Genomic DNA, 69,356 nt, shown 5'->3' with positions numbered 1-69,356 from the left:
GTCTCTCTGGAATCCAAATCGGCTGCTGTTCTCCTTGTGGAAACACACAAACAGAACTCCGACTCCAGACAATCACTGGGTCAGGACCTTTCCATTGTCCTGTTAGAATATCCTTCCAAAGTACCTTGGGTTTATGTACATGTTTTGGACACATATGCCTTTCCACAGCACTAAGCCCTGATGAATCCAAATTTAAAAAGGTTAGAGTAAAAAGGGTTATTTTAAGTTTATCTTTGGGGGATATATACCCCTTTTCCAATTCCCTATTTTTGCTTTAATAAGTACATTTTAATAGTTTGATGAGCTCTTTCAACTATGCCTTGTCCCTGTGGGAAGGCGAGAGAATGGGTGACCATTTCAAAAAACAATGTGTTTTTGTTTTGATTTGTTTTGTTTTTGTTTCAAGCTGCCTATCCCTAGAACTTTCTCAGGCAAACTGGGAAAAATGGTTGGCTCAAGGTTTGAAGTTGTTCGGCCCTGAGGAAGAGAAAATTGATACAACGATTTTTTGTTTCGTTTTGCTTCGGTTTTGTTTTATCTGTTTGAGTTGCGTTATCCTCGTAGCAGAAATGTGGGGTCAGAAATTAGCAAAAAACTAACTGAAAGAATGCTAAGTAAATTGTTAGAGGAAGGAGGCACCCAGTAAAACCAAAAAGAGTCAGGGCATATGTTGATACAATACAAAAATGCAGCCCATGGCTTTTTAAGGAGGAGTTGTTGACTATATCACAATGGGACCATCATGGTGAAGATTGAAGGGACAGGGAAAAGAAAAACCCAGGAACTCTGCCAGGTGGCATATTGCCATCGTGGGTGATGATACGATTTTGTTTGCCTAGTCCAAACCTTTCAGTTCAGATTATGGTAGAAGACATATTAGATCAGGAAAAAGAGGAGACCTCTCGAGATAGTCAGAAAGGGGAAGAAAGTTTAGAGCAGAAAAAGCCATCAGGGGAAAAGTTACAACAGGAGGCTGCTACTAACAGTTTTATTTTTTGTCTGTGAAGTTTTTAAACATTGCAATGGAGATTTCACCTGTGTAAAGCTACAAGGCCTTTACTATTGTCTTATGTGTTGTATGTTATGTGTGCACACTTGTGTTTTGTGCTGTATGTCTGTGTGTGCATATGTCCATATTTCATAAATGAGGAGCACTCATGAAAAAATGGATCCTAATATTTTTATTATTCATGTGATTTAAATGGTTTAATTAAAATTGGGTAAACAGCTGTTGAGGATTGCTTTAATATGTGAACAAACAAGGAGGTTAACAGATCTGTTTGTTTACTTTCACCTTTCCTTTTCATTATATTTAATAATTCTGTTCAGGATAATGTAAATTGTTCAGAAAATTGTTTTCTTAGTGCCTGTTGGAATGTTACATATTTTTTTTAGCCATCATTGCCAGAATTCCTATCTTCATCCCAGTGCCAGTGAAGACATAGATAAAACCAAACTACAGCTTCTTTAATAGCTATCATAACAAACTGTATAAACTGATGCATCAGTGAATAATAACTCAACAAGTGATGCTCAATCAAGGAGTCGATTTACTTTGGGAGGAAATGGACATATTGATAGATTCCTCTGCTTTGAACTGCTTGCAGAACTTGCCTGGACTATGTATCACTTTTATGCATTGTGAACTATCTGTTGGTGCAGCGAATTGTGGTAGTGCTGGAGTATCTTTGCTGATGGTGTCACCGGTGGTACAATTTTTCACAGGAGCCGTCAATTGGCTTAGTGTTGTGGCATTTCTGTATCCTCCTCCCTTCTGATAGTGATGGTCTAAAATTTGGGGGCCAACAGAGGTGAGGCAAAGAACCTCACCCCCCCACTGGTGCAAAGGCCTATCCACAAGTATGACTGTATGCTGGACCGGTAGTCAGTGATGGGAATGATCCAATTGCAGTGGTACCAACCTAAGACAGGAGGCTGACACCTTGAGGTCAGCTCATCCGATGAACGGTAAGGGCCATATGTAGTATTGGACAGCCTACCAGGCAGGGTCCCTAAGCCACATGCTTGGTGCTTAATTAAACAGAAGGGGGGAGATGCTAAGAGCCATAGTGGAGTCGGAATGAGGCATGGCATTTTTGGTTGAAAGGTGATGCCAGCAAGCCATTGAGATGATGATGATCATGTTAAGATCTGCATTCAATTGGATATTAGACCCCTGCTCCCCGAGAGTTCCCATTGGTTGGGGAAGTGCCAGAGGAGGGATCTCCGGAGGAGGGATTTCCAGTTGGTGTGGTGTGTCCCGGGAGAAGGCCACATGCTTGACATTCGCGGGAGTTTGGGAAATAAAGTTTGTTCCTGCTTGAGTGGCTCGTGATTTTGTGCCCAGCCAGACTGCGGCAAGGAAGGCTGGCAGCATGCTCTGCAGAGGGTCCTGTTTCCAACCATGGAGCCACCCAGTGACTGTAGCGACCCATCCTTCAGCAGCCGCCCCAGGGAGAAGGGGCCCAGGGCCCTGGCTGGCCTCTGCTCTCCTCAACCCACCTCACAGAGTGAAGGGTCACATGCTCAGGGAATGGAGCAGTGCAGTGGCTTTTCCATGCCCGTCAGGGACAGCCGGCCTCTGGCTCCCCACTGCCTGCGCTCTGCAGTTGCCCTGACTCCCTCCCCTCCCCGGCCTCCCTCTGTTCTCACCGATCCTCGATTTCCTTAAGGCCCCCTCCTGACCCCACATGCACTCAGGTACAGTCTGCCCGCGTGTGGGGATGCACCACCCCTCAAGGTGAGTTTTATATGTGTGCCAGTCCTCAGGTTCTGTGGGTTCTGCAGCTGAGGTTGAACCAACTGCAGAGTGGAAATAATTTTAGAAATTGCATCTGTTCTGAAAAAATATAGACTTTTCTCTTGCCGTTTCCTAAGTAACATAGCACCTGTGATGTAATTCATATTGTAAATAACCCAGAGATGATTTAAAGCACATGGAGGGTGTGTGTAGGTCACATGCAACCGCTGTGCCATTTTATTGAAGGGACTTGAGCATCTGTGGTTTGTTTGGTCTTCAAGGGGTCCTGGGCCCATCCCCTGTGGGTCTGAATGAGTTGGTTGGGTTTTCATCACTATGGTAAACCCTGAGGCCTATCGAGAGGAAAGGCCTATTCTGCTCACAGTTCACAGGCGTTGGCCTGCGGTCTGCCGGCTCCGTGCTTTGGGGCCTGTGACCAGGCAGCCCCAGCATGTAGCAGCACTTGGCAGACCCCTCGCCACCTCTCAGGAGGTGAAAGAGGAAGAGCACACGGGGACCAGGCCCTCCCAGAGGCCCTCTCCCAGGGTTCTACCCCCCACCCAGGGCATCACCCCATCTTCAACACAAGCACCGAGAGACAACTGAGTGATCAGAGTGCACATCCTGTGTGTGCAGAGTTCAAAGGTAGACCTGGCTTTTTGCAAACCAGTAGGAAATGTTGTTTTCATAAGCTAATTTCTAAGGGCCCAGCATGGCTACCCCACATGGAGCGCACTGACTCCAGAACTTACCACCTGTCAAACAGCTGGAAGGCACTTTGTTATGCGGAGCAGGGTTTTGTCTTGTTGGCTTTAATGGTAATTCCTAGTATAAGGTGATTAAAAAAAAAAGTCCAGTTTTTTCAGCCAAACCTAAAGTGGGTTTCCAACCATGGGTCTGTTTGGACAGTTGTGTGACAAATGTCCTCGTCTTGGCTTGACATTTATTTGAAAAGAACAGGCAGGCCTCCATCCAGCGAAATTGCAGTAGAATTTTTTCCCCTTGAAAACTCAAGATAGCACATTATTTTTGAGTTATTTTAAATGGCATTACCAAAGTTCTGAAGATTATAATCATGTATGCACCGTGTATTTTAAGGTCAAAATAATTGCTGGCACCAAAACATTATATTTCATGTCCTCCTTCACATAAAAACACGTGTATGTACTGAAAAAAATGAATAAGCATATATCTTATGATGAGATTTTCAAGAAATTATTTCTTTCTTGTTTTGGGGTGGGATTCTACATGTTAGGGTAAAAATTGGTTGAATAGCAATTGCTTTTGTGTCTTCCGGGCATCCTGCAAAACAATAGAAAAGGTGACTGGACTTTGTTCTTAAACCAGGAGGAAGAGTGGAGAGTCTCAAGAGGTGGCCCACTTCCCAGGCAGCCTGGGGCCAGGATGACAGCACTGCTCCAGCCCTGAGCAGCCTCCCAGGGGCCCCCTGGCTGTGGCCATGTGGCCTGACAAGGGCACAGAACTGAGGGGAACGGGTCAGGCTGAGTGTGGTGGTTCTGGGGCATAAGCAAGGCTGGAGTTGGTAGCAGAGCTGGAGGGACTGGGCAGGAAGCTGCCTGGCCTGCCATCTCTACCTGCCACCCAGGTACATGGTGGAACTGCTTCCTGGTGGCAGAGGGTGCCATGGGGGGGTGCCTGGAAGTGGTTTGTGAGCCCCATCTGACTAGCGCAGTTCTGACCACTGTCCCTAAGCAGAGACTAGAATGTCTTTCCCTTTACAAGTTCTAGGGTTCTCCTAAAGTCCTGGGGCTCTCCGGGGTCATCTGGGGCAGCTAACATGACATTAGCTTCTGTCTCTGTTTTAGCCAACACTGTCACCGGGTTTCACGCACAGCGGTGGGTCTGTGGGTGGCTCCACTTCCCATCCAGGATGACGCTCCCAGTCTCATCCTTGACCTTGACCCTCCCCGTGGCGTACTTGGTCTCCTGGCAGCCATTGCAGTACACAGTCTTGACGGTGCCATCGGGGAACTCCCTCCTCTTGAACTGGGCTGTGTGGATTTCTTTCTGCCCGTTGCTGAACAGGATGGTTTTGTCGCCATTCCTGGTAGAGGAGAAACACCCCGGTAAGCTGGGAAGTGCCCTAGCCAAGGCCACAAGTGTGGTACCCGCAGGAGAGTGGTGGCAGACAGGGTCTGGACTCCTGGCTTCCTCCTCCAGGCCCTGGAGGCCAGGACACAGAGGCACAGGAAGATGCCAGGGGCCTGGGGCACTGACAGGAAGGTGGGGAGTGACGGGATGGGCCACGATGCAGGGGGGCAGATCTGTGGGCAGAGAGCCTGAGACCTGGGCTGACAGCCTGGGAGGGAGGTGAGAGGTGTTCACCCAGGGAGTATGGTGAGCACCAAGAAAAGTGCCCCAGGTGATGGGAGATGTCCACTGCAGCAGACCAAGAGAACCAACAGGAGAACAGCAGGACTCCTGCAGCCTTGTGGACGCCAGGTGGAGGACAGGGAAGAGTTAGGCCACTGGGTGGACAGGCCTCGTCTCTGCTCTCCACATACACCAACACCCAGAGAGCAGACCCCAGCTGCACGGCCTCGGTACCCAAACTGCTCATTTCCACGTGCTCTACACTAGACCTGGGCTGATGGACACTTGCACCTGGGACTGGAACTGTCCTGTGATCACAATTCAAGCATGGCAGCTTCCAGGAATTAAATACAGTCCTGTGTCACTAACAATGGAGACATGTTCTGAGCAGTGTGTCGCTAGGAGGTTTAGACACCAACACACAAAGCTAGGGCATCCCTGGGCGCTGCAGTCCCATGAGACCATTGCAGACAACATCATTATGTGGCACGGGACTGACCCTGAAAATTCCAGTTCAACATTTATTCTCTATGAAGGGATTTGATCAAGGTCACAGGCAATTTCTAGGGCCAAGGACTTGATTTTTCTACTGTTGCATTTAAATAAACACTTAAATTTTGCCAAAACCCTAAACTAACATGAAGACACTGTTGAATACACAAATCAAAGACTGGGGGTGCTTTGGATTCACATGGCCTGACATGATCCTGACCTTTTCACGATGACCACTGTCCCATCTGGAAACACGATCTCCTCACGCCCACCCTTGAGCTGCGTCACTGTCCCATCAGGAAACACAGTTTCTTTGGAGCCATCAGGGTGGAATTTTTCTGCAGAATACATTTTTTAAAAATGCATGTTACCTTGAATGTATTCAGAAACCATGTTACATGTAAATGATCTTTATACAAGGTATTGTTGAGGTTCATAGAAAAGATACTATTTCCTAATTATAGGTGTTGATAACTAGGGTCGGCAGATATACTACAAAATGCCCATTAAATTTGAATTTTAGATAACTGAATAACTTTTAGCATAAGTAGAACGGCTTGAGTTATCTTTTTTGATTTTATGGCGATGTGGAAGTGATCCTCCTTCACGTACAAGCTGCGTGTGAATTCTGAGTCTTGCTCTTTCTGCAGGCCAGCTGTGCACAGCACGGCCCTCTCCCCGTGCTGGGCAGAGGCAGGGGCTGCAGCTGCCAGTCAGCCTGGCCCCGGGGCTACATCTGGTGCCCCTACTCATGAAAACAGTTCAAGGACTTAAATATCATATGGGAATAATCAAGACTCTTCCCCTGACACCCCCATGGTGGGAGCATGCTTGTCAAGTTCTCCGTTGTAGCCGGGGCGTGAACAATGGGCACACGTATGCTGGCCCTTCAGCACAGTATCTTCCTAAACCAGGACCTTCCCGGGTCACTCGGCGGCTCAAATCTATTTGACAGTGACTCATTTGCTATGGTCTGGATGTTTGGGTCTCCTCAAAATTCATGTGTTGAAACCCTCCCCCTCAGTGACAGTGTAGGAGGTGGGGTCTTTGGGGAGGATTTGATTTTGAGGAGTCCTCAGGAAGGATTAATGCCCTTAGAAGAGTGACCACAGAATGACCTCCCCTCCACGGGAAGCACAGACACCAGCCCTTGAACCTGTGGGCTGTGGTCACACACTCGCAGCCTCCAGAGCTGTGAGCAATGCGTTTCCTGGTCGTCAGCCCCTGGGTGAGGGTTGCAACCACCCAAGGGCACCAAGACACCTCCATGCAGGACTAGGACCAGCTTCCAGACCGACTCTGCGGACCACTCCAGCACTTTCTACGCATGTTGGAGCATCGTGCTCCAGGCAGAGTGATCGCCCCAGTCTCACCCCAACACAAAATTCAGATTCTCCCAACTGTGCTCAGATAAGCCTCCTTTACACACACGCACCAGGGGAAAGAAAGACCAAGGAACGCGACAAAATGTTAGAACCAGTGACTCCCAGCACGGGACACGCAGGAGACCTCCGTGCCTTCCTGGAAACTTTCTGTAACTTTGAAATTACATTAAAGTGAACAGATAAAAAGAGTAAAAAAAAAATCTAAAGTAAGCCTAAAGCAAAGAAGTGGAACCACAGAGAGTTGGATCTTGTACTAGAGTGTTGGAGGCCACGCCCCTCTCAGCACGCCTGCGTTTGAAATAGTGCAATCCAGAGGAAATGGTATTGTGTGACCATGCTTCCGAATACAGCATATGCACTAATTACCAATAGGAAAAAATTAAATTAACAAAATTAAAATATTATGGGCGATTACATAAAGATCATCTTCCAGTATCACATATATTTGGTATCCTTCTGACCCACACTCTCTGAAATGTTGAGCCCCAGAGGTTTCTCTGCCCACCCACTCAGTATTTCTACAGAACACTAGCTGGGCTCTACAGACCCAATCTGGTTTGGTTATCCATGTTTCCTAGACAGAAAAAAGCAACATCAATTGTAAGGAAACTAGCCCAGGAATGAGCTGGAGCCCAGTGCAGGCTATTTTTTTTAACCAAATGTAAAATGCTTTTGTGGCTTAAAGTCATGCAAACAGAACAACATGCCTTCTCTTTTTTTTTTTTCCAATTTTTTATGAGCTCTAAACAGTTATACATGACAGTAGGAAGTTCTTCGATTCACTGTACACAAATAAAGCAGAAAACAACCCAATCAATAAATGGGCCAAGGAGCTGAACAGACTCTTCTCAGAAGAGGATCTACAATCAATCAACAAATATATAAAAAAAAAATGTTCAACTTCTCTAGTAATAGAGAAATGCAAATCAAAACTTATCTAAGAGTTCATCTCACTCCAGACAGAATGGCAATCATCAAGAATACAAGCACCAATAAGTGTTGGTGAGGATGTGGGGAAAGGGCACACTCACACACTGCTGGTGGGGCTGCAGATTGGTGCAGCCAATATGGACAGCAGGATGGAGAGTCCTTAGAAAACTTGGAATGGAACAATGCGCCTTCTTAAACAAACACACTGGTGCACGGTCACCTGGTGAGCTGCTGCTGAGGACCTGTCTCCACAGCCCCTTCCCTGGGGACTGGAAACTGGCTCTGAAAGCAGTTTCAGGGCCGTCTGCAGAGCCTGGGAGGGTATTTGGTGGGACTGGGTAGGCAGGATCATGCACCCACAGATGAGCGCAGTGCGGGACGATTTTCAAACCAACCTTGAAGCAGGAAGTTTTGCTTTTCCTGAGCCAAGAGGCCTGTTCAGCCATTCCTGTTACTGCAAATCAGGAAGAAAAGTACACACATACAGAATCCAGAGGGCATTTGTCACAAAGAATGCTGGCAGCTGGGCAGAGAACGTCAGAGGGAGGCTGCAGAGAGAGTGGCATTCACCCAAGTTCACTACCAAGTTCATATGGCATTAGCTGCAAAGCATTTTCCCCCCGCGTGTTGGGCTGCAAGCTTCCTGGGCTTCCTTGGCATTACAAGTGACAAAACTCACTGAAAATGCAAACCCCAGCCACTGCAGAGGGTGGGAAAGAAGGCAGCGCTCACAGTGAGGGTCTGGCAGGCAGGAAGCCGGCCTTGCCGCCCCAGACCTGGGAGGAGAACACGGGACCCCCAGTGCTCAGGATCAGCTTGGACGTGGACAGTAAGAATGACCCAAAGAGAGTGCCACCCCAGTGCCACACCTAGAAAGTCACATCAGACCTGATTCACAGGTAGTTTTGCTGGTAATCAAGTGACCCCTTTGTTGGACTTTCGAGGGCCCTCATCAGAAGTCAACAACAGGCCTCCCTGGTTATTGAGCCCTATGGATTTTCCCAAACCTCGTGCCAGGGAGCGTGTTAACACACAGTCCCTGAGAAGAGGCACCCTGGCATGTTCAGCATGCATGGGGCAACATGATAGTGCCTTGCGTCCCTCGCCAAGAGGTGCTGACCCACAGACTATTAAAGACCCTAAGAACCTCAGGAAGATCAGCCTCACATGATCCATCACTTCCCAGATAAATTTGTCAAGCCACAGAACACGTGTGCTGTTGCTGTCCACAGACTGAGAATGATTTGGGGAAATATGGATGTAGATTACCCATCACTGTCACGCCACCACCTGGGGACCAGTACACGGCCCCTTGTAGAGACTTGTGCTGTCAGACCATCACCACCAACAACACCTTACCTGTTTGCAACCAGTGGTGTGTCAGACACTGCTGAGCACCTGCAGAACCCTCAGGAGCCCTGGGGTGCACTGAGTGAACCCCCATGGAGCCCTGGGGTATCTGAGTGAACCCCCAAGAGCCCTGGGGTACCCCAAGGAAACCCACCACAGAGCCCTGGGGTGCCCCGAGTGAACTGGCTCATGGGGGCCTCAGCAATGGCCCATGGACTGGTCCTCTGACTCACTCGCTCTCCAGGATGAAATGGAGGCAGAGGCGGTGACCTTCCCCGGGTCACCCAGAGGGGCTCACGGTGGTCCTAACGGCAGAGCCTTGGGTCGGCTCTCTGAATCTATCTCCCGCACGGTGCTGCCCTGTCGGATCAACTGTCCCCACCAATGCTGCTACAGCAAAAAAAGCCGCATGCTCTTGTGTGCAAAGTCTGATGTTACATTTTTGTTTTTATTTTGCTTTACAATTATATGGCTAGACTTCTTAAAATAGAATAAGAAAACTAAGGAATGAAATCCAGACCAAAATATTTATTTTCCAGAAATCACGCCACCTGCTTGATTAAGGAGACTTCATAGGAACAGCCACAAGGGCTCCACCTACTGGTCAGAATGTGTCTGACCCCAGCCCTCCCGGCCGCCCCCTGAGGACGAGCTACCAGCCTGTGGGTTTCCCACAGTGGGGCCGAGCGCGTGGCTTTCTGTGTTAAAAGGGGCCCAGCAGCTTCCTCTCAGGGAAATGTCCACTGAAGGGCCTGCCCCACCTCCTGATCTAAACGCCGGCCTTTGTTTTGGGATCTGGGCACTCCCTAGTGCCCCTGCTTGCTGGCACTGGGCTGGCAGAGGTCAGTGTGGGGAAAGGGACTGCTGGCTGGCCCCTTCCACTGCTTGGCCACTTGGGGAGACAGCTGGTCTGTCACCAGGAGGCCACTCACTGCCCTGGCACCACCTTTCAGCCCACTAGGCACTCAGCGTCCACACGGAGATGCCACCGAGGAAGACGGCGACCCTGGGACTCTCCCGCGTGGTGACAACCACAGGCACATGAAGAGGTCAGGAAGAACCCATCTTTATTAAGACTCCCAGAGAGCGCAAACCCCAGCCAGGTCCTGGAGGGCGGCGGCGAGTTGATGGTGTTGTTAGCACTGAGTGTCCTCTGGGAGGGAGACTATCGGCCAGTTTGCACCCCCAGAGAGCTGAGTTCTGGGAGAGGACATCCACATCACTAGTTTTAAAAGTAGAGATTCAAATGAGAGTGGAATTAAGTTACAAGGAGGCAAAGCAATCTCACAGAGCAGAAAACGAGTCCCCGAGGTCGGGGTTTCAGGGTCCAGGTGCTTCCACGGAGAACTTGGCGGCTCCAGGCGCGCTGAGGCCGACCACCGGAACCCCGCCCTGCGGCCCCCTGGCGTCACAGCCTCTCATACTCAGCCAGGAAACTCACAGGAAACTGCAGTTGAAACCTGCCCACAGGTGGCCCTTGTGAAGCCACCCAGGACAGGACAGGCACACCTGTGTGCCCACACTGCCGCAGCAGCTCGGAGCCCTTGGGGAAGTCCAGGGAAATGCACGCTGGGTTTTTAATGAAGAAGCTTAAACTTCAGATCACCTGCCTGACGGTTGCATGAGAAGCCACCTGGGCCTCTTGGGGGGCCACGCCACTCACCTGTCTGCTTGTTGGGAAACTGCACAACTTCCACACCGTTGGGGTAGGTCGTGTGTGTCGTCTGAGCTTCCGCGTAGTAATAGATCTGTAAGCACCAGAGAGACCTGCGTTGGGAGGAAGTGTGCACTCACTGCGCCTCTGGATTTCAGCGGGAGGGTGGCCGAGGTTGCCTCCCCACAGTTGCAAGGGCCCAGCACAATGCACAGATCCACACAGCCATGAGTAGAAAGAGGAGCTGTCACCAAGGCCCCAGAAATGGTGACAGTGCCACAGGTTATGGGATGGGGGTAGCTCTCACTCCTGCCCCTCAGAGCTGAAGCCTGTGGCCTCCAGGCCCCAGCACCTGTGGGTGACAGGAGCCACGAGCCACATGCCTTGCGTGGTGAGCTCCCCAGCTCAGGCCAGGGCTGACGCAGCTGGAGGGGCAGATTCGCCCCTGTGTGTTAGATGTCCCCACCCTGTGCCCTGAACTGCCACAGATGGCGAGGTTTCAACAGTCCCGATGCCTGGTGGTTCCAGAGGAGGAGACAGAGCAGAGGGAGCGGGAAGGGCCTCCCACCCCAAAGCAGGGGCCCTCAGCCTTGGTGACGTGGAGGGCCAGAGACAAACAGCAGCCAACTCAGTCACCGGCCTTCACAGCCAGGAGGCAGGAGGAGGACATTTCCCTGCTGGCCCGAGAGTGCAGCCGCCACCTCACCTTAGTCACCTGCGGTAGCAGAGGGGGCACAGGACAGGGCGTTGCCACCCGCTGGAAAATGCAGTGCTGAGACCCCAGGGTGGCTTTGCCCCTAACTTTGGTGGCGTTCTTCTCCTGCGGATGCTGCGTCCAAACGCCAGGCAGGGTCAGGGAACGCTCCTTTCTCCACACTGCTCTAAGTCTCCCCTGTTCCCTGGAAGACGTGGCTGGGGACATGGAGCCCAGAGGCTCCCTGGTGAGTGGAAGCCCAGGCGCCTCCTTCCCAGGCCTGCTCTGGGGTCCCGCTGTCTCCTGCAATCCTGTCCTCATCTCAGGGACCTTAGATTGGTCACCCTCTCTGCACGTCTCCACCCCAAGTCTGGCTACCTGTTACTCTAGGGCAAGGGGAACCCGGGGCTGTGGTCGGTGAGGACAGGGACGCCACCTCCCGCTGCTCCTGGCCAGGACGTGACAGAAACCCCCCTCGGTGCCTCTCCAGGCCCACATTGCCCAGCTCAAACAGGGGACATAGGCTCACAGCAGGACAATGCGGGGGCTGGCAGAAGACAGTCCACACCCAGGGGCTGACACCACCCCAGGAAGAGCCAGAAGCCTCAACAGGGGCCAAATTCAAGCAGCACAAGCAACTTGCTTCTCATAAAAATGTGAAGCAGGGACAGTGGCGCAGAGGAGGCTGCGTCACTAGCCTGAAGCCTGGTGGAATGGGAGCTGACTGTCCAGACCAGTTTAGCAACAATGGTCGCCTGTTCTCCGCCTGCAGACCCTCCCCTGGTCCCCAGGCCTGACTCTCCAGGACAGAGCGCCAGCTTCCCGGGTTGCTCAGCCTGCTCCTCCTGGCGGTCTCCACCCTGGAGACCCTTCTCCACACCTGCCGGCCCGGCTTCCCCACCCAGGCTCCGCGGACAGAGCTGACCCAGGGTTTCAAGGCTCCCCAGCCCAGGCAGGGCCCAGGTCTGTGATCTCCTGCTTTCCTCCACATTCAGTCACGGCCGTCACCACTCAGAGCCATGGTGACCGGATGTCAGGGACGGAGCCCTGGAGAAGCACAAGAGCCGGCGGGGGTCTCCCCACCTCACCTCTGCCGACAGTGCGGCTGGGTGATTCTCCTGGGCTCTGGGGAGGTCCAGCAGCATCCCTGGCCCCCACCGCTAGATGCCAGCAGCATCCCTGCCACCCCCAGTATTGACAGCCAAAAGGTCCCCAGACACAGCACGTGTGGAGGGTCACCCCACTTGAGAACCGATGCAGAAAGGGAAAGCTGCCCAGAAGGCACGGCTGGTCTGACAGGGCTTCCTGCCCCCCAGTGGGGTGGCTGCAGCCCAGCACCTCTTCCTCAGCTGTGTGAGAGCTGGGCCAGGGGGAGGACCGAGCCAGCCCTCTGGCCACCTGACCTCTAGCCTGCACTGGCCCTGCTCCTGCTACCTGAGGGTGTGCTGAGGTGACACTCCAGCTCCAACTCACTCACCAGCGTCTGTGCCCTTGTGTTTCCAGACAGTACCGTGGGGGCCGCTGAGGAACACTTTTGTCTATTTAATCTTCAAAACCATCTAAGTTAGGTCTTAATTAGAAGCCACGTTGACAGAGCCTTAAAAACACCGCTAAATGAGCACTGGGAACGGGGTGGGTGCTGGTGAGCAGCACCCAGGTGGAAATAAGAGGTCTCAGGTCATGGGGGCTCTCACTGGTCAGGTGCCCACAGCCGCAGAGCGGCCCACAGCTGCGGAGCAGCGGGTCTGACTGCAGAGCCATGGCCTGCCCTTTCCTTCTCTCGTCCCCAACACCCAGGGAATAAAGGGCACCCATGTCCAAAACGCTTGCTAATAATCGGGCTGATTTGAGTTAAGAAAGCACAAGACACACACCACTGTCTGATCTGGCTTCACCTTCTTCACATCACCATTATAAAACCTGGTGGTGATGGTCTTCCTGTCTGCGCTGATCTCCTTCTTGGTGCCATTGGGGAAGGTGACGATTGTGCGGCCGTCACTGAGTGTCTGTTCCACCTTCACAGAAGCACAGCAGGTCCAGAATTAGAACCTGCAGTCACCATCAGGTGGCCCCATCGCTTTTCCTTCCATTCAAAACCCCCACACATCCACTGCCCACTGGGCATTTCCCCAACACTCGCCCTGTCCGTCAGTCCCAAACCCCTTCCCTGAATTGGGCTGTGAATAATAAATACTAGGGCTTGCTCTGCGGCCTGCTCTCATGAGGTCACGTGCCTTGCCCTCCACTCACATGGTGTGACACCGTGCTTGGTGGGGCTCAGGGCTGTGCCAACTGCGGGATGGCCACGTAACACACCCTCCACACAAGTGAGTTTCCTTCCCATGCCATCCTGCCGACCCCCATGCTGATTCCAAAGAAGAATCGGTAAATCGGTAGTTTCCTAGGCATGGTACTAGGCCACTGTCTCTAAGTGTTGAAATTCAGGCACGAGCATCTTTGTCCTCAGATGGAAACTCCTACTCACTGGATGATCGGCATGAGGGAGAAGGCCACCCAATAGGGCCTGCAGACTTGACTCATGGCATTTCTGATCATGCCGCTTGGTAACCCTCAGTATAGCTCAACTACCTCTGAAAGGCCTCCTGGGACCCCCAGGAAACCTGCTGCGGGGCTCCACCCCGTGGGAGGCGTGAACCAGGACATTGGGTGCCCAGGGCAGCCCGGAGGGAGTGGAGCAGGAGGGCACGGTTCAGAACTAGAAGGCCAGCTCTCCACCAGCAGGGCAACCACAGCAACGTCAAAGGGCCAGCTGCCTCCAGGTACAGAGAAGCCTGTGTGATTCCGAGGTCTCCATGCGTCAGCGACAGGCACGGCAGCCCCTCAGCCTGCAGGGTTTCGGTCAGTGCTAGACACAGGCACAGCAGCCGAGAGGACTGATGGAGCTGGAGACGGCCCCTGCCCTGGTGGCCTTGTGCTCATGGCACTGCATGTGAGGACGGTGGCACTGGCCTGTGTGGTTGCTGTGCTGGACGTTGCCTCACTGTTGTAGAAGGGTCTCCTTGCACTTAGAGAAGAGCCCACTGTCACACACCTGCTGTCCCCAGGTCCTGGCGGCATCAGGTGCTAGACGGAGCCCAGTGGGTGGGTGTGCGCTGCCATGAGCACCCTGAGGATAAGGACTGGCCAAGCGGCCCGGAGAAGACGTCACTGCCACCAAGTGATACGTGATTGTGTAGTTCTTTGCATTATACAAAAAATCAACTAAACAGAAGAATTGAGCACCTCCAGTGTAGGACGCACAGGACACAGTGGCAGAGATCAGAAGTAGCAAGCACGGGACAGCAGCAGGTGGTGGGGAGCCAGGGACAAGACAGCAGTCACCCAGTGTAGGGAGGAGTGGTGCGTGCTGGGCTGGAGGGGTGGCCCTGCCTCTTGCATGTCCGCCTTTATGTTTCCTAGTGCTGAGTCACGCACACCAGCCATGTCACCCTCTTGGGGCCTGAGCTACTGAGATGGCAGGACGAGGCACGCCAGTGGACTCTGGTCCCTGAGGCCCCCGAGCGAGCACGGTGCCAGAGAGGGGCTCTCAGTGACTCAGGCTCACGGCACCAGCACTCCCTGACCAGCCCACCAAACATTGTGTCCACTTGCAAGAGCAAATTCCACGTTTCTTTAGGCCAGAAGACATTCAAAGAAGTCAGAAGGAGGAAGACCCTGTTCCTAACAGGGCCAGGAGAGAGGCTCCGACCGCGTGGTACTGGGCTGACCAAGGAGCGGGTGGGCACCACTCCAAGGCTCTCTGCAGAGCCTACAGACTGCCATGCGGCCACGCAGCTCTCTCCTCTTGTGGCCCTTCTGGGGTCAACAACAATGTCCCTGAAAATGGATCCTTCTGGAATACAGGCAGCCCCCAAGGTGAGGATGTGGGCGCAGGAGAGAAGTCTGCTCTCAAGCACATGTGGAGAGCCACTGGCTGTCAGCCTTGCCTGACGCTGCCTGGTGGCCCTCGGGTCAGCCACAGGCCACAGGGATCAGAGCACGGGGTGTGGTTGGGAGCCTGGTGCTGGGACACCCACCTTGCCGTCTGGGTACTGCTTCTCCTCCACTTCCTGCTCTCCTCTCGTGGTGTCCGTGGGGTGTGCTGCTTCTCCAAAAGGTGCTGGCTTTTCAGGAAGACCCTGCAGAAGGAGCAGAGCCAATGTCTCCAGAGCGGCCCAGAAAACCACATCCCACAGCCGATCCTGGAAGGCAGGTCGCCGAGGCCTGGAGCCCAGCCACCCGAACCCTGGACACTGAGACCCAGAGGAAAGCACTGCCCACTGGCTGGACGAAGGCCTCAGAAAGGGGGCTGGAGTGTGGGTTCCGGGCCCCACTCCCGAGCTTCCTCTCCAGGCTCCTACTACAACCTCGCAAGCTCACAGTCTGGATTTGCTCCCTTGGAGAGACTGTTTCATTCTTTTGACATTTCTTATTAAATAAAGCGGAGTGGACCACTAGCTACAGCTCACTGGTAATTTCGCTCTATTTACCTTTGATTCCATTTATTTCCATTGAGAATAGTAGAAAATAATGTAATGAAACTTTGTGTTGGGGAACAACTAAGTCATAAGAACATGGCTCGGGTTCGGACTGTGCTCCCTCCCGTGGGGTCCCTTGTTGGCAAGGCAGGGCCAGCTGGCCTAGGAGGCGTTGGCACGCCGGGCTCCTGCACTCCTGGGGAAGCTGGGACAGCCTCTGGCCACCACCTTCAAGTCCCTGGGACCCAGCGGCTGACTTCAGAGCTGGACTCAACCCACCTACCTGCAGCCCCTGGATGAAAGGCCAAGGATGAGGGAGGCCGCCAGCGTGGCCCGCGATGGGGAGCCCAACTTCCGGAGTATCTGCAGTGAGCAAGGGCACTTCTGAAAGAGCAGAGAAGGTGGGTTTCCAGCCCAGGAGCAGCACTGACCCAGCCTGACTTCACGTCCTGCTGAGCAGAGAGCGCTCTCTTCTCTCCAGAGTGCCACGGTCAGGTCAGGGAGGAGTGGCTGGTCCTCGGAGGTGTGCAGGCTGAGTGCGTTCAGAGCTCAGCCACTGGACACGTGCATCCAGTGCAGCACTGACCAGATTAACCCGAGAGAACCAGCATCTGCCCTGAAGCTGCCTGTGACCAAGAAGGAGGTGGACACAGGAAAACTGGCCTGCTGGATACATGGAAAGAGACCAGGCAGTGGGGAGGAGCTCTGCGGGCTTCCAGGAGAGCAGGGGGCTGTCCAGGAAGGCCCCATTGGCTGAGGCCAGCCTGCAGTTTGAGGGCAGCCTTCACAAGGGTGGAGGGATTCCACAGAAAGAGCAAAGGCACAAACAGTAAGTGGAAGTGGAAGGAGAGCCCCTCGGAGAGCCAGGAGGCCAGGCCTACCTGGACCAGAAGGCAGGAGTCTGTGCTGCCACCCCGGGGGGCCGAGGTGTCAGCCTTGTTCCTGGAGGAACCTGTGGAGGACCAGCAGTGGGCTGTGTGGGGGGAGACGAGGAGGGGGCCAGAGGCATGCAGAGGACCCTGCACAGGGTCAGATGAGCCGTGGCCAGGAGTCAGGGAGCTCCAAGTGCCCTGCATGGCCACGGTGCTTACCCTGGTCCTCTCCGGCCACCGCCTTGGGGCCCTGGAACCCGACAGCAGAGGCGGGCGCTGGTAACTGCCTGCCCCTGGATTTTTGCAGAAGGTGGTGCATATCCTGGGCATGAAGACACAAAGCTGCGAGTCATTCCCCTAGTGCTGGCGGGAGCCCTGGTCCTGCACGCAGCCGTCTCCAGCTGCCAGGGCTCTCCAGCCACAGCCCAACACCCTAAGCATGGCACTGGGCACTGAGAGGGTTTTTTAAATATGGGAAGAAAATACCAGCTACAGAGAATGGTAGAGAATTTTTTTTTAACTCTATTGACTTAGTTCATCTCTCAAGCATGAAGACATGGTTGGAGAAATTCAAGGTTTTTTCTATGAAAAACATAATTATTTTAAATAAAATCACCAGGTCTATGAGTGACCCACAGGTGGACAACTCCTTCCATCTAGCTGGAGGCTCATCTACATCTGAGCTGTGAACACGGCCCCTGTAAAGCAGTGCGGGTTCTCAGGGTCACCTTCCCCACCTGCGGGGGTGCCTCTTCCAGGGGACCAGCGGCAGTCCTGTCTTGCAGACTCCCGTGAGGAGCTCTGGGTCTGTCTTCCTGTGTTGCTGTTTTCTCTGGGTTGGTTCTTCCTAGTTTTATGCTTATTGGCTAAAAGTAAAGGTGGGTATTTTGTGTTAATAGCAATCAGATCATCTGAAAATCTGAGTCAGTTCACGGTGCTGGCTCTCACAGAATCCAGACGATGACAACCCTGTCTTCATGCCTGCACAGTGTACCTCCCCCTCCCACCTTACAGCTGCCCGTGTGACCCTGGAACTTGGGGCCACTGTGGTCCATAGTGTAGGGAAGGGTCGGCACCACAGTGAAAGAAAAGGCTTAGCACTGAGTTCACCAAGGACAAGGTCAGCGAGTGTCGGCCTCTGTGCTGTTCAGAGCTGCAGGCCGTGGGGAGTGTCAGGCACAGGGGTGTGCTGTTCCCACTCAGTGGCCGGTTACCTCCGACACATGCTTGCACACTCGTAGGTAGCCAGCTCAGTGCTCCCGTCTTGCATTCAGTGTGGAAGCACAAGAATCTAAGACAGCGGAAGCCAGGAACCCCATGGGGCCCCTCCTCGGCCTCAGACACGCAAACCCCGCCAGGAACACACCCTTCCCTTCTTCAACAGACACTTGAGAGGAGATTTCAGGCCCTTCTTCAAGGAGGGGTGTCTTCTGTTCCACGCTCACCCTGGGGGGCATGGCAGGAGCACAGGGTCCTGGCCAGCCCCCACAGCCCACAGTCAGGGCCTGGATGGGGACACAGAGATGTGCCCCCGAGGGTGAGGATGGCCCTGGGAAAGGGGAGCGCACGTGCTGGCCACAGACGGTCCCAGGAGCTCTTCAGGTACTTGGATGGTGGTGACTCCGAGCACAGAACCTCGGTGCTGTATGGGATGAGACGGGGCAGGAAGGATGGAGAGCAGGCCCAGGGTCAGCTCACTCTGGACAGCCGTTCCCTCAGCTCACGAAAGTCTCCTGAGGACAGAGCTCTTGACCAAGATCCCTGGGCTTCTTTCCCCCGCAGGGAGCAAATGCCTCCTGATGGAGGGTCTCCTGTTCCATTAACGGGTCCCCACAGGAGACCTGTGGCCAGGGTCAGGATGTCCCCACCTAAATTAGTCCTAGGAGAAAACCATAAGGTCCTCAGCCGCCCAGGTTGGCAGGGCCCATGGCGACGGTGAGGCTCTCCAGCCCACGCCGGGCTTGGCCTCTGCACTCCCCTCTGGTTCTCACGCTGCTCTGCAGGCACCATGGCTGCCCACCCAGCCAGCCCGGGCCCTGCCCCGTGGGGACAGACAGCACAGCCAGCGGCCTCTGTGCTCCCCACCCTGAGACTCGACTTTTGTCTCTATTTCCTTGTGTTGTCCTTTTGTGTCCTAAAACCAGGGATGAACCATGATGTAGCAACCCCACCAAGCCGGGTGCTTTAGTGTCTTCAAACTGGTATTCCTTAAATCTTTGTCAAACTCACGTGTCTACCAATTTACTTGGACTAAGTACTTCTGGGTACATGCTGCAAAGTCCTTCCGTATTTTCTGTCATTGGCCACCTGTCCTGGGACACATGCCCTTTGCATAATGTTGTGCTGCAGTGACAGGCCCTGGAGATCAGACTTCCCAGCCTGTGCCTGTGTGTGAGGGGAGGGAAGCTATGCACGTGCCCTCAGGGATCCCCCAGGGCACAGGCGTCCATCCTTCCCCATCTCCTCGGCTGAGCAGAACAGGGCCCTGGGAATAGCATCAGGCCCCACCACAGACACACACCAAGAGCTGCCTCACCAATGCTGAGCTCAGTTCTTGGGGTCCAGCTTTGGGGGAGTCTCGGTGTCCGTAGACACTGCTCAGCTGTGGTTTGCAGAAGAGCTCAGAGATGAGGTGGACAGTGCCCATCCAGGTGGAGAAGCAGATCAGAACCTCCAGGGTGAGAGGAGTGCGGGTCTGAGCCCCCAGGCACGGCCAGCTGCAGCTGGGAGCCACAGGACTGCTGGCTGGAGCGTGAGGCTCCTCACTTCCTTTGGAGGCTGAGGGCTGAGAAGGCCTGCAGAGGGGATTTCCGGGGGAGCGTCTGCCCTCTGCCTGCTCGGTCCTCCTGCTCCTCCTTCACTGTGAAGGACCTGTGCAGGCAGCCTCTCGGCATCTGTACCCAGAGCACCAAGCCATCTGGACCACCGGAGCAGACGGCGTGGAGGGCTCAAATCCTTAGAGAATTGACTAGAGATGGGCAACAGGCCTGACCGGTCAGTTCATGCAAATGGCCAACAGGCATACGAATGCTCCACACCACCAGTCAGGGAAATGCAAGTCAGAAGCACCGTGAGCCCTCACCAGGCTCCAGTGAGAATGGCCATTGCCAAAAAGACTGAAGGTGACCGCTGGCGAGGAGGTGGAGGAAAGGGGCCCTTGCACTGTTGTGGGAGTGTAAATCAGCACAGCCAGCGTGGAAAACCACACGGAGATTCCCTGAAACACCAGCAGTAGAACCAGCACGTGACCCAGCAATCCCACTGCCAGGCACACGTCCAGAGGAGAGGATCAGTGTGCTGAGGGACACCGGCTCTCCCTGGGTCATCGCAGCTCTAGTCACAGAAGGTCTGAGTGTCCGTCAGCTGAGGGTGGACAGAGAAGGGGCGGGCCATGTGCACTATGGAGCACGCGAGTCGGCCACAGAAGGATGATCCTGTCGTGTACAAGAAGATGGACCTGGAGACACTGTGCCAGGAGAACTAAGCCCAGCTCAGAAGGACAGGCACCGCGAGATCGTAGTTCAAGTGTAAGCTGATGAGGTTGATCTCTTGGAGCTGAGACCCCAGCTGGTCACCTCAGACGAGCTCTAGACATTGTTCAGCCAGACGTGGGGGTGAGTCTGGGGGGGGCGGTCTCGCTGAATGACTGGCACTCCCCTTCCCGTGATCCGAGAGGCTCTGTGGGTCACTTTTGTAGTTACCTGGATATTGCCCGGATCCTGGAAGTAGCAGAATATGTCCTCAGACATAGGCGCGCCGTCCTGCAGCCCCAGGGTCGAATCACTGTCACCTGTCCTTGTAACCCTGCCCCTCCTGGTCTTTTTTGATGGAACTTTCTAAGGACGAGGGTCCCCCCAATAAAAGCCCACTTCCAAACGTGCTCACTCACTCTTGCCAGCCTCTCGTGACTTTCCTCGCTCCCATTTGGGGAGCTTGAGGTCGAGAGCGGAGGAGCCGTCCTGGAGCTTGATTTAAAGGTAAAGTGTGTGTCTGTGTTTTATTTGGGGTCCCAGGAAATTCACACGAGTGACCTTAAGTTCAGCTGCCCGCACTGGTCGGGGGCAGCATGGGTGTGCCGGAGTTAACATGTGCTCTGTCCTCCCGCCAAAAGACAAACTTACAACACGGGGCTGCGTATTAGGGAGTGTCTGAGGACCCTTCACCCTAAAACAGGGTCCTGCCAGACTGCACTTACCAGAGAGCCATTGCTGCCGTTTGAAGTGAGATTCGGGGACTCTGTTCTGCATCTCCCCGCTCCTTCTAAGCTTCTGTTGACACCGCCTCCCGGGCTGGGTCTCTGCTCACCCTCATGCTGTCCCCAACACCGTCAGAGGCACGGAGAACATGAGGTGAGTGTGATGACTGTTCAGCCCTCAAGAAGCCTAGAGTGGAAAGAGACCGTGGGTGGCAGCAGGAGGACGTGGGCAGGACCACTGGACAGGACACAGAGCAGCCGAGGGCACGCAGGAGGGAAAGGGGTCTCTGCGGGGCCTGCCCATGTAACCCAGGAGCCTGGGCTGGGGTCGCCTGGGCTGACCACAGGACACTGCTCTCCGTGACGACCGCATATCTTGCCCGAGAAACTTAGCTTCTTAAAGGCTGAAAGAGAAGATGCAGTTTCCGACCACTTCTGGAATCCAGAGGACGAGTCGATGAGCATTTTAAATGAACTCTGGGGAATTCTGTGGATGAGAAGCACCTGCTTCGGGGCCCATGACCCTGAAACACTTGGCCCCTGCCAGGAAAGGCCACGTCTGCATCGGCCATGTCCACCCAGCTGCCGGCTTAGTGAGCTCCTCTGGCATCTTCCAGACCCTGTTCCTGGCACGGTCCCCACAGACTCCAGTGTGCGCACGGCCGGCGTCTGGACCCTTGCCTCCTCTTTCACCTTTGCTCTGTTGCCTAGGTCTGTTGTTTGCCATGAGAAGACATCGATTGCTTGTTTTACCCACAACTGTCTCTAGATCTGGACTAACGACTCCTCCTAGCAAAGCTCGGAGGGGAAAATCTCACAGGACTTGCCTCAAGCACACCGTCAATGCCCTCCCTGGGCCTGTCCTCCTGGGCGAGAGCAATGCAGGATGGGGATCAGCTGACCCAACTGTGCTGTGTCAGGGAGGCGGGAATCTGGACCATGAAGCAGTTTCATTTGTCCTTTGGCCTGGGACAGGTCAGGGGGCAGAGCAGGATCAGGAGGGATGTAGGAGGGCGGGCAGTGGTGGGGTGGGCTCCCCGCTAGGTGAGCAGCCCCCTTAGTTCCAGTTCTCCAGTGGTCAGCACACCACACTTTAAAAGCGGAAGCATTGTGAGACTCGTGGTGGTGTTTGAGAGCTGAGTGGGCGTGCAGGAGGCCAGGGGACATTGGCTGGACCTCATGAGTGGATTGGCCTCCATGCCGCTGACCAAGCCTCCCTGAAGCAGGGGGTTCAGACAAAGGAGCCCTGGGGTCTGCAGCTTGCCCCAGGCTCGTGCCCCAGGGTGAGCTGGCTGCGGGTCTCTGCTCCTGGTTGTGAATCCTTCCTTCTTCTCCACCTGGGTCGCCGGGCCTGAGGGTAGGGCTGTGCAGCAGCTGATTTAAGCAAGACTCCCATGAAGCCACTTTGTCCCCAGGCACGGTTCTCCCTCCAGGTTAGATGGGACTCCCTTCGCAGTGACCTGGGTGCTGTGAGACCTGCCCTGCACCCTGCTGCAGGATTCCTGCTGAGTGTCTGTGGCTGCGGCCATCTGCCATGGGGCCGGGCTGTCCTCTGTTGGTTAATCCCGTGTGTGCTTCCCCAGGCTCATTTCAGAAAGTCCACCGAGAAGCCCCACGGCTGAGGTGTCCATAGTGGAGATTTACAATAACGACATTTTTGATCTCCTGGCCAAAGAGGGTTCTGGAGCAGTGGTTGGGGTCAAGCGTGACGTCGTGACAACCCAGGAAGGATGCGCAGAGGTCCCGGGTCTGACCTGCACGTGAGTTCAGGACAGAGGTCCCCTGGCCCCCGAGGGACAGTTGCCGCCCAGGTGCCGACCGGCCATGGCCCAAGCAGAGCCAGCTGTGCAGAAGGATCAGGCTGGTGGTCAGCGGGACGGCCACATAGGGTTCAGGGTTCAGTGCATGTCGCCCAATTTTTAGTTTAAGAATGTTTCTTCCTTCCCTCCCTCCCTCCTCCTTTCCTCCCTCTCTCCCCCTTCCCTCCCTTCCCTCCTTCCTTTATCCCTCCCTCCCTCCCTCCCTCCTTCCTTCCTTCCTCCCTCCCTCTCTCCCTTCCTTCCTTCCCTCCTTCCTTCCTCCTTCCCTCCTTCCTCCCTCCCTCCTTCCTTCCTTCCTCCCTTCCTCTCTCCCTTCCTTCCCTCCCTCCTTCCTTTCTCCTTCCCTCCTTCCTCCCTCCCTCTCTTCCTTCCTCCCTCCCTCCCTCCTTCCTTCCTTCCTTCTTTCTCTCTCATGGTGCTGGGGATCAAGCAAGCCCAGGGCCTTATGTGTGCTAGGCAAGCGCTCCACCACTGAGGTACACCCCCAGCCCAAAGTGGCCTTTTTTACTGGGAACTGTGCAGTGGTGACAGATACGTTAATCAGCTGGGATGCTGTGACTGTGTCACAGTGTGTGAGTCTGTCAAAACATCAAGGTGTTCAATAATTTTATATGTTGATAATATGTTAATAAAGCTGTTGAAAATAAAAAAGGGGTAGAGCCGGGTGGTGGAATGCCAGCCTGTGCATGTAGGGCCCTGGGTTCAGTCCTCAGCCCAAGAGAAAGAAATAGAAAAGACTTTTTAAAAGTGTATATAAATAAATGTCTCTTTAAAAGTCTTCATCAGAGTCCATGGGAGGGTGTCATCCTGTCACCAAAGGGGCCAGGAGGGGACAGGGACCTAACTCAGCTTTTGTTGGCTCTTGACATTTGTTGCAGAAAAATAATTTGGGGACCTGTCGGGAAGAGGCATAGCAGAGATTCATTTAGGAAGGCAAGGGGCACTCACCGGAGGGACAGAGCGCAGGCCATCTCAAGAATGAAACGGGCCTCGGGCTCTTCTCTTAAAGGAGACTGTAAACAGGGAGCCCAGGCTCCTTTAATCTCGGAGCTCAGGGCGGGGGCCTGGTTCTCTTCGGGATCTCCAGGCTGACATTGTTGGGCGTTTATGGATGACTTTTGCAACATTCCCACCTCATAAGTCACTAGCAACATTTTTTCCCTTGGCTTTATTTAGTCTAAAGAAAATAGGTTGTGCAAGCTAGCAATGTGTGGGGGCGCCGGCTCACTGGGCCCGACACTCTGAGGCCTGGGCTGCTTAAGACTCAGACCTGGGGGCACAGGCTGGGGAGTGCAGGGCTGCTCGTGGGGCATCTTGGGGTGAAGTCACAGCCCGATCCTGCTGTACTCCCCTGTCCACTGTGCTTGTGTCTTCCATCCTCCTCAACCCCACCTTGAAGGAGAGGAAAAGCAGATGAAGGGACCTCACTGCCCACGGTCAGTCGAGGACAGTGAACTTCCTCACACTTGAACATCAGCATGTTGTAGAGCGCAGGGACGCAGCGTCTTGTGAAGGTGCCCTCCTCACATGGCCTGGCTTCTCCAGTTATTGTGAAAGCCCTGTGTGGGTCAGCACCTGCCCCACCACCAGGGAGTGACAGGAGGAATTCCCACCTGAGGCCACGGCGGGGCTGCCCAGCCGGGGAGGACTCAGACTCAGCAAGAGAAGGCTGTGCCGGCGGCTGGACCTGTTTCCAGAAGCCTGAGGTGCCAGGCATTTGGTGGTGACATGTTTGCAGAAGTAACCCAGACTCTCAGCTGTTGGCTGATGGACTGTGATCCAAATGCAGCCCTTCCCTGCGGAGCCTGAGCAACAGCCCCATCCACGGACATGGGCTCTTATCTCCTGAATTTAATTTGATAGAATATTCTAAAAACGTGGGTCCGTGAGGGTGAAATGGTTGGAGAAAGATGGGAACTGGGGGTTACTGACCTTGGATTTGGTGAAACCACTGGTTATTTGTAATTGCTTATGTTCTGTTTTGCCTAAATCAGCTTCAGTCTCCTCTGGAATTGCCGTACCCATGTCTGGGAGCGGTGCTTGTTAGCGGTGGCCCGCTGTGTTGGCCTGGGGACAGCTGGTGGTACTTGCTACCTGCCATTGGGTGCCCTCTAACACCTCTCCCCTGCCAGGGCCGTCGCCAGCGCCGCAGAGCTGGTGGCACTTGTCCACGGAGGTCTGCAGCTCAGAGCGAGGCACCCCACCTTGGTGCACATGGCTTCTTCCAGATCTCACCTGGTGGTGACGGTGACTCTGACCGTGGTATCCCCCTCAGACAGCACTGGAGAGCTGCTATTGGCGCCGGGTCAGTTCAAGTAACAGAAATCCACCAAGAGGAAAAATCCCGGGGTCACCCGGGGTCTGCAGCAGGAATTGCAGCCATACCCTCCAAGGACCTGGGATCTGGGACCTGAACACAGGAGGCCCTAGGGCACAGGCTGGGGAGAGAGAGGGAGGTGGGCGGGAGGAAGCATCTGCTAGGGACATGGGCAACAGGGCATGCAGCACCTGGGGGCGCGGGACAGTGTCCTGAGGGGACTGCACAGTGGGAGAGAGATCAACTCCCGGCGTGTCAGAAAGGCCATGTCATGCCACAGAGGCCCACGGCGTCCAGAGCAGCAGCTCTTGGACTCCAGCCACAGAGGCCCACACGTGCCTGCGCACGGGTGCTAGGCCCCGCGTGGCGTGTGGAAGTCCACGGTGCAGAGGGTGTGTCCTGTAGAGCCGGCTCTGGCCCCGCCCCCATGCAGCCCCAGGGAAGCCCTGCGACCTGCTCCAGCTCATTTCCTTCTTGCCTGGAAGGCCAGTATAGACAGATGTGGTGCATCCCGAAGGCCAGTGTAGACAGATGTGGTGCATCTTGTCACAATGACACTCCACACTGTGGTCCCCGGACAAGGGAGGGCGGCGGGCAGCATGCTCACTCCTCGAGCCACTCCACCAGCCAGCACACTACTGCCCGGCACAGGACTGGGCTCAGGTAGGGCCCAGGTAGTGCCAGGCACTCTGCTGATCCTGTGAGTGCTGCCACAAGACACAGACACAGAGGTGGCCTCTGTGCAGGGGTTCTGGGCTCTCCTACGAAAATCTCTGTGTTTTCTGTTTTGGGGGATGAGCATAAGCTCTCGAGGTCTCGTGGGTCTGTTGAGGAACTTCTCAGGGCGAGACTTCAGACCCATGGACACAGCACTTCTTCGGGCTTCTGTGAAGCTGATGGATGGATTTCCAGGAGGGCATGGGTTTTCCCAGGGTTCCAGTCACCGTCGTCACCCGGACTACTAGGAAGCATTATTTAGTTTTCTTGGGATGGACTGGGCGTTCGTTAGACTTCCCAATGTGAAGCATGCTACCCGCCTCCTTTTCTTGTTATAGTCCCCTACAGAACCCACCGACTGTCCCTCTGCCCAGTTTGTTTCTAAGAGGAAGAGAGAGGCAGAACCAGCTTCTCGCTGGTGGGTGAGGGCTGGAGGGTGGAGCTGCAAGAGGCCTCCGCACTGACTCCCTGCCCTCTGTCCTCTGTCCTCCCCTCCCACCAGGCCAGCAGCACCATCCAGCCCCCCTGCGGGGTCACGCTGGGGCAGGGAAGGGGTGGAGCACCTCTCCCCAGGCTCCGTCTCTCCAGCCCCTTCCTGTGGACCACACGGGTTCTGCGAGGCAAGCGCGGGCCAAGCTGCAGCTGGTGGACCTGGCCGGCAGTGAGTGTGCAGGTGAGCAGGAGCTGGCGGCTAGCTGGGTAGACAGGCAGCGGGAAGAAGCCCTCACCTGGGGGTGCCCACAGCCAGGCTTGACCGGCCACCAGGAAGCTCTGAGCCTGGCACCTCTGCTCAGGTGACTCGAAGCCCTGTCACATCGGGCCATCAGAGGTCTCCCCAGGGCCATCAGAGGTCACGTTCTTCCTCCTCGGTTTCCAGGAGCAGCTCTGTCCCCTGGAGGAGCCATGCTGGCGCAATGGCGGAGTCCACTGTAAGGACTCCCAGGAGGTGCCTCCCCACCAGCTGCCGAGAGGCCCTCCGCCCAGAGCCTCCTTACTCCTGGGTGCTTGGAAGTGCAGGGTGGCTGAGGGGGCTTCTGTGCCTTGCAGGTGCATCTGGGGTGACTGGCCTGGCACTAAGGGAGACCTCGTTCATCAACCGGAGCCTCGCAGCCCTGGCAGATGTCCTGGGTGCCCTGTCGGAGCGCCGTGGCCACGTGCCTTATGGGAACAGCAAGCTTACCCACCTGCTCCAGGACACCATCGGTTCGTCCCCCTCAGATGAACCCAGAATAGAGAACACTGTGAGCTCCGCCTGGGGGAGCTGTCCCTGGTCCAGATTGTCCTTGGGGCCTACCCAAGTCTGCTGGGCTTCTGGGAGGTCCCCTCTCCAATGTCCCTGGCACTTGGTGGCAACTGCACTTGTGCCCTCCACAGTCTTGGGTAGGGCTGGCTGGTGTGTGCCTTCAGGGGTGCACCCCTGGCCATCCAGCTAGGCTCAGGGCTCCCTCCACCACGCTGGACTCAGCAGCAGCCAGGGCCACCTGCTCCATGGGTCCCCAAGCTGTGGGAGCTGCAGCTCTGCTGAGTGGGGTGAGGGCACTTGGTGCAGCCTCAGGGCCTGTATCAGCCACCTTTTGGGGACCGCACTCTGCTCCAAGTGCCAGTGGACTTTGTGTAGGCAGCTGGACCCCGTCCAGTGCTTTGGGACATGTAGATGCCATTTGTCATGACTCCTACTCAGCTCACATCTTGTTCCTTTTATTTAAGGGGGTGATGCGAAGCTCCTGGTGATCCTCTGTGTGTCCCCGGGGCAAAAGCATGTGGCAGAGACACTGCAGGGCCTGGGGTTTGGGGCCCGAGCTCGGCAGGCTGAGCGGGGACAGGCTGGGAAGAGGCCTTCCTGCGCCCAGGTGAGGAAGTCGTGCATGGGCTCAGCATCTCGATGAGTCCCCTTCCCCGGAAGTGTGCGCTCTGTCCCTGTTTTCTGGGGTGGGTGCCTGAGGAGTAAATGTGTTTGGATTTGATGAGCCTGTGGTGCCCCAGGGACCTGTGGCTGGCTGGCCGGGAGATCCCCGCACAGCTCAGGCCAAATCACCCGGCACAGGAGGCCCAGAGAGAGGACGGCTCGTCCAAGGAGCCTCCTCCCGGAGCAGATGGGCAGCAGGTGCTCAGGTGGGTGAGGAGCTGTGCTGTCTGTGCGGCAGGCCCGCGGCCCCCCAGGAGGCCCAGCTCTGCGTGCTGTGCCTCCTTAGACACAAACGAGGCCACAGACCCAGGAGCTCTGCGCACAGGCTTCGGAACTAGACAGACTTGGGCTCTGCCTCCTGCCGGCTTTGTGTCCCGGAGAGGGAAGGCCCCATTTCCTTGTCTGTGAGCTGGTGAAGATCAGGGTGGACAGTAGGGGCAGTGAGGCTTGGTGGAGCAGAACAGGTGCATTACTCACAGCACACTGCCCCGAGGTATCTGTACGTTGCTTCTCTGGCCAAGTGAGGGCCCAGGCTGGGCACAGTGGCAGGGGAGGTGACGAGACCTCCAGCTCTTGGCCAGGGGTCTATGAGTAGTCAGGGCTCTGGGCACCGAGGAGGAAACAGCCCATTTCATGTCTACCAGCCTCTGAACTCACGCAGCTCCATGTGTGGGAAACCAACCAGAGCATCTGGGGACTTGATGCCAGGGCAGTAGAAGGGCCTGGGGGGCTGGGGATCTGCCCGCTGCTGGTGTCCACGTGTGCTGGGAGCCACGTCGCAGGACCCAGTTGCAACCTGAGAGCTGCATTCCTTGTTTCTGACCTTCTGGGCAGAGCCCCACTGTACCAGGCCGACAGAGAAGCGCAGGAGACCCTGCCCGCAGGCCTGTGGGGAACGGCTAGACCCGGAGGCCCACAGAGCAGTGGTTGGAAGAGCAGTTTGAAGTCGCTTTGTGTTTTCCCCAACCCCTGGTGCTGGGGCTTAGGGCTCTGTGGGACAGGAGGGGGCAAGGGGGGCCCACCTGGTTGCTGAATTGAACTTTCCACCCAGGTATGTGGAGAGTAGAGGCTAGCTGGGGCAGGAGGGTGGGCCACCATCTGGCCATCCATCGGGGGAGGCCCCTGCCCAGGAGGGACTCCTGCGGGGGAAGGCTGTGAGCAGGAACTGTATGCTCCACGGGGGAGGCTGCGGGGAGATTGGTAAAGGGGAGTGAGTCTCATAGTTCCCAGGACCCTCAAGTGCCAGGGACCAAAAGGGAGTTCTCCTTCAAAGAATAGCCTGACAGTGCCAGGGACCAAAAGGGAGTTCTCCTTCAAAGAATAGCCTGACAGTTACAAGAAGCAGCCCCTGGGAGACATCTTGCCTGAGACACCCCTGCAGCCATCTATCTCCATGAGACATCCTATGGCCATTTGTCTTCCTGAAGCATCCTGCGTTATCTCACCTTATGAAGACTTCTAGCAACTGCAGATAAGACAGCTTCCCCATCCCCAGCCCATAAATACCCCTGTGTGAACAATAAAAGTTTGCAGCTTGATCAGAACTACTGTCTTGCTGTCATCTCTCTGTGTCTCTTGTCCCTTCATTCCTCCCCATCTAGGTTCGCTGCCCACGTTGATATGTCCTGCGGGTCGGGACACTCAAGTACCCCCCACACATGAAAGAACCAGGTCTGGTGGTGTCGGGAGTAGGCTGGCCCTCACTCAGCCAGGGTGGGAGGAGGTGTGACCCGAGACAGTGACAGCCCCCTGTGCCTCCCTTGACCCTGGACAGGCCTGACCTCAGGTGAGAAGCTCTCGGGACTGGTGCAAGGCTGAACTGGATCTGGGTCAGTGCAGACCCTGCTTAACACTGAATATGGAGTGTGGACAGGATGTGGGTGTCAGTCCTCGGACAGGGAGGCTCAGGCCTCTCTGGATCTGCTGCCCATAGGTGACTCAGTGCCCAGCAGTGACTCGGGCAGCCCAGGAAAGCTGGGGTACAGTGTGTATCCCCAGCTTCAGCCCCTGACGCCCAGCAGCGGGCAGCTGCAGTGTGTCCCCAAACATCTCCGGGAGGGCAAGGAGCCCCTGTTCTGGGTGGCGACAGAGTGGCACACATCCCAAAGATAGCCTGCCCAGGGGAACGTAACATGGCCAGAGGCTGACCCCCAGCTCTGACCCCCTGTGGGCCCTCCGGGAGCTCCTTCATGCAAGGCCGGAGTTGCACCCCCCTCTCTTCAAACCTGTAGGAGGTCTGAGGTCCCTGGTTTTAAAGATGCTTTGTGCTGATTTGTTGGAAGAAAAGGATTCAGCAGCAGCTTAAGAAGCAGGTAATGGCTGCGTTGAGGGATGGACCATGAGGGGAGACAGAGACTTCCTGACCACTGAGTGACAGCGAGGACAGGACGTGGGTGTCAGGGCGTAGAGGGGTCCAGTGCCTCTGCTGGGGAGGTTCCCTGAGGACCTGGCTCCGAGCAGAGCGTGGAGGAGGTCAGCGACACTGGGGAGGACACGGGGGCTGAGTGGTGGGTGCTGTGCTGTCCCCTGGTGGTCACCCCATCCTATCTCATGCCCAAGCCTGTGAGGGATGATTTCCCATACACAGAGTGTGTGGGCCACAGGCCTCAGAGCCAGAGGGAAACTGCTAACCTGGAGGGTGGACAGGGCTTTGTCAGCACAGGGTTGAAGCCTGGGGCCAGTGACCCTCAAAGGGGCCGTGTGCCTGTGTGTTCTGCGACTGGCAGGGTAAGACAGAGCCAGGCTCCAGCCCTGGTTTGTCAGCAGAAAGGGACGCGCTGCCTTGGGGAGAAAGAGGAAATGGATTCTGCCCCCCCATGTCACTGGGGGTGCCAGCAAGCTGTCTGCTCAGGACGAGGCCCAGCTGACCACTGCCTCATTGTGTCCCCTTGCTCCAGGACACGTGGTGTCTGCTGCAGTATCCAGTGAGCTGGGTGAGACGGCCTTAGTGAGCGCGGCCCTGGGGGGAGCGAGAGTGGGCATGTGGTGGGGCGAGTTGGTGTTGGACTGCAGCTGTGCCTTGGCAGGGCTTTGTCCCACTGCCAGCCTCCAGCCTCGGCCCCAGCTCTGGTGTGTAAAGAGCCTCACGGTCAGCACACATCCATTCCCTGGATGCCTACTTCATGTCCAGCTGTGTTCTGGGCACTGGAGATGCCACAGAGGACACACGAAGCTCCTGCCCTGGGAGATTGCAGAGCTGGGCGGGAGAGCCACGTTCCCCCAGGCGTGTCCTGCCCCCAAGTGTAAAAATAGTCGATTATTCCACAAGCTGCAGATAAAATGTGTCCCCAAAGCTCTTCTTGCCAAGGTGACGAGGGCTGGGAGGCTGGGGTTTGGCAGGTGACTTGGTTAGGAGGTGGAGGGTCAGACAGGATTAATGATGTTATTAGAGATCCCAGGGGTCCTACCCCTTCTACTGTGTGAGGCCCTTGACCAGAGTCCAGTTGGCCTGGGCCTTGGGCCTGGGTGTCCAGTCCCCAGACGTGTCTCTGCCTGAACAATTTCTGTGCCCGTGATTTGCTGCAGGAGCCAAGCGAAGACTGCATGACAGCTGCCTCCCTAGAGACCAGGTGCCTGCAGGCCACCTCTCATGAGAAGCCATGTGCAAGGCAAGGCTGCAGCCGGGTGGCCACCAATCTCCAGGGCCCTGTCTCTGGGCCAGGGGCATCGCTTCCTGGACCTGTCACCCCATCACACCTCCCAGAGTGGTGCCCATCCTGAGTCCCTTGTGGGTGGCCGAGGTCAGCCTGGGAGTCAGCTGGCCCTGCATGCTGGGTGATGCCCCGCCCTGCTCCAGATGGCCTCTTCCTCCTGCTCCAGCACCACTCAGGCCTCGCGGCCTCTGGCACCCAGAAGACCAGGCCCCAGCACCAGGGAAATCATACCGTTCAGGACACTGCCCATGGTCCCAAATGCTCTGTGATGGTGACTCTGGTTTCTACGGAGCCTGAACCCTTGGCTGCCTACTTCAGGTGCACATGGTAACAGCAGCAAAGGGCAGATGGGAGAAGCCACATGCTGCCAACAGCCCCAGTAGGTCCACAGGAGTCGGGCACGGGCAGTGTTAGGTGCAGGCCACCACCCAGGCCAAGGGCTGCTGGGGACGCTGGGGACACTGGGGAAGTGGCAAGCCATGGGTGCCATGGAGGCTTAGGCAGGTGAGGAGCCCAAAGGAGCTCCAGTCTGAGGCCTGTCCTGCAGCCAGGGGCCTCCATTCTCCAGCAGGAGGGCTGTGAGCTGAGAGCTGGGCATGACACATGTCCCTGGGAGTCAGCCCTGTGACCAGAGGGCCTGACATCAGCATCCCCAGCTTGAGCCTGACTCTGAGGCCGGAAACCTCCAGGTGGTCATGGGCACCCTCTGCCAGGAGGGTGGGATTAAGGCTGGGAAATCTGAAGTAGGTCTGAAGGAAGTTCAGAGAAAAATTAAAACCATCAAATCCCAACTTTCAAAAGCTGGAAAATAACACTAATAATCCCAAGATTTCGAGGCAGCACTTTTATGAACTGGTTGCCTGAGTAACGAGCCACACACAACCTGGGGCCTTTGCAGACGGTCCTGTGAACCACTCTCTGAACCCCGTGGCTCTCCTGGCTTGGCAGGCCAGCTCCCAGCAGTGAGCCTGAGGCATGTCCCCTGCGCCGGGTAACTGGTGACATGATGAGGACCCAGGGCTGAGAAAGGGGCTGCGGGATTCGGAGGTGTTTCTGCTGCCCCCTGGTACTCTGCTTTGGGGAGGACATGCCCACCCTGTGACATGGCCTCTGCCCTGTGCTGTCCAGTCCCAGAAGTTTACCACCCCTGCAACCTGGCCTGAGCCCTGGATGCCTCCCGCCAGGCCTGAGTTAGATGGTCTGCAGCTGTGGCCCCAGGGCTGCACGAGTCTCCTGCATGCCTCAGGCTCCATGTGGTCAGCCATGATGAGGAGGGCGGTGGTGCCCAGTGGAAAAGGATGGGGTCCCAGACCCCCACAGCTGCAAAGTCGCCTGCACATTTATGAAGCTGTAACTGCATGTGCACATTGCTGAGCCCACGGCTTAACCTGCTTCTGGGGCTGCTGCACGTACTGCTGCCTGAGCCCTGCTGCTTGGCGTGGAGGACCCTCTCTGGACCCTGGAAGGCACTGGAGGCCCGACTCCTCCTGTCTCCAGCCACAGAGCAGCCGTCCAGGCTGCATTGTCATGGAGCTGTGCAGGCTGTCCCAGAAGGCTGGACTCCAGCTGGTAGTCTCCATCCTCCAATGGGGGTGCTGACCAGGGCACAGAGGACGGGAACACAAGAGCAGGTTCTGCTCCCCAAGAAGCAGCATTTACAAAGTGAGTGTGCCAGCTAGGAGTCAGAGTGTGGAGCGTCCATGCTGCATCTGGGTGAGGCAGGAAGTGAGACCCTGGCCTGGGGCTGACCCGTCGACCTCTAAGTGTCCTCTCCACCCACCTCGCAGACCAGAGATTGCAGGCGCAGCAGGGCTGCCTGGTGGTTGAGGTCACTTGGCTCAACTCTCCATGGGCCCCAGGCCCAGAGGAAGGACAGAAATAGAAGGCAGCCCCCTCTGCCTCCCATCGGGAAGGACCTAGGGTGCAGGTCCCAGCCTCCCTGTGACCTTCTGCTGCTGCCCACAGCTGTGCTGAGAAGCAGGACACACAGGGCAGGGCCAAGGGGACTGGCAGGGGACGTCTTGAAGAGAGGCTGTGACCGGCTCTGGGAGGGCTGGCAGAGACCAGCTGGGGCTCCCGGCCCATCCCAGACATGAGAAGTAGCCAGAACAAAAAGGTAACCCCACCGTGGGTGGGCGCTGGACAGGTCACCCTGGCTACTCAGGGAGGAATCACTGTGTGAGGCCCTGGTCCTGGCCACTGTCCTCACAGCAGGCACTGGGTCCCCACCCTCAGCCATGGCCTCATGGCCCATGGTGCCTGCTCACCCTCAGCAGAGGACTCAGGGACCCATGGGAGCCCTGGTGGTGACGATGACACTGATGATGCTGGGAGACCCCGGCCTGACAGGTCAACCCTCGACCCCCAGCAACCAGGGAAGAAGAGGAGACGCAGTGGCCGTGCCGTCCCTGTCGGTGAACGGGAACCCAAGCCCCGGCTGCCTCCACCTCGGCTGTGGGTGCTGTGCCGGGAGGGCCGGCCCCGGGCCCTTTCTCCAGGAACACTTGCAGTGCCGGGAAGTCGAGGCCGGTGGCTGGGAGCTCGCCTGACCCCATGAGAGCCTCGCTGGCCTCGTCCTCTGCATTCCTGCGCCTGCCGTGGGGTGTGACTGCATGTGGGGTGCGCAGGCACATGTGAGGACATCTCTGTGTGGGCAGGATCCTGTCCAGGCCCTCACCACGCCTGCTCCCTCAGTGGGCACGTTCCTGCCCTACGTGGGCTGGGCTTTTGCTCCTCGAGCTGAAGGGAGCTGGTCTGACCCTCCCCAGGCCAGGTGAACCCCTTCTCTACCCCTTCTCGTCCCCGTCTTGGGGAAGGCAGCCTGTGCCAGCTGTGTGAGGCCTGGGGCGGGAGGGGCCTCAGCCTCAGGGCAGGGGTCTGTGCAGGGAGCCACCCTCTACCTGGTGGTGTGTCTGTGCAGGAGGTGACAGGGTCTCTGGGTGGGCCTGGGAGACAGCTGGGCCCAGAGTGCAGGAGAGGCCTGCATCTGCAGGACCCTGAACTTCTGAGCAGAATCACAAAAAGCAAGGTCCAGGAGAGGCCATGGCGCAGTGGTGCAGCGGTGAGCTGCAGCCTTGGGTTTAGGGCCCATGCGGGAGTGTAAGTGCAGGAGGCCAGGCTCCCCCAGGGCCTGAGGCTGGCCAGACACCCTTCACATAGGCTGCTGCGCTGCCCCAGGGTCAACACCACTGACTCCTGGCTCTCCTGGACGCTGGATGTCCAGGCCCTGACTTATCATTCGGGGAAGGAGCTTATGGGCCACAGACAGGCACGAGGAGGACCCCCGACACCCTGGGCTGATGTCCGAGCTGGCTGCACACCTCCCACAGGGGGAGACCGTTGGAAGCTGGCCAGGAAGTGGGGGTTGGAAGATAGAAGAGGCAAGGGCCAAGACCGCCCTGCCCCGGGCTGGCCACGGGGCAGTGGTGTGGGGTGAGCCACCCTCAGGCTGGCAGGCGCAGACGGAGGCACCTGTGGACAGTGTCTACACCACAAACTCCTGCAAGGACGCGCCCTCCCTGAGCAGGTCCAGGGAGAGACAGTTCATGGACCTCTTGCCACAGAGGGCAGCCCTGGCCTCCTGGGGCACCAGCAGCCCTGCCAGGGAGCAGCTGAAGGCACAGGTGTGAGAGGCAGGTGCAGGGCGAGGGGCTGGCTGGAGCTGATGCCTGTGGTCCAGGCTGCGGCTATGTAGGGCCTCCCTGCCGCTGGGCTCCGCCTCCCGGACCTGCAGGGAGAAGCCACCCATGGCTCTTTACTCAGCAGCGGGCGCCAGGCCAGCTGCTGTCACAAGCCTGTGCTCCCTGCTGGGTGTGCTCTGCCTCTGGCAGGAGGACTGGACCCCTGCAGGGCTCCCACTGCCTGGCTTGGCCTGAGGCCCACCTGCCCCCGCCCAGGGTGCTCTGCTCCAGGCCCTCGAGGCCCCTGACTCCAGCAGCAGCAGTTCTGCTTCAACCCTGCTGCGCCTCCCCACCCCACCACCCTCCGCCGCCAGGTCCTCTGCTACCATCACACAGCCCCTGGCTGGCCTCTGCTGCGGCAATCAGGGGTGTGGGCCCAACCGAGGGCTGTCCCACAGAGATCCCACTCGTGGCAGAGGGGGATGGAGGGAAGAATGCGGACAGTCACATTCATGGCCACCTGTGGGCCACACATGGGTCACATGCAGGCCCCACTGCCCAACCTGGACCTAGGGGGCCCTACCTTGTGTAGGACCTCGGTGCTCTGGCCTCTGGTCCTGGCCAGCGGGACCTGCACCACTGTGAAGGGCCCCGAGCAGGAGGCTGAGGAGGAGGAAGGGGCCTGAGCGGGGGTTGGCAGGGCCCGTCCTGCACCTGCAGCTGGGCTGCAGCTGCCCGCCCCAGTGCTGTGTCCTGGAGCCCCGACTCCTCGTGGCCCGCAGGCAAGGTGGTCTGTGACCTCACACAGTGTCCACTGCGAGGTGGTCCTGTGTGTCCCAGAGAGCCCAGGGCATCGGGTTCCACCTGACACAGGACCCCTCTCCTTGCCCACCTGGCTCCATCAGGGGAGGAAGGTGAGCTGCCCCAGTAGGCCCAGGTCCTCCCCACAGAGCTGGGGCCACAGCCTGCCCAGCGCACGTCTGTGTTGAGGCTGGGAGAAGCCAGGCCTGGGCCGTGGTGGCCACTTTTCCCCAGCAGCCCTCCCTGTCCTGTGGCCGAGACACCCTGTCTGCTCCAATGTCAGAACAGACTTCTCCAGGCCAGCGGGGTGCTGTGGTCATTTCTACTGGGTCTAGACCAAAACTTGGTCCAGACATCAGAGGTGAAGGCCAGCAGTGGACACTGGTTAGTGACAGATCTGCCAACCCTGGGCAACCCCAGATGACTCTGGCTGGCCTTAGGTGACACCAGGTGGACCTGGGTGGTACATTCGGGCATGTTCCCAGAGAGGCACTGTGACATGCAGCCTGGCCTCTCCCAGCAGTCTGGCACTTGGGGCAGGCCAGGCTCTTTGCTGCCTCATTCTTCTCAGCCCACCTTTGCTGCCCCCGCTGTCCCTGAAGCTGATGGACGGCATCTTCCTGCAGAGGCCCTCAGCCTCTACGGGCTCATCCACAGACACCTCCCCAGATTCTGCATGCTGAGAGTCGGCCTCTGTGCCCAGTGTGTGGGCACTGCCATGGCTGTCAGCAGAGCTGAGCGAGAGGCGGTGGTGGTGGTGTGGGCCAGTGTCCCTCTTGTGTCTGCTGGCCAGCTCTGGGTCCAGTTCCAGCGGGTTGCTGATGTAGGCCTCCTGGTAGTGCTTCTTCTCTGCAGGGCGTGGGGGACAGATGTAGAGCTGGGTTTGGAGGAAGGCCTGGCCCCAGGACATGGCCCATAAGGCTATTCCTGGGGCTTCCTCGCTGTCTCAGGCTACAGGCTCATCCTGAGCATCCCTGATGTCACGGCCACCCAGGACAGGGCTGGGTGGGAGAGAACAGACTGTCAGCCTGTTCTGAGGGCAGGTGTTCCCTAGGGCTGCCTCGTTACACAGGGACAAACACATCTGTGCAAGCTCACCCCCCCTATGCAGACACACATGTGCTCACACACGTGCTCACACACACGCCCACCCGTGCTCTGTGACTGCAGTGTGCACACGTGGCTGTCTCCCGGTGCTCTCTAAGGACACAGTGAGAACAGCCCCCAGGTGAAGACTGGGAGAGTGAGACCAGGCCTGGCACAGCACTGCAGCCAGGTCTTCACGTGGCCTTGATTCTGCACAAGGGACGATGTGAGGAGTCGGAAAGGGGGCTTCCGGAGCCCGGACAGAGCTGAGCAGCCCTCACCTTGACTGCACCCCGCCCCCATCTCTAGGCTTCTGCTCAGGTCACCACCACACTTCACCCGGAGCGCCTGGGGGACAGGAGCTGAGAGGCCACTGTCCATTACGGGAGAACCCTTTTGCTGAGCCCAGAGTGGGTGGCCCAGGTCCTGGGCAAGTTCTAGGGGCAATCTGCTTCATCTCCACCCCTCAGAGGGGGTGAGCAGCTATCTGCTAGGTGCCCAGACCCCGGCGGGGAGGTGCCCACCTTCAGCCTCATCCAGCAGCTGCAGCCGCTGCAGCAGGGGCTTCGCACTGAGGTAGAACTGGTGGCTGGAGCGGAACAGCCGGAGCAGGTGCCGGGAGCGCCAGGGAAAACCCGTGTAGAAAACCAGCTTCCGGGATGGGGGCAGCCCAGCGGGATGGATCTCCAGCTTCTTTCCCTGAGTAGACAGAAGGGACAATAGATGTGGCTTCATACGTTGAAAAACCCTTCCAGCAATAGGAAAGACATCACATGGCCCTCTAACTAACTGGGCGATGGCCAAGGTCCCCTTTAAAGATTTGACTTCCGTGAGCAAACGGATCTCTTGGTCACTGTGATCAGGAGGCTGTCTGACCTTAGCCATGAGAAGGCAGCCCTCTATGCAGACCCCTGCCTTGGCTGGGTGAGGGTGCAAGTGTCCAGGGTGGGACCTAAAGGGCTGAGTCTCCCTGTCCATTCTACCCAGTGGCCCTCACTCTCAGTCACAGGGGGCCCAGGGTGACAGCTCTGGAGCCGGATGAGAGGGGCACAGATGTGCCTCTAGGACCCACTCGGGAGCCAGGAGTCACATGGAATGAGAAGGGCATCAGGACCTCCCTTCACATCTCGGCTACTCGCCCCGTCCCGGCAGGGCCTTGCCAGCACAGCTGCGAGGGTGAGCATGTCCAGAGCCTCCGGGGCTGTCGGGAGCCAGGAGGAAGGGAGCCTGCACGAGCCCCGAAGGACGGAGATGCATCTGCCCCGGGGCTCTAGAGTGTTGAGGGCCCTTGCAGACACCCACCAGAAACGCCAGCTTCCTGATGCAAGGCCAGGGCAAGTCATGCAGCAGCTGCGGAGCGTGGCTCACCTCCTGCAAGACAGAGGCACTGTGTCCAGGAGGGCGGCCAGGGCGAGTCTCAGGGAGGGGCGAGTCCCTCTCTCACCTGATAGATATGCATTCCCTTGAGGGTGAGTCCCAGGAGGAAAGTGGGGTGCTCAGGCTTCTTATCCTGAAAGGTGCAAGAGGTGGAGGCCCTGGGCCTGGGGTGGCCAGAGACCACCATGCCCCACCCAGCTCTGTCCTGGACCCTCCCCTGGCCCTCTGTGTGCTGGAGCTGTTCCTGCCAATTGCCTCAGTCTCCATTCCCCAAACGTGCCTGAACCCCTTAACCTGCCCCAAGAAACCTCCACCCAGTCCTCTCCGCAAAGACTGAGTGCTGTGTCACCTGTGTGCCTGGCCGGGTGGACACAGAGTCCAGGCCCGAGGCCCCAGCACTAGACCCAAGTCAGAGCAACCGTGGCTGAGCCAGCAGGCTCGGGTCCCCAGTCCCTCGGGGTCCACTGGAGCCCTGCGGAAGCGCTGCACACCACCTCTGGACAGCCACCAGGGAACACATTCCCTCCCTCACCACACCAGCCTGTCCTGAGGACCTCCGTCCCCAGGATGGTTGGTCACACCGTCACCTGTGGGGACTTGGTCCAGCTGTGCTCTGGGATCCAGGTTAAGGTGTCCTCTGCAGGGGACTCTGCCTGCCCTGTCCTAGGGTCCCAGCACCCTGTCAGCACGGGGGCTCTGTCCCTCCCCTGTCCTGGGCCCCAGCGCTCTGGGCTCAACCTTGTACAGCCTGAAGAAGTGGACAGGCACGTCCTCCAGCTGACAGGCGTCCCTGAGGAACCTCAGCACAGCTGCCTGGGGGCTCAGCTCCTGCTGCTCGCGGTGCACGGTGGGCACGTGCCGGAGGATATAGTCGACACCCCTCTTGGCAATGACCTGAGGACGGGCCCAGGTCAGCTCCACCCTCCTTCCCTCCCCTCCCCTGAGTTGGCCTCCTTCTTGGGAAGCCTCCCAGCCTCCTGCCATTGCAGGGGACCTCCCCAGCTGCAGCTGTCCAGCGGGAGGACTGGGCCTGCTGTCCAAGCTGGGGACACAGAGATGAGTGTGTGGAGTTCCCCAAAGCACCCAAGGAAAGCCCCTCTCTTTCTGGGCCCCCCAGTGCCCACCACAGAGACCCAGAAACAAGCTGATTCCAGGTGGCAGTGTGCGCCCAACAAGTCACGACTCCCCGTACGACTCCCAGCAGCCCAGGAGGAGGCTACGTCTGTGCATGGGGTGAAACCTGAGGGATGTGCATCTGAGGAGGGCCATCCATGTCCAGAGGGACGGGGTACATGGAGGACTGGACCCAGCCCTGGGCACAGTGACCAATGTGCAGAGCGGACAGTTTCCAGCTGCTTGGGGCGGACAAGGAACAAGGAGACGCCCACAGGGAGGGAAACTAGGACTCTGCCCAGGGCAGGGGCCACTGTCCCTGGAGGGACAACCCAGTGCTCAGTGCCCCCACGAAGCCAGGCACAGTGCCCGGGGCTGGGAACACAAGGTGGACTCCTCTGCTCCCTGACCCCCCCTCCCAGGGCACTGAAGGGCTGAAGCACGGACGTGAGTGGCCCCTGAAGGGCCCTGGGATACCTGGAGAGAAGGGGCAGGTGGGCTGTTCTTCACAGCTGGGCAGGTCCAGAGGCTCAGAGGAGGAGAGCCCCTGGCTCCAGGTCGCACAGCTGGCCAAGTGTGTGCAGGAGCACCGGAGTCGGCTCTGGGCACTGGTCCACGCGGCCACACGCCTGCCTTGGGCTCCCCCAGGTTCCCCCCCTGCCCCTCCCAGCTCTGCAGCCTCCCCTCTGCATGGACCCCGTAGAGTCCTGTTGGGGACAGTGTCAGTGACCCCCCAGGAGGGTGCCAAGGGGTCCTTACCCACTGTGGGAAATAGGCCTGCGGCTCCAAGTACCGCCCGACGTGCGGCGGCTTGCGGTGGCTGCCCAGGTCGGCCTGCAGCGCGAGGGCGGCCAGCAGGAAGTAGGCCTCCTCCCTGTGTGCGCACTGGGACCGCAGCACCCGCTCCTTCAGGCTGCAGTAGTACAGGTGCCGGGCCACCTGGTCGCTGGAAGGCAGCAGAGCTGGGTGGGGTCCAGTGGCTGGACCTGGGTGGGGTCTGCACAGCCGCCCGCCCCAGCCTGGTCCAGGGCACCCAGCCTCCCCTGTTCACAGCCTGATCTGACCCAGGGCAGTGCCGGGCGCACCCTTCTCCGTGAGCAGAGAGCTGCTGCCCCCAGCGGGGCCCAGCCAGGCCTGGCTGCAGCCTTCAGCAGCCTGGACCCCGGAGGGAAGGGCCTGCCCAAGGGCTCAGGCACAGCGGCACTGAACCCCGTTCCCTGAGCCCACTGCCCAATGCCGTCAGCCACACACAGCTCCAGGACAAGGCGGGCTGCCCAGGGGGCCTCCCCTAGATCTTCTAATACAGTCGGGCACTGCCCTCAGCCCACCTCCCGGTTCCCCAGAACCTGCACACTCCCCTCCCCCTCTGGGATCAGCGACCACCTGCCTTCTCAGGGTCCCCAGCCCTCTCTCTGTCTTGCTGAACATCAGGGTTCCTGGTTGTCCTGCCAGCTCCGAGGTGGCCATCTGAGGGAGGCCACCACCCCTGTCCCGGGAACCCCTCCTGCCACGTCTGCACAGATGCTTCAGGTAAAGGCCCAGTCAGGCCCCACACTGCGCCAACATGGCTGTTCTGAGGCACAGGCAGATGGCCTGGCTCCTGGACTTGGGTGTCCTTCCAGGCAAGGTCCTGGACACCAGGAGCAGTTACCTCATGACCCTCCCGTGCTCCACGTAGTACTGCACTCTGAGGGAGGTGACGAAGGGCGCGCGGGGCCTCCAGCCTCCCTGTTGGGAGAGGGTGAGGAAGAGCGGGCCTGGGGCACCTCCCGGCGCCCGGCCTTCGCCAGGATCTTAGGAGCCGCGACACTCAGTATTTCATCCTACTTTTACGGGGAGAAGGGCCGAGTGGGGTGTGGCACCGAGGACGTGGGGACAGCAGTGTGCCTGCCAGACAAACCCAGATGAGGCGGGGGCCCCAGCAGGGAGCCGCAGGCCCACACGGGCTCAGCCTGGCCTGCAGCCCACTTACTTGAGTTCCTCTCTTCCAGTCCTCTGAGAAGTACTTGCTGAGCCTGAGCTCCAAGTCCATGAACACATGCTCATTGTCTAGAAAGGACGGGCTTCGTCAGCAACTCACCTTCACTCCCGAGGGCCTCGGGCCGGGCAGCTTCTTCTCTAGCTGACCTGGTGCGGGCTGCTCCCTTGGGCTGGCTGCGGGGATAGCCCTGTCAACCGCTGCTGGTTACCTGCATGGCCTTCCCAGGGAGGGCTGGCGCACTCTCAGCCTTCTAGGAGGCATGAGGATGAGCAGCGGGGCCCGCAGACCTTCCCTGCACCCCAGGCTCCCTGGCCCAGCCACAGAATAAGAGGGACCCTATAGCCTGCCCACGCCAACAGACGCCGACCACCAAGTGCACCGTGGGCCCAGTGGCTGGGAGGGTGCTGGGGACGCTTTTGCTGAGGGAAGCCTTGCTGTGACACTGGGGCAGGACAGTGGTTTCCTGTGGAAGCTGGAGGGGAGAGGCTGGGGGCTCCCTCCACTGTCACAGGCTCCGTGCCAAGGCCTGAGGTGCATAGCTCCAAGTGAACTGGGGAGGAAACGTCCCTCAGGAGCCACCGAGGAGCTGCTGGGCCACGGTGAGGACAGTGTGCTGCAGGCCAGTGTCACCGGCTGTCCCTGGCAGTTTTAACCTGTTCTGCCCACTGAGCACATCCCAGTCCAGCTGCCACCTTCAGACACCCGGCTGGACATGGCACTGGGACCAGCAGTCCTGCCCAGGTAGAGAGAGCCCTGGAAACGCCCGGAGGCTCCACGGGGGCCAGGGCTGGGGGCCCAGGCCTCCCGACTCTGCCTGGCCTGCCTCTGTCTCCCCCAGAGCCCCACGGACCTGACAGACAGCGGGCTGGGGTCCAGCTGAGTTCCCAGGCTCACCAGGGCCAGGAGTTAGGGGCTGAGCTGTGTCCCCAGTGTCAGAGCCCTGACCCCCGGGCCTCAGGGACTGCTCAACTTAAGTGAGTCTCCAGGGTGTCCTGATCCACCAGGAACGGGACTGGACATGCAGCCCAGAGGGACAGCAATGCAAAGACACCGGGAAGGACGCAGAGAGGACACAGGCGGGAGAGGACCCCAGAACCTCCAGGGTCACGTGTATCTCTCCCAATTCTGTCCCTAACACATCAGACTTTGAACCCTGTGGCCCGGCTGGCGGCCCAGAGCCCATCTGCTCTGAACGACCTCGGCCTTCCGCTCCTCCCCCACAGCCTAAGTCTGGCCAGCCCTGACCCTGGTCCCTGGCTCTCTGGGAAGATGGTCTCTGCCTTGGGGTCAGACAGCCCTGCCTCCCTGACCAGGTCATCTCCTGAGTCAGGCCATAATTTCTTGCTTGAAGGAAGCAAACTGTCCTTTGTACGAGATGTCCTTTGGCAGGTGACTAGGAAAGCCTGTGGCACATCCAGAGAGTGGAGGGTCAGTCACTGATGACAAGGACTCAGCCCCAGCTGTGGAGGGCGTGGCGCCGACGTGACTGCTTGTCACCAAGGGAGAGCCGTCTGGAGGGGCAGCACTGTGGACAGGGCAGGGACTCAGCAGAGGACCCGCGGTGGTGGGGGTGGGTAGGGAGGGCTTCAGGGCCATGGCACTGCTGGGTGACACCAGGGCACTGCACAGTGTCTGACACCAGGGGTGAGCCTCATGTCACCATGGACTCTGGTGACACGGATGTGTCCCTGTAGGTTCCTGCTGGGATGTGGACACTGTGGGTGGGACGTACAAGAGAAATACTTTTTCCTTCTGCTCAGTTTTGCTGTCACCTCCACCTGCTCCAAAAAATGACATGTTAAAGTCCTGAAGCCCCTTCCAAGTGTGACTCCAGCCTCCTGAGGCAGGAGAGCCCTCAACAAGCCTGCAGCTCACTCGGGCCCAAAGGTCTCCTCTTGCCCCTGGTGACTGGACAGACACCCGCACCCGAGGTCTTGCAGATGACCCTAGGAGCAAGGGCCTGGTGACTTCCTGTTCACTCCCCACCATCTGGGCAGCAGGGAGGGCTGGAAAAGCCCCAGGATCCTCTGGGAGCTCCTGCTCCTGTGGCCCAGGGTCCCATGGAGCCCTGTGGAGGGGTATTGCACACGCACCCTCTGAAGCCCAGTCCCACTGATGATCCCGCACACTGGGACACCTAGGAAGTGCAGCCAAGAGCGTGGTATGTCCCAGTGACTGGGAAGGGCAGTGAGGACCTGCCCACCTCGGAGGCCTCCCCACCTCTCTTCCCAGGGAGTTGTCCTCTCTGGCCACAGATGCACCAGGGCGCCCTGGAGCCCAACCAAGGCCTCTGAAGGAGTGGAAGACCTCGGCCTCCCCCGCGGAGCCCTTGCCTTCTACCTAGTGCAGACGGCAGGACACCCAAAGCCACCAGGGCGGACTGAGGAGCTGACCCTCGCGTTCCTGCTGGCCAGGGAGTGGGGGCCTGCCCTGTCTCTGTCTGTGTCCCACCTTCCCTACTGCCAAGCCCCGGATGCCAGTGGAGGTCCCGTCCCTTGCTGTGTTACCAAAAGTGTGCACAAGTCACCACGCCTGAGGCGCTGAAGCAAGGAATCCAAGGTCCTGTTCAAAAGTCCAGGTCTCCAAAGTAAGGACTCTGGCCATGAAGGGTGCCAGTGGCCCTGGGCTGAGCTCCAAGATGGACAAGCTCAGCGGGCTGGAGCCTCAGCCTCGGCAGGTCCCATGTGCAGGAGGGAGACCTGTCTTCACCTGGGAGCAGGGAACCCCAATTTCTTCCTTAACCTGCCCTGCCCACTTGCTCCTGGGGCCGGCAAGATTGGCGGCAGGCCATCTCAGATGGCCAACAGAAGAGGAGATGGAAGACAGGTCTGGTGGAGGTGGCTGCCTTCCAGCTGGTTACCTGCCCTGCGACACTCCCAGCAATCCCTGTGTGTGCACCTGGACTCCTCGCAGTGGACACTATGCCCGCCCACAAGAGCCGAGCCTCGGCAGTTCTGCTGCAAGGCCTCGACTTGGGCTGAGCCTGGCTGAGGGCCTCCCGTGACTCATCCCCGCTCACCCCACTCATCCACCTCACAGGAGTGTGCTCCATGGTACACACACATGCTGAAGACCTGTGAGCTGGTCCCTAAGGTGTGGGCAGCTCACGGTATGGACCTTGAGCCTCAATCAGAAGGACAAAGGTCCTGAGCTGCTGGCTGTGTTTACACTGCGGGCTCTGGCCCCCTGCAGGGGCGGCCTCCGGGGCCTGGCACGGTATCACCAGGGCTTTGATTCACTCTTCGCTTTGAGGCCTGGGGAGTCCCTAACCAGCAGGAAGCCGAGCACCTCTGGGCCACGAGGGAGAAGCACCCCGTCCTACAGCATGTGCGGGTTCCCCTGCCCACTGTGACTGGCCACCTCCTTCCTGGGGAGCCGCCCCGGCACTCCAGGCCCTACCCTCAGGTCCTTGAAATCAGGCTGCATCTGCACAGGCACCCGCCTTGGCCCTGTAACTGTCACACTCCCCACATGACAGAGCCCAGCAGGCTGAGCGGGCAGCTGTGTGTGTCATCTGAATGTGCTGGTGCACAGAAATGTACACCTCACACACGCATGTGAGCACCACCCACCTTAGAGCACAGGCTCACACGTCACACATGCACATACCTCAGGCCACACACGACCACACCACACGAGCACACACCACAGGCCACGCGTGGACACACCACACGTCCACATGCCACACGCCACAGGCATCGCACAGGCACACCTCACACGGCACACTCAGCACACTGCACACTACGGACCACCCACTTTGCAGCACACGTGCACACACCACACACACTGACACACCCAACACCCTGTCTGTGGTTGTCCACCCAGAGCCTGACCCCAGAAGCCCAGCAACAACGGGGTGGGGTGGAAGGAGCAGGGGGGCCTGAAGGTGGGACGGCAGCACTGCTCACCTCTGACCACGCTGAGGCCGGAGAAGCGGGCCTCCCGGAGGCCCAGCACGCGGCACACCTGCTGGAACAGCTCCCGCGCCGTGGCCCTCACCTGCAACAGGGGCGGTGCTCAGGGCGTCCAGGACTGCCCTGGACAGGCTCAGGGGACCCCGCTTCAGGACGTGAGCAGTGGCTTGTGCTCAGGGCCAGGGTCACTCCCAACCCCACAGAGCTGCTTGGGAGAGGGAGGTGGAGGGGTGGGCCTGGATTGGACAGAGCACCCTCCACCCTCCCCATAATGTGCACCCCCTGGGGGCCCGCCTGCTAGATCCTCCTTACCCCAGAAAGCATGGCCCTGACCACCCGGGAATGGGCATCTGTGGGTGGGGAAGACACCTGATGTTCAGGGGAGGGGGCCGAGGAGGGACTGACGACACTCAGGAACACACTGCCTGCCCAGCGCTCTGCAGATCTAACTAGCAGTCCCCGTGCACAGTCTGAGCCGGGCCCTGGGCCCCTGAGGACATGCTTCACTGTGCAGTCTGTGCCTCGGCCAGCTTAGCCATTGGGCACACGACTCCTACAGCTGGCCCTGGGGGATCCTACACTGCACCCCCAGAAACCACTGGGCAGGCCTCACGCCCAGGGCCAGTGTCCATGCTGCTGCCCAGGAGGGTGCTTTCCTCTGCGCACAGGTGAGGCCTCTCTTTATGGCACGTCCTGCAGTCTGCTTCATGTGGTCCCAGCATGGCTCCCTGACGGACACTTCACAGCGATCTCCCCAAACCCCTGGTCCCATGCCAACCCCTTATGCCTATTTATTGACTCCAAGCCTATAGAAGCTCCCGTGCTGGCCTGGGTGACGTCCCTGCTCCAATCCGACCTTGAGCTTCCTGCGTGGAATCCCCTCAGATGCCACCGTGTACGCGGGCGGACAACACCGTGGCACCTCAGCCACTGCTTCTGTTCAACTTCCTGACAGACTCGGCTCCAGGCTGGCAGTGCTGTCCTCACCCCTGTGCCTCTCGGCCGGGGGACAGCCACACATCTCCTGCTGGTGACTCAGAGACACCGTGTGTGCCAGCTGGCTATGGTAGAGGTGTGTGGCGGTGGCCCCGGGCCCCTGTGAGGCCCCGGACCTGGCCTCCACTAGAAACCCAGAGCCCCGTGACCTGGCCGTCTGCTACCTGTGCCTCTGTGTCACCGGAGCGGCACGGCCTGTTCCTGCTTTTCGATGACAAGTTACCGAAAGGTTGGCTCATTAGCATCAGTTAACGTGGTGAGGGCCACCGGGACTGGGACGTGCACTGGGAAGGTCTTCTCAGCCCACGCTCTTCTGATGACTGCAGTGGAGCCACACACAGGGGGACATGGACGCCCACGATGGCTCCCATGGTCTACAGTGCCTGGCTTGCACCTGAGGGCTGGCCAGCTGTGTCCCTACCAAGCAGAGGGCCCGACTGGGGGGGTAGGAGCAGGAGACACCCCTCCGGGGCCAGAGGGTGGTAGGGAGGGGAGGTAGGAGCAGGAGACACCCCTCCGGGGCCAGAGGGTGGTAGGGAGGGGAGGTAGGAGCAGGAGACACCCCTCCGGGGCCAGAGGGTGGTAGGGAGGGGAGGTAGGAGCAGGAGACACCCCTCCGGGGCCAGAGGGTGGTAGGGAGGGGAGGTAGGAGCAGGAGACACCCCTCCGAGGCTCCATGAAGCCCGAGCGTGACCTCACACTGTGTTCTGGGTGCAGCCTCCGGCTGAATCTCACAGTACAGCTCAGGGAGGGAAACAGGTAGAAGATGCCCTGGTCACACAGGAGGAGGCCCCAGCACGTCCACTGCAGGCCTCAGAGGGCCCCAGGACCCTGACATCCCCTCCTCAGGTGGGAACTCCAGTGCTTGGGGCACTGCCACAAACCTAAGTGCCAGCACTTCCTACGGACACGCAGCCCCAGGCAGACACCAGGCTCCCAGGGGACCCGAACCGTGATGTCACAGCCCGGCACTGCCTCAGAGAGCACCAAGCTGTCCACAAGGAGCCTCAACAAATTCCCCCTGGAGGGACCTGTCACTCTGTCAGACACCTGCATTTCAATCCCCATTTTCACCATTCACACTTACAAAGGTGGAAGGACTGCTCCTGGTCCAGCTTAAAGCTGGGAGCTGACAGCTTCTTCCTGCTCAGACGGCCTGAGGAAGAGCCGCCCCTAGGCCGCCGCGGCTCGCCCAGAGGGCCCCAGAAGGAAGCCAATCGCAGGGACCCTGGACCTGGACCAGTGAGTGTCTGGATTAGTTCAGGGCCCGAGCCCGGACACTTCCCTTCCTCCCCAGGGCAGGGAGTGGGGAAGGGCCGGGTCTGCAGCAAACTGCATGACCCTGCTGTCCCTCAGGTCACAGTGACCTGAGGACCATGACCTGGCCACACTGCCCCGTGATGGGCGGCAGGGGGGAGCTGCAGGCGTCGAGACTGCATCCACCCAGGATGCCAAAGTCCTCACAGAAGGGTCACGCCCTGGCTGGAGGTCATCTGTGCCAAGGAGACGGCCTGCTCCTTAGTGTCCCTCTCAGACCCTAAGTGCCGGGACGTGACCAGGTTGTGCAGAGCTACAGGGTCCCCAGTGACTTCTGGCAGCCTTCCGCTCCTCCTTGTGGTTTCACAACCTGAAGTTTGATCCAAAAGCCATCTGTGGAGGCTGTGGCCGGGGTCCCTGGACCATTCCAGCTCTGTCCTGCGGGCCAGGCCTCCTCTGGGGCTGGCAAGCGCTGCTCCTAGCTCTTAGTTCTCTCACCAGACGCATTCTTGAGGGGAATCTGGTAACTCTGGTGACTTTGGGCACAGCCCTCGGCGCTGTCCTCAGATGGAAGGGGAGGGGCTTTCTATCAGCCAGTGAGGGCGGCCCCACTTCTGAGGGTGACAACGTGATCCATCATCCCCAGGGGGATGGTCCAGCCATGAGGGTCCAAGTGGAGGGGGAGGCCGAAGGGTGGGGCGGAGGTTGCAGAATAGGAAGAGAGGCAGGGGTCCCGGGGGAAGAGGCCCTGCCCGTGACAGTCACAGCCCGATGACAATGCAGGGATTTCAGAGGGGCCCTGGAGTGAAAACTCGGAGAAGCCAACATTTCACTAAAGCCCAGTGTGGAGGACAGGGCAGGACTGGAGGGCGGCAGGGCGGCGGGGGGCACGCAGAGCCACCCAGGGCCTCCAGAGGGAGGCCGCTGTCCCGGGTGAACTGTGCCACCAGTTTCCTGCTCCCGAGGCACCGTTTCTTCATCGGCCTTTCCAGTCCAGCTTCTCCCACAGGAGGGACACCCAGGGATCAGACAGGTACCCTGGGACAAAGTCAACCCAGGGAGGCATGGACGCTGTGGGAGGGCCAGGCAGCCCAGGACTCTGGACGCTAAAGGGGACTGGGCAGCTCTCAGCCCCAGCATGCTACAGTGGCCCGCATCATAGTGAAGTGGTCATTTGATGTCTCCCCTAGTCCAGGTGCCCCCAGTGCATAGCTCCTTCTGTCCCCATATCACTCTCTGGACATGTGGTCCCCACTGTCCCCCAGTCACCCTCTGGACACACAACCCAACTATTCTCCTGGCCACCCCCTGGGCACATGCCCTGCTCACCCCTACTGCCAGCCGCAGCTGCTTCTGGGCGGGCAGCAGCACGAGGACATCCCTGTGCTCTGAGGTCATCTTGCTGTCCCCAGGGTTGGCTCCACTGGGCTGCGTACAAGCCTCTTTCAGGACCAGCCTCTGCCGGCCAAGCTCCTGTAGGGGAGAGGAGTCAGGGTTGTCCAGGGGGAGTGAGCGGCTGGAGCCCCGCCTCCTCTGGGTGGCATCTCCGCACCACCGTCTCTGGTCTCCCCTGGTCATCAGCTCAGGTGGACACTGGCCCTCCCACTCCCAGCTGTGCCTTCTGTGCTGGTGTCTCTGGCACTCGCCATAAAGGGCCAGGAACTTGGTGGCTGTGCAGGACAAGGGTCAGGCTGTGAGCTGGGTGTGTGGAGGATGACTGGATGCACGGTCCTGTGGCCACCTCACTGTACCTGGGCAGGGGCAGCTCCACTCCAGGCCATAGACAGGGACCACTGTGTGGCCCCTATAGGAAGGGCCAGGACCCCTGCACCACAAGACGTCTCCTGCAGCTCTCAGAGGACAGAGGGGCCACACAGACCCCTGGACATAGACTCCAGAACCAGGGTGGCCCCTGGTCACTGGAGCAGCAGGAGGGCCAGGAGGACAAGAGGCAATGGGAGAGGAACGTGCCCCAGTCCCAAGACAACACCTCCTGCTTGTACTGGCCACAGAGCCAGGAACGTGCTGGAGTCACAGCTCCTGGAGGGACCTTGCCGCGGGGCCCTTTCTGTTCCGCTAGCTGGGAGCTGAGGACTCCTCTGGCCAGAGCCAGCTCATCGGCCCCCTGCAGCAGGCCGGGACAGCTGGAAGTGGGCCATGGCAGGCACATTGAGGGTGTGGACTCTCAGAAGCCAGCCGTGGGACCTCTGCCATCAGTCTGAGGCACCGTGGACTCTCCAGGCACTAGCAGGGGCCCCAGGAGGCCACTGGCCGGGGCAGCCAACCCTGGGGGCATTTCAGGTCCAGGAGATTTTGGACCCATGGGCCTGGCTTGTCGACCTCTGTCCTCAGCCAGGGTTGGGGAGCCTCTTTCCCGTCCCTGAGTCTCAGGACCTCCTTGGAGAAGTCCCTCTTACTGATCCCGAGAGGCTGCTGGTGGAGGAACCCAGGAGGGTCCTAGGGGCAGCTGGCTGGTCTCAGGAGGTCCACACTCCAGCACCCTCAGGGCTATCCAGGGCTTTGGAAGATTAGCAGGCCCAGGGACAGGGGCTCCACCTCATGTCTGCCCACCGCCCCCTGCACTCAGGCTGAGCCCTCCCCCCGGGCCTGCTTTCTCTGCAGGGTAATGCGAGGCTCCTTGTCACAGGAGAGCACGCGTCCCTTCAGCCAAGGCCAACTGCTCCGGAAGGTGGACACTGGGTTCTGATCCTCACTTCAGGCTAATTGCTGGCTGGATGCTGGTCAGGAGGTGGACGGACGCCTGTCGCAGCATCACAGAGGAAGCAGCCATTGTCTTCCTGCAGTGTCTGAGCACAGGAGGCCCCCGAGGCTGTGGGAACACAGGAGGTAGTGATGGGGAGAGAGCCAGGACGGCTGGGCGGGCGTGGTCGACGGCCACGGAGCCCTGTGGTGGGTGTGGGTTCCATGTGTCATAGGTGGTGTCTTCTCCGAGCCAAAAGGAAGAGAAACATGTGTCGTCACTGATAAACAATCCATGGACCCCAGCACAGTGGCATGTCTCAGGCCCAGAACCCAGAGCTGCACGAGCTACCCAGAATGCCCTGCAGCCCAGCAACACCTCTGAGGGACAGTCAGGGGACACTTCATCAAGAAGACAACAGCTTTCTGTCCTTTGAGAAAACAGAAACATGGCAAGATACCCCAAATCCACAGCACTTGTAGGTACAGTTAGTTGGCCTTGCTATCTGCAGGAACGGGTTCCACACACTGCCCAGAGCCCCAAGTTGGTGACAGTCAAGCTCCTTGCTTAAAATGGCACTCATTTTGTGAATAACTAATCACTTTGAGGTGACTTATAAAGCCTGATGCAGACTGACTGTGCCGATAGCTGGGACCGCAGGGCTAGGAAGAGAGGCCAGGAAGCCTCCACCTCCCGGCCAAACGCAGTGCTTCCCAAATATCCTTGATCCAAACTTGGCTGGTGCACAGATGTGGGGCCACAGGAGCCCTGTGCTGACGGAGTGCACTGTCCCCTGGACTCTTGTTCAGTTACTGGCCACGGCTGGGATTTCAGGTGTGAGGGGCTCCACATGGAGATGCCAAGGCAGATGCCAGGCCTCTTTCCAGACGGGCACTCAGTCCTCCTCCACCCAGTTCTCCCTTCTTCTGGACAGTGGTGTCATCTTGTAGATGGGCTTGCTGAGAATGTTCTAGAACTCAAGCTTCTCAGTTCTTTACGCCCATGAGGGATAGGCTTTGAAAAAGCAACACGGGAATACCTTTCAGAAAGACAAAGGAAGGGGGTGCTCTGAACTCCCGTGGCGGACTGAGACTGCCACGCCAAGAGGGCAGCAGCCAACAGGACAGGTCACATGTGGGGACTGCACTAACCAGGTGCCCTAACCTGAGCCGGACAACCTCGCAGGTCCACAAGGCTCCATGGGGGCATCTGCGGGTGGGCTCCGACTCCCACGCGCCTCCCTTGGACCCTCCGGGCTGGGCAGGACCTTCCAGAAGGGTGCAGGAGCCCCGGGCTGGGGAGTCCTCAATCTTCAGTCCTGAGTCGCGGCTCACGTTTGGGGCTGGGGACGAGGTTGCCCGCAGGAAAGAGCCACCCAGGGACTGTGCCGGCGCCATGGGCAGGGCCCGGTGTTTGTCTCCTGCCTACACAGACCTGATCAGGCCCCTCGGCCCCAGTGACAACCCAAGGTCCCACGAGCAGGACGGGCCCCCCACAGCCCTGGCTGTCCTGCCCCTGGAGCTGCCTCTGCCTTTCTAACTGACCGCAGTGGCAGGGCTGGGAGAGGTCCCACAGGGGTCAGCCCTGCTGTGGACAGAGGTCATCAGGTGTGACATTCACATCCCTGTTCACCTGGCTGGCCACCCTCCTTCCCTGCAGGTGGGAGTGCCATGGGCAGGACCTGCCCCCACAGGACAGGGACTGCAGAGCCGCTGAGGGGCCAGTGTCGGGGACAGTTCCTGTGGCCTAGGGCTGTCCCCTGCCCAAGGAAAGATGGGGCTTGGTTTTGGGCCAAATCAGCCGCCTTTGGCGTAAACAAGTTTGTGCCTGTACCAGGAAGTCCACCCCATTGGCCGGTAGAAACCACAAGAGCTCGGGCCCAGTAAATGCTTCCTGTCTTTCCTATTATGTGTCCACAAGGTTGAGATGTGACCTCCTCTGTGATTGGCTCCTATGTCCTATATATACTACGCACTTTCTTGGTACCAGGTTCCTCTTGTTGCGCCTTCAATAAAACCTGACACAGTTCCGCCGGGTCCTTGTCTTTCTTTTGTTCGACTCTGCTGGACGGAGTCGACAGGCCAGCTCCTCTCCTGGACCTACAGAAGACAGGGTCTGCCTCCAGGAACCATGCCAAGTGACAGAGAGCCCAGGTCACCTGCCCCTCGGGTGGCACTTAAGTGTCCAGGCATCTGGACCCATCACTAGGGGTGGAATGGGTGCCTGGTCAGAGGGCAGCATTTTCTAAGGGGTGGAGGAAGGCAGCAGCTGCCTGCTACAGGCACCAGGGCAGCCATGTCTGAGAGAGGCGGGCGGCTGTGAGGCTGAGCACATCGGAGCGTCCGAGAGGCCAAGGGAGGAGGACGAGAACCCCCGCTTGCTGCCATGTCCTTGCTTACAGAGACAGGGCACGGGGACTCTGGGACTGGCATTCAAGACCTGAGGACAGGGTGTGGGGTCCCTGGGCAGCATGGGGACCTGAGGACCAGGGTGGACTCTGGCCTGGACTGGCCCTCCTGACCCTCTCCCCTGGAGTCATGCTCTGGGCTGTGTCATCTACGCGGGTGGAGCAGGACCTGTCCCAGCCCCACAGGCTTTCGGGGGGGCACCCGGAGTGCAGGCTTTGGGAGGGATAGCGAAGGACTTACAGATGGGCCTTTAAACCCTGCTGTCATTCAGCTGTATTCCATTATCTCTAAATTGGCACTGTCCCCAGCAATGGCTGCTGGCCGCATGTTGCTCTTGAACATTTGCAATTGGTCCAAGTTGAGATGCATGTAAATGGAACAGATTTTGAAGATTCAGTATGAAAACAGATCGTAGAATGTTGTTGTTTATGTTAAGATATTGCTACGTGTTGAATGGTAGTATACTGTATTTCTATTGAACTGTGCCCTAAAAGCAGAGAGACACTCAAACCAACCTGAACACTGGGGGCCAGGGCCATGTGGTGGCAGCAGAGACTGCAGTGACCTGTTTACAAGCCAAGGGCTTTCAGGAAGAGCCGGTGGCCATCAGAAGCCATGAAACAAGGAAGGGAGTCCACCTAGGGACAGACGGGTCCATCTCCCTCAGTATTTTAAAGGTTTATTGACCAGGCTTCTGGGTTTTAATAAAATGGGATTTCACAAACTCTTAATTTAGAATAGTAAGTGGAAAATAGTAAAAATAGATTTCTACTAGAGAAAACTTCTGAGTCTGCAAATAATGTTTTGAAAAGAGGGAGACATTGATGGGGGTTGTCGGGGGGAGAGAGAGAAAGAGAGGGAGAGAGGGAGAGGGAGAGAGAGAGAGAGAGAGAGAGGGAGAGGGAGGGAGAGAGAGAGAGAGAGAGAGAGAGAGAGAGAGAGAGAGAGAGAGAGGGGGAGAGAACGAGAACACTCTGCAAGGTCAGGTGGCCTCGACGGCCAAGACTAGTTCTCATGGACTGGGCGCCTGGGGTGGAGCAGTGGAGACTGTGGCCATTCTGACAGGTCTGAGGATGCAGGCCCAAGGTCCAGGTCCTCTGTGCGCAGTGCGGAAGTGGGCAGCTTGGCCAAGCTGCAGGGATGGTGAGGGCACTGCTCAAATTGGGAAGGGAGGTGGTCACCCTTCAGATTCTGGGAAACCAACCACAGTTTCCGGTTCTTTAAGTTACTGTCCTGGGAGAAGCCTTGCTTTGACCTCACAGATGCAAACTATAATTGGTGGCACATGGCATTAGTCTCCTGTGGCTGCTGTGACAAAGGACCCCAAATCAGGTGGCTTAAAGCAGCGGGAGTACACACCCCTGTGTGCTACAGGCAGGAGTGGGGTCAGGCTGTGGTGAGGCGCGCTCCCTGCCAGGTCCTCAGGAGGATGCTCCTCACCGCCTCGGGTGTCTTGATCGTAGTCTCCTCCCTCATCCCAGGACCAAGGCCTTCTGTGTCTCTTTCCCCCCGACAGGGATGCTGTCGCACTGGACAAAAGGCCACCCTGGGTCAGTGCCCTCACCCTAAGTGATCACGTCCCGGAAGGGCCTGTTCTGAAGTCCTGGGATGGCTTGCTGGTACAGGGTCAAGAGTCGGCGGGGGGCAGGCTAGAGGGGAAAGGCCCATTTTTGATTCCCCTCATTTTCAGGCTCACAGCAGAAATTTGTCAGCAGTACCACAAGTCAGGTGCCCCCATATCTCCCAGGCCACGTGGACGTTTGACAGGATTTTCTAGGAATGGACCTGGCTTCTGGCCAGCTGAGCTGAGCGGTCAGCTGTCAGAGGATTCCATGGCTAGTGGATGGCTCCGGAGCTGGCGGCTCCTTAGTTGTGATAGGGGTACCGCCTTCACCTCTTCAGTTGGCCCATAGGATAGGTGGCATAGGGTGACACTGCCAGCTGAGAATGACGTCATCAACACCATCAGATCCCAGCAAGTGCCCAGGTGCAAAGGCAAGGTTCCAAGTGAAACTCCAGTTCTGCGCTCAGGGGCCGAGGTGGGCTCCAGTGCGGCCGTGTGTGGGGAAGGCAGCCTCATTGTCCTGCCACAGAGAGGAGCGTCAGGCTGAGGCCGGGTCTGAGCTTCCGTGGGACTCAGAAACAAGCCAGATGGAGCTCACCTCCAGCCTCGTGTCCAGAGCAGAAAGCTTGTCTCAGGCGTCCCCAGGAGACTGACCGACTCCTCCACCAGGACACGGAGTCTCACAGGCTCAGGACTTAACCGCCACTGTCCGTGAGAGACGGCAGGAGTGGGCCCACAATCCCCCTGGCTGCAACCAGGGTCCAGGTTCCTTCCCGCAGGCCTCTGGCAGACACACACAGGTACTTTGTATCAACCCTTTCATTAATTGGGCTAATTTTCACAAGTTTGCTCCGAGGCCTTCAGAGGTTAGCAGGGTGTCTTGCACAGAACGTGCTCGCCCAAATGGCCCCAGGAGGCTCTTGCTTCTTAAAAATATTCTTTTTGCCCTAGCTGTCTTTCCCCCACTGTTAGCCTGTGGGTAATCAGCACCTCTCCTCTCCCCTCTTCACCTGCCCTTCTACTCTGCTGCCGCCTGGCAAATCAACCCAGGAAGGCCATCGAGCTGGACCTGAGGTGGGGTTTGGCTCTGAGCAAACGACCAGCTGCGTTTGGCTGTGTGAAATGAACACCCTTCGTGTTAAAAAGGCTTCTGGACTATGTCTTATTCTCGGCTGAGTGCTGGGGGCTGCGCTTGCCCAAGGGCAGAGGGCATGATGTTGGCCGGCATCGGACTCCCCCAGCCCATGCCAGCCCGTGCTCTTTCCAGGCCAGCAGCAATGTTTTCAGTGCGACCATTTGCTCTGCTGCACCCAGCAAAGGGGCACCGTCCCAATCCCAGGGGCTCGATCGTTTCAACACAAGAATCTTGGCAAGAAATAACGCAGTGCTGGGCTCTTGGTTCATTGTACCGTCAGGGAGAAATCTGGAGGAAGCGAGATGGAAAGTAGCAGGGGAACCTACCTAGATTTGTCACAGAAAATGAAACTTGGACCCTGGTCTGTAAATGAGTCCCCAGTCTTGTTCATCAATGTAGAAATCACACAGACAGCTGTTAGGGGCTGCAACAGGGTCCGGTTCCTTCCCGCAGGCCTCTGGCAGACACAAACAACCTGGGCGTTGGTCAGCTTCACGTGGCCACACAGGCACCTGAGACAATCACTTATTTTGGCTCAGCTCTGGAAGTTGCGGTCATGACCAGTGGGCCCCACGGCTCTGTCCCTGTGGCCAGGCAACCCTTCCCCCATAAGCTCAGGGCAGAGCAAAACTGCTGGCCTCACACAAAACAGCAGAGCAGGGGCAGGGCCCCAGATCCCCCAGGGACCTAAAGACCTGCCAACTGGCCCCCTAAATGTCCCCCACCTCCAGACACCATGCTAGGGACCAAGCCTTTAACACTAGATTTCTTGGGGGACACAGGATCCAGACAATGGCACCCAGAGAGGGCTCCTCACAGGACTCAGTCAGGGATAGTCACCAGGGCGCCTGGGCGGGGTGGAGGGGGCGCATCGCCAGCTGGGTGGCTGCAGACCCTGACAGCCATCAGGATTCGAGCTGACCTCCCCAGGCCTTGCTTTCGGGCTCTGGCAAGACAGCTATGGACTTGTGTGGCGATGCACACATGCTCCTCTGGAGACTGAGGACAGGAGGCTGCAGGCTCCACATGGCCCAGATTACACCTCCACCCACCTTCAGCGTTTTCTGTTCAGTCTAATCTGGCATGCTGCTTCCAATAGAAGGAACATTATACAAAGTTCAGCAGGAAGCAGACTTCAACATCCACAGTGCCCTGAGAATCAAGGAAAGATTATGAAATTATTTTAAGAAAAGGAAAGGACTATGTTTAAAAATATTATTAATATTAATAACATTATTGCTATTATTATTATTTTGAGCAACTTGTAAAATGTCATATTGAAGCCAGTAAACCAAGAAGTGAATTTAAAGAACGCTAATGAAAGCAAGACATTTTTATAACATATTATAAAATATGACTTTGAGTTTCTTACCGTGACTAAAATTAAAATTTTCTATTTTCCTAAGTTTAGTGATCTAGCCTGCATACTTCATGCAGAAAGACTTTGTATGTCGTAATAATGGGGCCAGCGGTCACCACCCTGAAATAGACAGCCTTCTAATCTGAAGCAGAATCATCAAAATAAATCGGCCAATAATCTAAGATAATCATAAAATATCAAATCAGCTAAAAAGACATTACGACTGCAAAATAAAAACAGGAAACCACAGGAGAGAGCCAGTTGTGGGGCATGAACTCTCAGGAGCGGAGGCAGAAGAGCTGGGAGGCACGTGGTTGGAGGAGGAGTGAAAGCCCCCTCTGAGGCAGCAGGAAGGAGCAGAGAAAGAAAGTCACCTGAGAAAACCAAGACCAAGGGCGGATGGAGAGCTCATGGCGAGGGGCCCGCAGGGCCAGGTTCCAGGAGTCCCCAGAAGAATGACTTAAAGAGTGTCATAGGTGAACTATTTTGGAATCAAACATCTTGAGGCCTCTAGTTGACAGTAGGGGTGGGCCAGAGAGAGCAGTGAAGTCACACCGGCTGTCGTCACAGGCCTGGGGAGGCCACAGCTTCCTGGAGGAGGTTTTCCTGCAGGGATAGCCCCGGCAGCTGTGGGGGCTCCCCCGTGGGTGTCCACCGCCTGTGGCAGCCTCCCAGGAGCCCAAGGAGGACGGGAGTCTGCGCTGGGGAGGTGCCTCACGGCCCGCGTCTGTCCAGCCTGCTGGCCTCCTTATCCTGGCACCCCACCCCCCTGTGATGTGGCCTCAGAGTGACCTTGGCATGCAGGGTCTGGCTCAGGCTCAAGCCCCCAGTGCTACCTGGAGCATGGCTGCCACGTGGCCAGGGGCAGGTGGAGAGTGGCCCGCGGGTTACAGCCTCTGCTCCCGTTATTCCACCAACATCAGCCTCACAGTCCCGGCTGGTTGCCGGGGCAGGATATTGTGGTCCCCCATGTGCTCTGGGTGACAGCTGGGTGCCAGGGGCAGCATGAGGGACACCCACAAGAGGCCCCGTGTGTGCTGCCCTTGTCTGCACCACAGAGAGGGGACCCACCTCAGTGGCCCTGACTCAGGGGTGCTCTTTGGAAAGCTGGACAATTCAGAGGGGTGGGGTGGCATCCAAAGGACCAAGGTCCCCCTCACGTCCAACGTGTGGACATGCCTGCTGACCCTGGGCCTGGCAGGAGAGGCTCCTGGACCAGTTGGACCTGCGGGGAGAGCGGTGGAAGACCCGGCCAGTGAGTCCGATGCTTTCCACGATGACACGGTCATCAGGCTCCGCGAGCTCCGGAAGCACTGGGTCCCCCCTTGCATAGCCCACGTGGGCCCCTCTCCCCCCAGCGCTTGAGTGCAGCTCAGTGACCCAGAGAAATCCCTGCAGTTGGCTGAAGTCAAGTCAGAGCAATGTGATGAGGTCAAGGGCAGGGCAGGGCAGAACAGAGGCTCCACCACTCTGGAGGAGACCGTCCCTGACTGAGGACAGTGACATCCGCGCCCTCCCCCTCAGTGGCTGATTCCTGACTCCACAGGCTCTGCAGGGGGGCTTTGGCCAAACAAACAAAAACCTCTCAGCCTTTGCTGGGAGTCCACCTGGGCCTGGGCGTGATGGGCCGGGAAGCTGTGGGTCTGGGAAGGACACCTGTGCTCGGTGCTTTGGTGTCCTGAGGTTCCTTTCAGGTGCCCTCGCCTGGCTGGGCTCCTGCTTGCGCCTCCTTGGCCCTTCTTACGTCTATCCTGCAGCCTGGTGGCTCGGGGATCATGGCCCTGCAGCCCCAGTTCCCAGGTGGAGGCTGGGGTCACTCTACCCCAGAGTGGGCTGCAAGGCCAGCAGAGGCTCGTCCTCCTCCAGTCTCCCCTCGTGAAGTGAGAGGGGCAAGCAGAGCCTGAGGAGGCTGGACGGTGCTGCCGGGCCTCCACTCCCAGCCTCCACTCCCAGCCTCCACTCCCAGGTGGTCTGCCCTCTGCCATGTGGGGACACACCACACCTCCTGGGAGTATCTTCTGCAGGATTCATATGGAAGTTTCTGGGGAGAAAGAATGGCACCCTTGTTACCCCAGGACTGTCCCCTGCCCAGGGGACCCCAACACCACCTGTATGACGCACAGAGACTCAGCACAGGGATGCTCCCAAGGGAACTGACGAGGGTGAGGGTAGGAACAGGGAAGGTTCTGGAAAGTGAGCTTCAGGCTCTCGGGCTGGGCCCCAAGGAGGTGAGGAGAAGGCAGGTGTCTCGTTCCCAGACACAGGGGCCTGGGGCAGGTGCCTCGGGAGCTGCAGTTGCTGGGGCCCCACTGCCCAGGGCCCTTGCTCTGCGTGGGGTTGGTGGCCTTTCCCCAAATCTGGACTAAAAGGAAGGGGGCTGATGGGAAGGAACATTCTACTGTTTATTCTACTGCTGCATTGAACCCCCTAGCTCTGACCAGGCCCTGCAGAAGAGGTGCGTTGGTGGAAGTCAGAGGCGAGATGACCAGTGCGCAGTACTGGTCACATGCTGGATCCTGTCCCCGGATTCATGTGCTGAAGTCCCAGTCCAGAGCTCCTCGGAATGTAGCCTTGCAAGGCAAATTAGGCAAAAAGGGTCATTAGGTGAAATAAGGTCACTTGAGTGGCCTTGAACCAGCGGCTGGTGTCCTCATGGAAGGGTGACTTACAGTCGTCCACGGCCCAGAGGCCCTCAGAAGGAACCAGCCCTGTTGGCACCTTGGTCTCCACTTCCAGCCTCCGGGACCTTGAGGAATGGTTTCTATGACTGGAAACACTGTCTGTTGGTGTTCTGTTAGGGACACCTAGTGGACCAGCACAGTCCTATTTGGGGACAAGCTGGCAATTGCAAAGAGCCACTAAAATGTCTACACTCTGACACACCAATCCACTTCTGGATATTTATCCTCAGCAAATAACATAACAAAACCTTTAAAAAATTACATACACAAAGATGCTCATGAAATTGAAGTTTCTAAGGCAGTAATAAACTTGCTAACAGTGGGAACATTATGTAGTTACAGTATAAAATAGCAATGGAACATCATGCAGTGTTTAGAATTAAAATATGAGGACAATGGCTCACGATGAAGGTTGAAAGTCATGCATAACAATTGCAAGGGAAAGGGGGCACAGCTGAATTCTGCACACGCCTAGCTGTCGTTAAAGTTATGTGAAAATGTGTTCACAGAGAGTGAAGAGCTGACAGACCCAGGCCAAATAATGTTGGGAAAAAATGTGGTAGTTTTATTTCCCTAAAAACTTCTTATTTTATAGAAGTTTCTCATATACAAAACTGTTTTTATAAAGTGGAATAAAAACGGAGTCAAACCAGGTGCAGTGTCAACGCCTGTGATCCCAGCAGCCCGGGGGGCAGAGGCAGGAGGCTTGTGAGTTCAAAGCCATGTTGGCAAAAGCAAGTTGCTAAGCAACTCAGTGAGACCCTGTCTCTACATAAATACAAAAAAAAAAAAAATAGGTTTGGGGGTGTGGTTCAGTGGTTGAGTGCCCCTGAGTTCAATCCCCAGTACCAAAAAAATAAAAATAAAAAACCTGAGTCAAGAGGATTCCTCAGAACTGTCCATGGAGCTGTGTCCTGTTGGCTTGTGTGCACATGTGCTTGCAGATAAGCCCCTGTGCACAGAGCACACACGAGCACATGCACACCCATCATGAGTATATGTGCATGCATTCTTGCACATGGACACACACATGCACATGTAACACACTCACTCACATGCACATGACTGTATGTGCATGCACTCCCATGCATGCACCCACATGCACTTGATTCCTGCACAGGTGCATGCACATGCATGGACACATACACACATGTATGCCCTGTACACATGCCTGCTGTAGACTGTACATTTGTGTACAGTAATGTGCTTTTAAAACCCTTCAGTGTATTCAAAGAATAATCTACTATGACTCTGTCCAGATTATGAGTGCGGCTCATTGTGGGACAGTGCTTTAATCCAGTAACTTAGAGTAACAGGAAAAGGCCTTACATTATGTGGTTATCTGTCACCTGTTCTACGGCTACTTGTGAAGGTTTCAAATGTTTTCTGACACAAGCATTTGGCAGAGTTGGAAGAGAAGGACACTCTCCTCAACAGAAGACTCTTTAGCCAGGTGACATCATCTGGAGAGTGAGGTACCTGCTATGGACACTTTGAAGTTCAGGAGGAACTGTGTTTATGACTGTGACCGACCAGCCGTCACCCGGTCCTGGAGCTTCTAGAAAGGCCATCAAATGTGAGAAAGAAGTCCTGGCACCACCACTGGGAGGAAGAACCCAGACTGTAGACGGTTGCAGGCGATATGTTCACTCCATCACTCAGCTGGGCAGGAAGCTCCAGGGTCTACCTCTTCACACAAACAGCCTGGAGGTGCACAGAGTTTCTGATTTTAAAAATCAATTTTAAAAAATGTTGCAAGAAACAAGCAGATGAAAACAACCCTGGGAAGGCTGGAGGAGACAGGGACAGGGACGGCCACGGTCGCTGTGGGAGGACCTTGCAGCTGCAGCCCGTGGAAGGCTGAAGAGGTCTCTGGCAAGTGCTCCTGCCCCCTGTGGAGAAGCAGGTCCCAGATGCAGACCAGACTGACCCGTGAGGACACAGAACCTTTGGAGCATATGAAAGGTAGGTTCTTCCTTCACACTCTCCACCAAAACAAATGCCACAAAGTACAGAATGCAAAGCTGGATAGCAGTGGCCCAGTGGTTGACAGTGCTACCCACATCTCAAGTCTCAACACCTGCTTACCCAGATGTTTACACAGCAGAATGCACACTGCACTGTGATTTGAAGACTATGAGATTAAGAATTTGGAAAACCATTTATGGCTGACAATGTAGAATTGGTTTGAAAACGTTGCTTTGCATCAAGACAACAGACTATTTTTGAAGATCGTAAAAACTATTTTAGAATGTTTTTTTCCACATGTGAGTTTTTTTGTTATGTAAAGGTACAGGATACAAAACTATATAATATTGTCCAAACTTTATCTTTGGTAAGTGGAAAGAAATACATTAAGATGTTAACAATAAAAATTAGAACTAAAAATTTTGTTTTCTGCATTACATTTTTAATAAAAAGTTGTGAATGCCAAACAAGTTCTCTTTCCCGTGAATGGCTTGCTGTTTAGAAAATAATTAATTCCTTGGGGCTTAAACACGTGATGGCCTTCCATCCAAAATTCTCTGAGTTTGTTAGAGCAAGCAAGTTGCTCTCAAATGGAAATGTGGCGTGTTGACTCGAAGTCCTCCTGCTTGACTCCTGCAGACCCACAGCCACGGCCAGCGCATGGCAGCACACGCCTCATCACGCTTGAGGCTGGCAGCTCAGGTTGGAGAAATCCGCCGGGCACAGTCCCAGCCTGGCGCTCAAGGGGGCTGTCTCTGCAATGTGCCAGAATGTGCTCCTGCAAGTATTTGCTGGTGAGAAATGGATGGGGATCATCAGGTCTTTCCTGCAATCCCAGGTTGGCAGAGGCGTGGTTGGTGTGATTTGTATTTACCAGGGCCGGATTTCCCACGTCTTAGAATTTTGTATTTATGCAGATACAAGCTTTGACACAAAATGCTGAATCTGCTTTGATTCTGTGACTGTTGGTGTTTCTTGGGTGTGATCTGAGGCCTGCAGACCTAAGAAGTGGGGTGGGGTGGGGGGCTGCAAGGGGCCCCTGCCCCAGCCCCAGCCTCTGGGGGTTGGCTGGCCTCCTGGGTGACCTTGGTCTCTAGAAGTGTCCCTCGAGCTCGGCGTCCACCTGCACATGGTGTGTGTGTGTCCATACTTCCTTCCTCTTTCCATAAGGACACAGGCCAGGTTGGTTGGGACCCACACTCCGGAAGTGTGACCCCAGCTTAACTAGTTACATTTGCACTGAAGCTGTTTCCAAATAAGGTCACGTTCTGAGGTACTGGAGGTCAGAACCTCAACGTTTGAATGTTGGGAGGACCCAATTTCATCCAGAATAGTGGTTTTTCAAAAGTTTTTGGTAAAATTAGATTAAATAAATGAGAAATGAGTAAAAATGTTTACTTTAAAAGACTATCCTTCAGTCTGAGATGGTGTCTTTTCTTGCAATTTGTTCTAAGGAGATGGATGCTGTGGCACACACCTATAATCCCAGTGACTAAGGAGGCTGAGGCAGGAGGATCACAAGTTCAAAGCCAGCCTCAGCAATTTAGCAAGACCCTGTCTCAAAATTTAAAAGATAAAAAGTACTGGGGGTGTGGCTCAGTGGTAAAGTGTGCCTGGGTTCAATCCCCAGTACCAATAAATAAATAAATTTAATTTAACTTAATTTCAAAACTTTCTCTAAGGTGCTTACGTTGGCAGTGATACCTTCTAAAGCTCTAATGTCCCTCTTTGGTAAAGTGAAAGCTGCCAGGTTTATGCCCCCTCCCGAGGGGGACAAAGGACAGTCAGTGTAGGTGGTGAAGGGTTGGGTCAGGAAGATGGGGGTGGGGATGAGTCAAGAGGACATAAAATGCTGAGACCAGCAGAGCTGCCCCCCCCCCCACCTTTGCAAGGTGACTGCTCCAGGGAGTGGCCCTCCCCAGGAGCTGTTCAGGAAGCACCTCCTGTGGCCCCTGCCAGCCTCTGGGCAGTTGAGCAGCACCTGGGAGGCTTTTCCCTTCTGACCTCCCAGGCAAGGAAAGGGGAGGAGGGGCTCAAGAAGAGAGGCTAAAGGGGCAGGAGGCCCACTCCCCAGCACCAGCCTGGTCCCCTCCTCTGCAGGGGGTCTCCGTCCCTCCCTGCTCTGTCCTGCTATCCTAATCCTCTGCTCTCGCCTCCGTGTTTCTCCAGTGTTCAATCTCCAACTGGGGGAACGGTTCGGACCCTGATTCATCCTCAACACTGTACCATCCCTGGTTTCACTCCCCTCTTCTTATTTTGTGGCCCTTGGTTTTACGTAGTCTGGGAGCCTGAGTTGGGGACTGAGGGCCTTGGGCAGCACAGCCACCAGAGCCAGGCAGGACGGCAAAGGTTTTGGTTCAGGGCTGTGCTGTGTAGGCGACCTGTCCCCTCCCCCAGAGTTCAGACCTTAATAGTTTGCAAGCCTCCATTCCATTACCGCGGAAGCACACTGCAGCCCTGCACGCGCAGGCTGTCTGGTTTTGCCATCACATCCCACCCCCTGATTTTGAGACCCTTTTATACCCTTTTAAGGACGTCACTTTTGTCCATGTCCTCCTGGTTACACCACTGGTGACTCTGGAGGACCACGTGCAATTTCATGGCCTCTAAGCAGGAGACAAGTCAGGTCAGTATGTTAGCAAACAGGAGTGCCTGGGGGTACCCCAGGAAATAGACCAATATGGGGAGTAGGAGAAGCCCATTCATCGGGCTAGCAGTCAGACTTCTGCCCTCCACAGTCAGTGTCCAGAGTGACTGGAGGGCTCTTGTCCTGGGGCCTCTTGGGGTGCAGCTCCTCTATCTTGGGTGGTCAGTTCGCTGGGTGCAGTTGTTTCAGGAGTGCACTCCCAACCATCAGAGGCTGATTTTACCCTGCCGTGATGAGCCCAGGGGCCGCCTGTCCCTCTTCACTGCTGCAGGGTGGACAGAAAGACAGTGAACGGACCCCTCCACAGAAGCTTCAGGAGTTGGACATTCTATTTTATTTTTTTACCTAATTAGCATCTCCTGGTTTAAAGGGGTGACATGATGTTTATTTTTGGATCTTTTTACTTCTTGTAAGGAGAGGAGCCCTCCCACAGAGGATCTCCCGGGGAGGGTCCTGTCTGATTATGCACAGAGCAACTGGCAACACTGGTCCAGGGCAGGTGGGTTACAGTCTGTTTAGTTGTAACTTCCTGGTGATCTCTAATGTCTTTGCCACCAATTGTGCCACCGAAGCTATGAACGCTGTCCCATGTACAGCTGTGCTTTGTAAACCTTCCGCCAGGTGTTCTAGACCAACTTGGTGAAAATTGCTAAGAATCAGCTGAAATTCCTTAGGGGGTCAGTCCTGGGAACTTGTGAGAAGCCTCTTACTTCCCTAGGGCCATCTGCTAGGATAGGTCAAGGTCTTTCTGACCACATGTGGCTTCCTTTGGAAGCGCTAGGGACATTCATTTCCCTTCCCAGTGACCCTTCTCTTTGCAGAATGTGTCTTGGTTGGCTCCCTATTCTCTAGGGTCTGACTCATTGACCCTCCTGATGAAGAGGTCATGTGGCCCAGACTTGTAAAGCCCTTAGAGAAGTCCCCATCGTTCCCTGGGTTCAAGCTGACCTCAGAGGACAAGCGCCAAATATTGGCTATGCTCCTTGACCCTTTTTATCTTTAATCTCTAAGTTTTGGCTTTAATTATCTAGCAGACCAGTTTTGCCAGTCCTAAGTAGAAGTACTGGGTTTTAACTTTAACGTCTATGATTTTACAGTTATTTAGTCTTCATTTTATTGGGGTCAGAATCACACTGGAAGTCAGTCTTATGTTTTGTCTAGCCTAGAGGTGATGGTGCATTATCTCAAATCATCTCAAGATATTGCATCAGAGGTTATAATTCTGTAAGCACTCACAGACAACAGTATCAAGTTGACAAGGAAAATACCAAATGACCTGAATTCCAGAGAGAGAGCAGCTCCCCGCCCTCTCTGCTGGCCTCGTCAGCTTTTCCCCGTGGCACACTCACCACCCGAAGCTGCCGTAGAGTGGTGCATCAGCTTCTGTGTCTGTCCCAGTAAATGTCCCCGAGGGGGCAGTTCCTGTATCTACGGGTACAGAGCAGTGTTTGGCATGTTGAACGCTCTGGAGGAGATGGGTTGAGCGAGTGAGTGGGTGGGTGACTAGGAGGATGAGTAGATGTGTGAGTGGGTAGGTGAGTAGCTGGATGTGTGGGTGGGTGAGTGGATAAGTGAGTGGATGGGTGGGTAGGTCGGTGGGTGAGTGGATGTGTGGATGTATGTGTAGATGAGTAGGTAGATGTGTGAGTGGGTGGGTGAGTGGGTGAATGGGTGAATGGATGGATGAGTAAATGGGTGGGTGGGTGGGTGGAAGTGTGAGTGGGTAGGTGAATGGGTGGGTGAGTGGATGAGTGAGTGAGTGGGTGAGTGGGTGGGTGGGTGAGTGGGTGGATGGGTGAGTGGGGGGTGGGTGAGTGGGTGGGTGGGTGGTTGGATGACTAGATGGGTGGTGGATGGTTGGATGTGTGGATGGATGTGTAGGCGGATGTGTGAGTGGGTGGGTGAGTGGGTGGGTGGGTGAGTGGGGGTGGGTGAGTGGGTGGGTAAGTGGACGGATGGATGTGTAGGTGGATGTGTGAGTGGGTGGGTGATTGGGTGGGTGGATAAGTGGTGGGTGGGTGAGTGGTGGGTGGGTGAGTGGTGGGTGGGTAAGTGGATGGATGACTAGATGGGTGGGTGGATGGGTGAATGTGTGAGTGGGTAAGTGAGTGGGTGGGTGAGTGGATGTGTGAATGGGTAAGTGGATGAGTGAGTTGATGGGTGGGTGGGTGAGTGGATAGGTGAGTGAATGGGTGGATGGATGAGTGGATGGGTGGGTGGTTGGGTGGATGTGTGAGTGGGTAGGTGAGTTGGTGAATGAGTGGATGGGTGAATGGGTGGGTGAGTAGATGTGGGGATGGATGAGTAGATGGGTGGGTGAGTGAGTGGATATGTGAGTGGGTAGGTGAATGGATGGGTGAGTAGATGGGTGAATGGGTGGGTGAGTGGGTGGATGAGTGGGTGGGTGAATGGGTGGGTGAGTGGATATGGGGATGCATGACTAGATGGGTGGGTGGATGGGTGGAAGTGTGAGTGGGTGGGTGGGTGGGTGAATGGGTAAGTAGATGGATGACTAGATGGTTGGGTGGATGGTTGGATGTGTGGATGGATGTGTAGGTGGATGTGTGAGTGGGTGGGTGAGTGGGGGGGTGGATGAGTGGGTGGATATGTGAGTGGGTGGATGGGTGAGTGGGGGGTGGGTGAGTGGATGAATGACTAGATGGGTGGGTGGATGGTTGGATGTGTAGATGGATGTGTAGGTGGATGTGTGAGTGGATGAGTGGGTGGATGTGTGAGTGGGGGGTGGGTGAGTGGTGGGTGGGTGAGTGGGTGGAGGACTAGATGGGGGGGTGGATGGGTGGATGTGTGAGTGGGTGGATGAGTGGTGGGTGGATGAGTGGTGGGTGGGTGAGTGGATGTGTGAATGGGTGAGTGGATGAGTGAGTCGATGGGTGGGTGAGTGAGGGTGGGTGAGTGGGGGGTGGGTGAGTGGGTGGATGACTAGATGGGTGGGTGGGGGGTGGATGTGTGAGTGGGTGGGTGGGTGAGTGGGGGTGGGGGTGAACAGGCAAGTGAATGACCGACAACAGACACTTTCACGAGGAGGGAGGGCTGGCCAAGCAGCCCCACCTTTGTCCTCTGGGCTTCACCTTCAGTGAGGGGCTTTCTCTTTGTCCTGCTGTGGCCCCCTCCAGGTCTCAAGCCTGCGGCTTCCCTTTGAGACCTTCGCCTAAGGGTTGGCAAAGCTGTCGTGGACATCAGAGTCTTTCAGAAGGAGTTGCCGAGGTCCAGGTGAGGGGGGGCCAGGCTCAGCTGCTGGAGACCGTCTCTTCTCCTGGGCTTCACAGCACCAGGTCCCTCAGCCAGGCCAGCAGCTGCCCCTTTTCACAGGCCCTGGTGAGGTGGCCCCTCTCCCGCCCACTGGCCACACAGGTAGGAGGTGCTGCTGACCTGGGCAGCTGTCCTGGGCCAGGCCCACAGGGACGACGCGCCTTCCCTGAGGCGGAAGCTGGAGCAGGGTCTCCTCTCCAAGGCCTCTGAGGGAGCTGAGCAGCGATTGTTCCTTTATTATGGAAAATGTTTCTAACTTTACTCCAATTTTTGGATCATCTAAACCTAATCAAGACTCGGACGGGCCTGAAAGCCCCCTGGAGAGGTGGGAGTCCTCAGGAGAGGAGTTTCAGCCCCCTGATGTTCATCACCCCTCCCTTGGGGCTTTGGGTGCCCGCTCTCAAGGGTGCCGAGCCCGGACTCCACCCCAAGCATTCTGGTTTAACTCACCTGGGGTGGCTTAGGCCTATGGTGTTTTCCAAAACTCCCTGAATGATTCTATTTTTCTTTCTTTCTTTCTTTTTTTTTTTTGTACTAGGGATTGAATCCAAGGGTGCTTAACCACTGAGCCGCGTCCTCAACGCCTTTTATTTTCTATGTAGAGACAGGGTCTCAGGAGGTTGCCTACAGGCTTGCTAAGTTGCTGAGGCTGGCTAGGATCCTGCTGTCCTCCTGCCTCAGCCCCCTGAGCCGCTGGGATTACAGGTGTGCACCACTGTGCCCAGCCTCCGTGAATGATTCTAATAGCTTCCAAGATTTCCAGGCACTGCTGCAGACCCAGGCTGGACGGTCACAGTGAAGACAGCACACAGCATGGCCAGGTGTGGGCTGATCTGAAGGTAGGTTGTTCAGAGAGGTGGTCGAGTTGGAGCTCACCACCTAGGCCGTAATCCCCATGACTAGTATCCTTATTAAAAGGAGAACCATGAACAGAGGTACAGAGGGAAGATGGTGTGAAGAGACCCAGGGAGAACTAGAGAGAGAAGCCCAGGAGGAACCAGCCTTCCCGACACATGATGGTGGACTTCCAGGCTGAATGAATTTTGCTGCTTAACCTCCAGGTCCCTGGTGTTTGTTACAGCATCGCCAGCAGACCCATACACACTTCCACTAGCGCAAAATCACGCATTCCAGGTCTGAGGGTCCATCAGAGGAACCTGTGGCCAAGAGAACACCTGGTCTTCCCCTTGTAGTGGGATGTCATTATTGTCCTCATTTTTGGGTGTTGAGACCCAGTACCCAGGTCACCTGGGAGTTAGTGTCAGGGTTGGACGTGAGCCCAGGCCTTCCCACTCCAAGTTCCGGGTGTCTTAGATGTGGAGGACAGAGGGCTCCAGAGATGGGAAGAGACACAGCAGCAGGGGAGCAGAGGAGGGCTGGCTGCTGTGACCGTCCCCTCCCCTGCAGGTCTGCCAGCCCCCTGGTGGGCACTGCTAGATTTGGGGCCGTGCACTGAGAAGCAGAGCCCAGGACCTCTGGATCCCCCTTAAAACTCAGCTGCGGGTGGTCTCCTTCCTTTCCTGGGTCCCCTCCCCGCAGCCTCTGCTTACACTGTCCCAAACTTGCAGGGCAGGGTTGAACCAGCTGGTTTCAGGGGCGCTGAGAACCGTCCTGAGCTGGCACCAGCTCCTGTGCTCACGTGAAGCCTGGGGTCCCCAGACGGAAGCTCCTGGCCCCTGCAGCAGGAGTCTGAGCCCACCACCCTGTTTCAAGCTCCTGCTCTCTGCGCTCCCTTCTCAGGAACCTACCACTTAAGGCCCCGGGAGGGTCTGCTGCTCTGTGGCAGGGGCTTAGCCAGCTCCACTGCTCCTGCCAGTGGCCGCTCCACACCCGTCCTCCGTGAGGACACTGGCCTTGCTCACGGTGACCTTTCCGCATCTCCCTGCCTGTTTGGAAATGGATCTGATGAGAGCTTCTCCTTCACTCTGGCCCACTTGTTC

The 69,356-nt window shown here is 57.1% G+C and overlaps 2 protein-coding genes across 2 annotated transcripts; one reads left to right on the top strand and one right to left on the bottom strand.

The window, feature by feature from the left end:
• The first annotated feature begins 21,273 nt into the window (after positions 1–21,273).
• Positions 21,274–34,094, top strand: LOC143379578 (kinesin-like protein KIF25). Its single transcript, XM_076832172.1, has 6 exons — positions 21,274–21,278; positions 25,077–25,249; positions 26,481–26,651; positions 27,026–27,181; positions 27,686–27,828; positions 33,906–34,094. The coding sequence occupies exons 1-6, from the start codon at positions 21,274–21,276 to the stop codon at positions 34,092–34,094; spliced, it is 837 nt and encodes a 278-aa protein (XP_076688287.1).
• Positions 34,095–35,545: 1,451 nt separating this feature from the next.
• LOC143379576 (FERM domain-containing protein 1-like) lies at positions 35,546–51,780 on the bottom strand. The gene is made up of 13 exons (XM_076832171.1): positions 51,548–51,780; positions 49,673–49,826; positions 49,012–49,155; positions 45,424–45,514; positions 41,507–41,583; positions 41,186–41,262; positions 40,294–40,480; positions 39,160–39,315; positions 38,489–38,554; positions 37,569–37,743; positions 36,535–36,807; positions 35,741–35,820; positions 35,546–35,677 (listed from the first exon to the last, which is right to left on the bottom strand). Exons 1-13 carry the CDS (start codon positions 51,778–51,780, stop codon positions 35,546–35,548), a joined length of 1,845 nt encoding a protein of 614 aa, XP_076688286.1.
• Positions 51,781–69,356: the final 17,576 nt, after the last annotated feature.

Source organism: Callospermophilus lateralis, chromosome 13 (genome assembly GCF_048772815.1).
Source record: "Callospermophilus lateralis isolate mCalLat2 chromosome 13, mCalLat2.hap1, whole genome shotgun sequence".
NCBI lineage: Eukaryota > Metazoa > Chordata > Mammalia > Rodentia > Sciuridae > Callospermophilus > Callospermophilus lateralis.
This window is presented reverse-complemented; position numbering and strand designations above follow the sequence as displayed.

Excerpts from the sequence above, each read along its gene's own strand:
- LOC143379578 (XM_076832172.1), top strand. Across the intron at positions 27,182-27,685 it reads CCTGCTCCAGGACACCATCG|GGGGTGATGCGAAGCTCCTG; the intron begins GTTCGTCCCCCT and ends CTTTTATTTAAG. Across the intron at positions 27,829-33,905 it reads AGAGGCCTTCCTGCGCCCAG|CAACCAGGGAAGAAGAGGAG; the intron begins GTGAGGAAGTCG and ends CTCGACCCCCAG.
- LOC143379576 (XM_076832171.1), bottom strand. The coding sequence starts at position 51,780 with ATGGCGCCGGCACAGTCCCTGGGTGGCTCTTTCCTGCGGGCAACCTCG. Across the intron at positions 49,827-51,547 it reads TGCGAGGTTGTCCGGCTCAG|CTGTCCCGGCCTGCTGCAGG; the intron begins GTTAGGGCACCT and ends GCCCACTTCCAG. Across the intron at positions 45,515-49,011 it reads AGCTGCGGCTGGCAGTAGGG|GTGAGGGCCACGGCGCGGGA; the intron begins GTGAGCAGGGCA and ends CCCCTGTTGCAG.